Source organism: Ixodes scapularis, unplaced genomic scaffold (assembly GCF_016920785.2).
Source record: "Ixodes scapularis isolate PalLabHiFi unplaced genomic scaffold, ASM1692078v2 PGA_scaffold0__279_contigs__length_252992795, whole genome shotgun sequence".
Lineage (NCBI taxonomy): Eukaryota > Metazoa > Arthropoda > Arachnida > Ixodida > Ixodidae > Ixodes > Ixodes scapularis.
In genome coordinates, this window is record NW_024609835.1 from 169,912,229 (window position 1) to 169,984,317 (window position 72,089).

At 44.7% G+C, this 72,089-nt stretch overlaps 1 protein-coding gene across 1 annotated transcript; it reads left to right on the forward strand.

Annotated features, from left to right (window-relative positions):
• The first annotated feature begins 7,124 nt into the window (after positions 1 to 7,124).
• LOC120849502 lies at positions 7,125 to 54,020 on the forward strand. Its single transcript, XM_040221745.1, has 3 exons — positions 7,125 to 7,547; positions 7,646 to 9,544; positions 53,985 to 54,020. The coding sequence occupies exons 1-3, from the start codon at positions 7,125 to 7,127 to the stop codon at positions 54,018 to 54,020; spliced, it is 2,358 nt and encodes a 785-aa protein (XP_040077679.1).
• The last annotated feature ends 18,069 nt before the right edge of the window (positions 54,021 to 72,089 follow it).

The following is a 72,089-nucleotide window of genomic DNA, read 5'->3' on the forward strand; positions in this document are numbered from 1 at the left end:
AACTCTCTGTCTCCCGATTCTTTTCTTACCAACCCCGGACGAGCCTGTGACAATTTGGCAAGCCTGTCAGGATGGCGCGGCCCATTACATCCTTGTTCGTTTTCCGGGAGGTGAGAGAGGAGACGGAGATTTGAGACTGGTGCATTACCATGGAGCTCGATAGAATAATCGCGGCAGCTAAGGAATTGGGGTATACTGGGGACGAGTTAAAAAAAAATGGGTTGATGAGGAAAGAGCGCGTAGTAGAGCTGAGAGAGCTCAAGAGCGCGATAACGCTAGGGAGGACCGTGAGGCGGCTCAAAGAATGTTAGCGGCCGAAAGCGCTAAGTTAGATAAGGAACGAGAGGTCCTGCAGTTGAGGATTGCGGCTCGTGAAGGGCGAGGTGAAAGTGCCGCAAATTCGGAAAGCGGCCGCGGAGAAGAGTCAGGCCGAGGGAGTCACGGAAGTCCCTACAAACTGATTCCACAGTTCAATGAACGAAGGGACGATCTAGATGCCAATTTGCAGCGCTTTGAGCGTACCGCAACAGGGCTGGGTTGGCCAGTGGAGAAGTGGGCCACGACTTTAGGCTTATGTTTGACCGAAGAGGCGCTGACGGTGGTCGGCCGACTGACACCTGAAGATGCGCTGGACTACGCCAAGGTCAAGCTGGCGCTGTTCCAGCGATTTCGTTACACTAAAGAAGGATACCGCGAGAGGTTTCGCGACGCCAAACCCGAGGACGGCGAAACGATGAGACAATTTGCTGCTCGACTGGCAGGGTACTTTGATAGATGGCTCGAGATAGCGGGAGTTGAGAAAACGTTCGAATCACTGCGAGACATTATCCTACACTGTTAGCAAAAATAACACGCCCAGACGTGTAAACCGTTGTCCCATAGCGGACACGTCGAAACGTGTTCGTTTTACACGGAGCCATCTGTGTTTTTCGTCTACACATGAGGGGCTGTGTAAAGTTAACACGCTACACCGTGTTTGCCTTCCGAGAAGCACGGTTCAACGTGTTCCTTATGAAACATGGCGGCCAGCAGCCGAGAACAGGCGAGGGACGAGCCCAGCCAGCCGCGCCTTTCAGCCGAACTGAAAGCATACAGGACGCGTTCGTTCTCGTTCGATGTCTTTTATGCACAGTAAACAGTCTCCGAGCGGCGGACGTAGCTACGTGCAAAGGTACCTACGTGCATCGTCGGCGGTCGGTGGCGTCGGCAGCTACGACAGAACCGCTAGACAAAAACAAAAACAAAAAAAACGAATATTGAACTTACATGGATAAATAGCTCAAGCAAACTCTTGTAATCGGGCGGTAACTTGCGCCACCTAGTGCGATTTCTAGCAACCAATGAAAAAAAAGCAGTAGTCGGTAAATACGGGTTAATACGCTGGGAACTATCACGAGTAGACTGCTACTCTCATACATCACAGACGACACGAGCACCACGCAGAACACAGCAGCGACACATACACAAGCACAACACCGACACTACGCCCGGCATTTCCTACTAACAACGGACTCTCCCCGCGGCGTATATATGCTTGACATGTACGGGTGAGCTTTTTGGTCGCTGATCGTTACCGATTTATAGAAGAAGACACAAAACACGGCACAATGGACAGCCGTATGTAAGAACTGTTTGCATTTAAAAAGTATGGAGGCAAAATCTGTAAAATTAGTCCTTTGCGAAAAACAACGATGTACTAACAATAAATCTTAAACCAGCCATGAAAAAGTTCAAATTTTTGTTATTTTCATGCTCGACCAGTGTTATGAGCAGTCCGACTCGCTTGAATCAGATAGAAAAACAAATGATTGGGATTTTATCAGTACGTATTCAATAATCAATGGAAATTATACTTGCGCAAGGCACTTTTTATATATATTATTGTGAAGGACATCCGCCCAACACTTCACTTCCGCTAGTTGTAGTACGCGCAGTACGCGTACGGGAGCAGACGCCTTCACTTTTGGGGCGTTTTGATGCAGATTGTTGTCGTATGTCGTGTTGGTGTCGAGCGAAGCGGTGAGGCTTGGGAGTTTGTGACCGGTGTTATTCGTGATCATTAATGTGGCGCTGATGCGTTTTTTTTTGTTTTTTTTTTAATATTTCTATATAGCCACATTGAAAATTCACGAGCCCGTGGCACTGCATTATGCTAAAATCGCGAGCTCCTTCTCTGTTGACGTCGTTTTTCTGGTAGCACTCGTGGATACTGCAAGCGTTTAAACAGTGCACAGTCTCGCCTACATCCGCGGTGACGTAATCGACCTGTTGAAACTTATTGCTTGCGTCATTTTGGAGTACGCAAGGCAATTATCTCGCTGCTCTGGTTTCGGTCATAAAAGCAAGGCAAAACGCTCGTAGTTCCCGCCCTCAGTACACGTTGGACATCTTCCACACTTTGACACTGGATAACTGGATGAACGAGGATTTACATTTACTTCAGAGGTCACACTCGCCGCTTCCTCACCGTCGAGCAGCAGGATCAGCTGGCGACAAGCCGCGTATGAAAGGCTCGAGCATCAACAGCCCAAGTGCACTCGGTGCCGATGCGGGCGATGCGGGTTTCTGTCAACCGCTAGCCCAGCACAGACCGTGACCGTTCCAGCTCTTCGTCATGACGCGGTGTTGCAGAAAGCAGCGTATAATACCACTACACGGACCACCGAAGCGAACGCACTGTTATCGTAAATCTTGGCTTGTGATTGCGCCAAAATTTGTAAATAATCTTATTCTTTTTTCTGGAGACGCAAACGAAGGGCATAACAAAATCGTTTGCATATTCCGCATACCTCGCAAAAGCATCAGTCACCTTGCGAGAAGCGCAAAACACGGTGTCCGCACCGTCCTGACCTCCCAGTCTTTTACCGGCACTCTAAGAAAAAAAGGGTGTAGTCGGGTGCATCAGGCGCTCATGCACCCTTTTCCTGAAAGACGCACCCTCCGTTGCCCAGCCAGTGTGCTTGTACACCGACAATTGAGCATCCCCCTCTCCCTTAAAAACATCTAGGTTTACCAATGCACCGCCATGCTAGCCACGCGCCCCGATCAACTTGTGCTTGGATTCCCCCATGGGGGTCACTCTTTGGGATGGGCAGTTTCTTAGGAAGTATGGAGCTATCGTGTTCCCTCGGTATTGACAGTAGAGTGGACGCTATGCTTGTTTTAGGCCAATCGGGTCTCCGGGTAGGATCACGTGACTACAGTCTCCATGCTAGAGATAAGGCAGAGCACAGCACCAGCCTGAAGGCCAAGGCCACGGATAGCATCCACTGCACTATTAACCTTGGGTCGAACTTTTAAGAGGATATAAGCGACAAATCCTTTCATTGTTCGGTTGCCCCTGAAGATAAGCCTTTGCGAGGGTGGCCCCTTTTGGCCTTGAAGGAGCTGCAATTTTCATACTCATTTCTTTTTCTTTCTTTCCCTAAGCTGAAAGCATGGAAGAAGGCGCGCAGTTGCCGGACCAATGAACCGAAGGCTTTTTTTATCCCTCGACTCCTCTGTCTGAGCGCGGATACGGCAGGAGCGTGATCATGTGGTAAAGGTTTCACGGATGACGTAGTAGCTTTTTTCCACCTCGGAATGTCTGCTTCCCGGCCTAGTTGCTTGTGTGCTGTGCTGCGACCAGCCGGGCTGCCGTAGATTTCGCCCGCGACAACGTATTCGAGTGTACCGATATTTCAAGTGTTTGAAAAGTCCTACGCGTGTATCGGCAACAGGGGCTTTCTTCAAAAAAGCCCAAGGAAGTTATGTGATGTGTTTAGTGTTCGGTTCGGCAAATTACTGCTTCGGACACATCGTGTTGAATCTTCACGGACCCCTTTCTTTTCGTTTTTGTGTGGTTCTGCAGCGCCCGTGTCGACATATATATCGGATTACATATTTCAAGTCCGGTATTTTCATCGTAAGTGCACTGCAACCTACTCCTTTGCAACAACTGACCGTTCCGTTCCGCATTACCTCTAGAATTAGGCAGTGTCTATTTTCTATCAGCCGGGAGAATAATTTCCCCGAAATTCTATTGGCAGTCGCCTGCCATTAGCTGTATACAATCATGTGACAACTGCAGGTGGAATACTGACTTTCTTATTCTCCTGGCGTTTTGTGAAAAAACGTCTTTGTCGATACACGTTTTTTAGACTCGTTTCATCGACACTAACGTTTCATCGTCACTCGTTAAGCAAAATGCACGCTGTAAGGACATTTTGTCGCGCGTGTGTCTCTGAGGCGCGTGCTCACCGACCCAGCCCTCCCGTTCGCGCCGCTTCATGGCGACAGTCTGCGGCGGCTCATTAAAAAAAAATGTTAGCCCACCTGTCCCACCCATACACGACACTTCGCGGATACATTCTGGGGCGGCTCATTACAAGAAAAGAAAGGAGAGAAGCTAAAATAAAAAATCTAATCTGAGCTGTCGATGGAACGTCGTTTAATGAATTAACGGCGACTGCCGGTGGATATTTGTGGAAATAATGCTACGGGCTGCTGGCAGAATGGACACTACCTAAGACTCACCCCCGGTTCTTGTTTGCTTAGTAATCTTTTCAGTTGTGTAAAAGCTTCTTTGTACGTCGTCAGATATCACGGATTGCTTGCAAGTTTGTACTTGTGTACGGAATAGGCTGTCTAATAAACTTCTATGAGATTTGAAAACAATACCGTGTGTCCGTTAACCTGCCTTTTTGCAATCACCGGGGCGCATACGTTTTTCACTCTTTTCCTTGATGTCTTAAATAAGTTTATCAAGTTATGAAACGGGTGCATAAAGTGGTGTAACCATGCACCTTTGAATCGGGTGCATCTGTGTTCTCTTCGAATTCAGCGAGTGTAGAAAGAGGTGTAACAATACACTATTGAACGGGGTGCTCCTGTGTACCCTTTGAGTGAAGCGGGTGTATGAAGAGGTGCAATGGTACACCATCGAATGGGGTGCATCTGTGTTTCCTTTGAGTGAAGCGGGTGTAGGAAGCGGTGTAGCCGTACACCATCGGATGGGGTGCACCTGTGTTCCCTTCGAGTGAGATTTCTGTGGAAAAGGTGTACATGTGCACCACACCAACGGGTGTACACGTACTCCCATATTTGGGGTGCACTTGTATTCCCCCAAAGGGTGTAGTATATGTGACAAGCACTTACACCCCCTATGGGTGTACCCCATGACACCCTTTTTTTTTAGAGTGTGCTTTAGAGCAGTTTGTACCTGTTAGTAGGTATGTCTACTGAAACTGCAACTTGAAACTTGGGGCAGTGCCAGAGGGAAAAGAGACAAATTCGGGCCTCTTCCCAATGTAAAGAAAAACCACTATGTTCTCTACGTAAAAAATTGGTCTCAGTTCATGCATCTGTGGGCAGGTAGAAAATCTTGCCCTAGTTTATTCACACCGCATGATGAGCGCAACAAACTCACACGAGTCACACGAGATTTACAGGAAAACATCGGTGGTGACTTAAGTTTCCCTGAAATTCTGTATAACCGGTCGTTTGCGGGACCGAATCATCTACTCGAGCGGTGTGCGTCGCTGTGCGAACACGTCGCTGTGCAAATGCAGTCTAACGACACGAAGCATAGAAACGGCAGATTTAGGGAGACTATCCGAAGTCCCTTGTTCAATTAAAACGACGTAATTTTGTTGAAAACGTCCGCAGCATTTTACTCACGGTATGCGTCGGGAATCTTCCACATTTTGAAACGGAACGAAGGAAGATTTACTTTTAAGAACGCTCGCTGCGTCCTCCCCGACCAGCTGGACCGGATCAGCTGACGACGACGGGGCTAAACCCGTCAAACGCAACCCCACAACAACCAATATGAGCTCCGCGTTAGTGCGGGTTTCTACCTACAAGCACCGCACCACACACCACGAACGTTTCGGCCCTTTCTCGCATCGCCGTGTTGCCCCAAACAGAACGAGATCGCCGAAGAACGCAGCGCTGTCGTGAACCTTGGCTTGTGGTTGCGCACTCGTGGACCCTGTGACTCCCCTCGCTTTCAAAGCACACACGACGAATGGTACTTTCCGTCTTCCGGGAACATCACAGGGACACTTCTCCGGTCACGTCTTCACTATGTGCTCGCAAACTGCGAAGCTCTATGCGAAGCTTCTCGCGTCCCGTCAAACCAAAACTATAGCGGCTGCCAGAAATTTCTCCGGTCAAACAAAAAGAACGAAAGCCAACCGGCTCTTCCTTCCTCCGTACATCGACGTTGCGCTTGCGTTGCTTGCGTCATGGCCAGATCGGCCAGATCGCTTGCAGTTGAAGCAGTTGAAGGTTGAAACAAAAACGAAACCAACTGCAATGTCACGTGTTCACATCGAAGACACGCTTTTTATATCCATTTTAACTGTTTTGAACGAATAATTGGACCCATGACTTTATTTGTGGTGTGTAAGAAACTATTATCAAGAGCCCTAAACTAAATGCAAACATGGGCGACATGAGGGAAGCCGCATTGCCATCGACCAGAAAATGGCGGCGAGCCACGGTAAGCGCGGGTTTCGCCAACGTCCCGCGACATGGCGTAATTGCTTTTGGTGCTTATCTGTTTCCGAGACATGTTTCTTTCCGCGGCATTTGTCTCGACGGTCCTTTCTAAGTGTGTCCCCAAGCATTCCGGTGCTTCGATAGCCGGCAATGCCGCGGTCGTCGCCGGAGGCGATGCGTGTTATCGAGGTCGGCTACACGGTTATGCGTGTATGACCGAACCAAAACACGTTTTTTACAACCTCGCATGATATCTGAACGTATTATCCGTTACTCATCGTGTAAATTTATGGTAATTTGTGTAAATAGCGTGTTTTTCACCCCAAATATTCACCAAATACACGGCACTTGCTAACAGTGTAGTGGAACAATTTCTGTTGACATGCTCGAGCAAGCTGACGGTCTTCCTGAGAGAGCGCGACTGTCAGAGGTTGGATGACGTAGCAGCTAAAGCTGACCTCTTCTTGGAGGCCCAGGTGCAGCATAGCACGGGTAAGCAAAAGCGAGAGGAGGTGACAAACAGGCAAGACGCTGGAAACGAAGATAAACACGCAAGGGGTGGTCTCCGAAAGAGTATCCGCTGCTTCCTTTGTGGGAAGATTGGGCACAAGGCAGAAAACTGCAGAAGTAACGGCCAAGCTATGAGGTCACTGACAAGTTGGGATTGCGGCCGTAGTGGTCACAAGGCAGAGAACTGTAAGGGAAGGCAGAGCGAGAAACATCAGGCGTCGTGCTTGTACACGGTGCCAACAGATAATTGCGAAAACGCCGACGATTCCTACGTCACCCTGGATAATGGGGACAAGATCCCGGTAGTGAATGCGGTCATGGGGAGGGCCCCGAAATTTCTGTCGGAGAACATGCCGGTAGTGGAAGGACGACAGGGAGAACACAAGATAACGGTGTTAAGGGACACCGGCTGCAACACCGTGGTCGTTCGCAAAGAACTAGTCCCTCAAGAGAACCTAACTGGAAAGTCGAGTCCAGTGTTTTTATTAGATCGAACAGTTCGGTACCTGCCGGAGGCGGTTATTGTGATACGAACGCCCTACTACACGGGAAAGGTAACGGCGAAGTGCGTCAGTAACCCCCTATACGACTTGATACTCGGAAACACACCGCAAATGCGTGAGGCTAATGACCCTGACCCAGAATGGAAAAGAACAATGAAGACAATCTCGGCGACTGCCTAGACAAGCCGAAGGAGAGATACGAAACGTGTTCGAACGCCATCGGAGTCAACGTGGGCTGTCGCAGGGCAATGGAAGCAACCAAGAGCATCGACGAGCTCCCGGATGAGAAACCAGCCATAGCTGCGTCCGCGAGCGAGGGGAGAGATGCTGGAAGACCAATAGGAAAACTAGAACGCCCTCTGAAAGTCGCGCAGGTGTCAGTAACCGACATAACAGCCGAGGAACTCGGAAAGCAGCAGAAAGAGGACGCTACTCTTACGAAGTATTTCAACGATGTAGGGAAGACAAAGAAGAAACACAATTCCAGGACAAGGATTCAGTTTCTGCTGAAGAACGACCTGCTATACAGGAGCGTCGTATACTCATCCGGCAGAAGATCAGAACAACTGGTTCTCCCAAAAAGGTTCAGGGCCGCTGCTGTAACTATGGCACATGACAGCGTTATGTCCGGACACCAGGGGGCGAAGAACACCCTCAATCTGGTGGCGGAAGAATTCTTTTGGCCTTGCATGCAAAGCGAAATCAAAAGGTACGTTCGTTCGTGTGACGTGTGCCAACGCACCGTACCCAAAGGCAAGGTGGGCAAGGCCCCCTTAGGAAGCATGCCAATCATCGAGACACCTTTTCAAAGAGTCGCGATAGATATCATCGGTCCTATAGTGCCTATCGCAAGCTCGGGGAATAGGTATATTCTCACAATGGTTGACATGGCCACGAGGTATCCTGACGCAGTAGCGTTGAAGAGCATTGGGTCCCAGCAGGTAGCCGAGGCGTTGGTTCAGATGTTCACGCGGTATGGAGTACCGGCAGAGATCCTTAGCGATCGCGGCACCAACTTTACCTCTGAGCTAATGAGAGAGGTGAGCCGGCTTCTATCGATGAAGCAACTCTTAGCCACTCCCTATCATCCCATCAGCAACGGCCTGGTCGAGAGGTTTAATGGCACCATCAAGCAGATGCTAAGGAGGATGTGCAAAGAAAGACCAAAGGATTGGGATAGATATCTCCCAGCTTTGCTTTTCGCCTACAGAGAGGTGCCCCAGGCTAGCCTCAGGTTCTCGTCATTTGAACTGCTATATGGGAGAAGAGTGCGAGGACCAGTGGCCATCCTCAAGGAGTTGTGGTCGAACGAAGCCCTGAAGGAAGACATGAAGACGGCATATGGATACATCTTGGAACTAAGGGAAAAACTAGATGAAACATGCAAGCTGGCGCACGTGTGCCTGCATGAAGCAAGGGAGAAGTATAAGAAATACTATGACAGGAAGAGCTGCAACCGAAATATGAAGCAAGGAGACCTGACACTCATTCTTCTCCCCACCGATCTGAACAAGATGATCATGCAATGGAAAGGTCCCTTCCCCGTAGTCGCAAGAAAGAATGATGTGGATTACGAGTTAGACGTAGGAGGCAAGAAAAAGGTGTTTCACATCAACATGCTTAAAAGATATGAAGAAAGAGAAGGAAGTCAACAAGGTAGACAGCATTGCGGTATGGTAATGGATTCTCAAGAGAAAGATGAAGTCGCAAGCGAGCTAAGTTTTGAAGATACAGAGGGAATTCCTACGCCAAGCTGGACGAGGCAGCAAGGATGGGAAGACGTCAGCATAAACGAACACTTGGAATCCCAAAAGCGTGATGAGGTACGAGAGCTGATTGAGGACTTCAAAGATATATTTTCGAACCTTCCAGGCAGGACGAGTCTGCTGACCTGTGATCTTCAACTGACTACGTCCCGACCAATACATGTGAAGCAGTACCCACTGCCGCTGTCGGTTCAGGAAACAGTCGAGCAAGAAATCGACGAGATCTTAGAGCTGGACGTGATTGAGAGATGTAACTCATCATACAACGCGCCAGTGGTAATGGTAAAGAAAAAAGACGGATCAAACAGGTTTTGCATTGACTACAGGAGGCTCAATGACGTGACCAAGCCCGATGCGGAACCAATACCACGGATCGACGTCACGTTTGCTAAGGCGGGACAGAAACGCTTCTTCTCGAAGCTCGATGTAGCAAAAGGGTACTGGCAGATACCTATGAAAGAAGAGGCCAAGGAAAAGACTGCCTTCTCTTCGACGAGTGGGCTTTACCAATTCAAGCTCATGCCCTTTGGTTTAAGAACGGCTTCTGCGACATTCACGAAACTGATGCGAAAATTGTTAGACGGCATCCCAGATGCACACCACTACATCGACGACATCCTGATCGCCACAAGCTCGTGGAGAGAGCACGGTGATACGCTTCGCTGCATTTTTAGGCGCCTGCGCGAGGCTAATATTACCGTAAAGCCAAAGAAATGTGAAGTGGGCTTTAAGGAGATCAGCTTTCTGGGACACGAGATCGGAATGGGAAGGATATCACCGGACCCTAAGATCATTGAACGGATTCAAGACGTACCAAGACCGCGAACGAAGCGACAAGTAAGATCGTTCCTTGGACTCACGGGGTTCTACCGCGAGTTCGTAGAGGACTATGCGGGTCTTGCCGCGCCGTTAGTAGCCCTCACCAGAAAAGGAGCCCGCAATGAGGTTGAGTGGGGGCCGGAGCAAGAGGAGGCCTTCAATGAACTGAAAACCAAGCTGGGACATCCTCCCATCTTGTTGGCGCCAGACCCCGAGAAGGAGTTCGTGCTAAGGACAGACGCGTCTGACGCGAGTCTGGGTGCAGTGATGCTTCAAGAAAAGGATGGAATGCTACATCCCGTGGCGTACGCCAGTAGAAAGCTCAGCACCGCAGAAAGGAACTACGCAACGATAGAAAAGGAATGTCTGGCATTGGTATGGGCCTTTGCCAGATTTAGGTTGCTTCTGTACGGCAGAACTTTTCGAGTTCAGACCGACCACCAACCACTGGAATTCCTAAACAAAGCTAAGCATACAAATAGGCGAGTGATGAGGTGGAGTATGGCTTTGCAAGATCATAGCTTTCACGTGGAATACATAAAGGGCAGGGATAACGTGAGAGCAGACTTTCTTAGCCGCATTTAGACGTTTATTTTTCTTTTAAACTAAGATTTTTTGTTAGGGATAACTAGACGAGACCCCGAAGAGGATGGGTTCCCTCAATGTGTATATATCTTTTGTGTTGTATGTGTGCCAATGTCTTTTGTCAGACTTAAGACGGGGCCTTTGCATATGTGTGTGGCCACAGTGAGTTCTCACAAAAGAAATCCACGATTTGAATGTGGATGGAGAGGACCCTCCGGCCAAGTGTGGTGCGGTGCAACCGGACGTCGTTTCAAGGTCATCGAGAAGGTCGTGTCGTGAAAGTTTCGTGTAGGAGGATTGTGGGGGTGGCTTGTGCTCGGTGACGTCAAGATCGAGCCCTCGGAAGTACCAGGCATCAAGAAGGAAAAGTTTATGTTATAAACTTCTTGAAGTTGGGGGGTGTCATGGTTTTGTGGAAGGAAGAACGTGAAGGACGAAGTGACGGGTGCGAAAAAGGTGCGTGGAGAGCACGAGCCGCGACGTTCGGCAGCTGCTTCAAGGATCTGACCGGCTGTGTCCCGGTATCGACGACCTGAACCAGAACCCGCCGCTACGCACGATGTGAAGGGAACAGCGGAGGCATGAGCATCTACGCCATCTCAACACCGTCCCTGGACTGAGCGTCTACAGAAGCCAGGAAGCAAGCCTCGTCACGACATACGCCGGTGAATCTCTAAGACGATAGCCCCGTAGTTCGAACTGCGCATTTCTTTCTTGTGACTTTACTTGTAGTCTTCTTACAGTTTTTTTCCTTCCATGCTGATATTTCTTTTGTGTGTGCAAATATATGCCCAGTTTTTTTTTTCTAACTCTCTGTCTCCCGACCCTTTTCTTACCAACCCCGGACGAGCCTGTGACAGCTCCCCAAAGATTACACACCAGGATGGCGCCCCGCTACAGAGCACCAGTATATGTCGTACCATAGCCTCCTTTATACTGACAAAACCTGGCAGATTGCCACGAGAAGCGGTCGCCGAAATGGAAGAGGTGGAGTGGCATACAACGGAAGAGTCTCGCCGCAGCGGACGTGAAACACGGAAAAAGTATGTTTTGGGTCCTCGCCACTGCAAAAGCTGTGTGCTGACGTCCAGGTTCCTCGAGGAATGGCTCTTTAACGATCTGTGCTACCACATCCTCATGCTCCAAATCTGGGACCAGACACTCTATGACTCCGTCGTCGACCTGGCAGGCTTTGTGAGTATAGGGGTGCTATGGTCATACTCTAATCCACTTTACTCTTTTTTTTTTTCAGTGGGAGAGCATCTTTTTGTTTGCATTCTTAAAAAAGAGGGTTAGACTATTATGATTAAATTGGTGCGGACAACCACTAACAAGCTCTGTTTGCTGTCGTCAGGGACTAGGCATTTCTTATCAATGCCTATCTTCGCAAAAGAAAACAAGATAGGGGAAGGGACAAGAGCGGTGGAAAGCCCTGCCGTTTGCGTGGTCGATGTAACTACTCATGTTAAAGATAAATCACATGTAACTATGGTTGTTTAAGATAAATCTGTTTGAAAGGGTGTCTTCGCCATGCCAATCTGTAAACATATTTTTTTTAAAGCTGGAGACCAAGTGAGATAAGTATCATCCGCGGTCTTTGCAACTGGTTATTTCAATATTTTATTAGGAGTACTTGGCCATGACTTGAAACAAACCAAAGACCAGATTCGGGCTCATGTTGGCCTTAAGCTCAATTTTGCCAGAGAAGTAAATGCTGAAACTAGACAACATAATTCAAAGCAAACTTTCTGCAGCGACAAAGAGTTGGAAATAGTTACTGAAAGAATAGAGGAAGCAGTTTCAGGGCAACGGTATACAGATTGGACCTATGAGAGCCTAACCAGGCTTTTTGCTCTGGAACTAGACAAAGTTCAGAGTAAACGAAAGGGGAAGCAAGGACATAGATCAAAAAGCTGGTGGGACAAAGAAGTGAAGCAAACGATACAAAAACGTCAAGAAGCCTCTTGAGAACACAGGTATTCCAAGCGCAGTGGGGATTCAGAAACGGAAGTAAAGAGAAAATGGGACACTTTTATAACTTGTCGCCGAGAGGCATCCAGTTTGATCAATGCGAAAATTCAGAGAAAGGGTGAGGAATGGATGAATAATGTAAGCAAGAAAGATAGAAACGAAGCTAAGAAGTTTTGGGAGCACTTGAACTCACTTGGTGAAACGACGCAAGCTAGACAGAGGTTCATACTCACGCATCAGTGAGATCAATTAGAGGGAGATGGTGCGATGCGATATATAGGAGCACTGATAGAGGAGAAATTTCGGGAACGGGTACATGTGGAAGATAGGAGAACCGAAGGAAGTAGCAGACCAGCTTGTGATATCTCAGATTTTGGACAAAGAAAGGGGGAAAAGGCAGAACGAAGAGTCCCTAGTGGCACGTCGACAGGCACAAATGCGATCCCAATCAAGCTGGTGAAGAATTTGGGTCCTAAATCTAAGGCAAAACTAAGGGAGGTAGGGAGTACTATGATAAAAAAAGGAAATATTCCAGATGAATGGAGGCTTAGTAGGATGAGTATTATATATAAGGGAAAGGGGGATAATTCTGATATTAGGAATTATCGCTCCATAACCGTGACACCAGTTATATACAGGTTGGTAATGCAGATTATAAAGAACAGACTGGACGAATGGGTAGATTGCGAGGGCATACTGCGCGAGTTACAGAACGAGTTTCGGACACAAAGAAGGTTGGAGGACAATATATTTTCTCTAACACAGTGTATAGAAATAGTGCAAAAACAAAACAGACTGCTCTGGCTGGCCTTTCTGGATATCAAGGGTGCCTATGACAATGTGAACCAAAGGAACCTGTGGGACATAGAGGATAGCTTAAACCTAGATTAAGGACTAACAGCCCTATTAAGGAACATTTACAAAAATAATAAGGTGATTATAACATGGGAAGGAAAGGCGACGGGGAAGATAGAGGTAAGACGAGGCCTTAGGCAGGGGTGCCCGTTATCGCCTTTGCTGTTTGTCTTGTATCCGAGAGGATTGGAGGATAGACTAGAGAAGAGTGGGCTTGGATTCAACCTTTCGTACAGTAAACTAGGCCAAAAAATTCAGCCATCCTTACCGGGATTGATGTATGCGGATGATATTGTACTAATGGCTAACAACAGGACAGAGTTGCAGGAATTAATTAGCATCTGTGGTGAGGAAAGAGAGGAATAGGGTTTAGAATTCAATAGTGAAAAATCAGCAGTCATGATTTTTAACAGCGATGAAGTTGAGAGGCTGAAAATACAGAATATTACAGTTGAGAGAGCTAGTAAATACAAGTATCTAGGAGTATGGACATGTGATGGTGCAGAATCTCTCAGTGAGCATGGAAAGTATATAATAGGTAAGGGCAACAGAAATGCAGCTGTAATGAAAAATAGAGCACTTTGGAATTACAACAGGTATGAGGTGGTGAGAGAGATTTGGAAAGGGGTCATGGTGCTTGGCTTGACTTTTGGAAATGCAGTGCTATGCATGAAATCCGAAGCGCATGCGAGACTAGAAATAAAACAGCGCGGAGTAGGGAGGCTGACTTTGGGGGCACATTGCAAAACGCCAAACGAGGAAGTACAAGGAGACATGGGATGGGCGTCTTTTTAGAGCAGGGAAGCGGTGAACAAGATAGAATTTGAGGTTCTGTTGAGGAAAATGGATGGGGACCAATGGGCACGAAAGGTTTTCAGCTATTTATGCATGAGGAGCATAGACACAAAGTGGAGACAGCGCACTGGGAAATTAAGAGGAAAGTTTTTAGGCTATAGTGGAGATACGGAAGAGCAGGTCTCAGTTAAGAAGAAAGTTAAGGCCACAGAAAGACATCGGTGGCTGGACGGAATGCAGACAAAAACGGCTCTGGAAAGCTATAGATCTTGTCTAATAGTTATACCACTTTTGTGTATTAGTATTATTTCTTATGGTGTTATTTGTTTAGTTATTGTGATAGAACCCCTGTGATAAGCCGGAGCAGGCTGTTGAGCCCATATGTATCACATTAGTTTCTAATAAAGTAACTGTTTTAAATACTTGTGGCTTGTTTTGCAGTACCTGCATGGTAGCACTCCTGAAGTTGCATTTGCACAAATGGCAGTGATATGAGCTGAGAGAAAACAGCTATCTTTATTGTTAAATTTGAAGATTCCTGCAATTTATTGCCACCCACCTGTCCACTCAAAGCAGGCGCGAAGCAACAGAACATGCTTGTTCACACCAGCTCTTGCCAATAGTCTAGATATGTGATAAAACAGATATACAAACTACTGTAAATGATAAGTATAATCAAACTAATAGAAAGTTAAGCTGTTAAATAAAAAAAAACTTTTACTTTTTTTGTTGTGTGCAAATTCCAATGTAACAAAACAAGGCTGTCCTGAAAGCTTCTGTTGTGTTTCATGATAAATTTTAGAGAAGCATTCAGTTCAGCATCGTTAAGACCATCATCGTTCATTTTTCCATGTTTCATTACAGGAAATTGTAAGATATCAGTTCTGCATTTCGACGTTGACACTTGCAGACAATTGATGTTACTGCTTCTTTTAGGTGGAATCAAAGTTTCCATTTCAACTTTTATACTTTCACACAGTTGAAGTTACTACCCTTGTTTTAGGGAAATTCAAGTTGAACCTCGCAGGCGGCAAGAAGTCTCCTAACGATCACAGTGCCTCCCTTTGTTCAACAAACTGACACATGACTAGGGCTGCTATACTCCAGACAAAGTGAGAGTCAGCACTGATATCTTTTGGAGAGTCGCTCATACACTCCCATGACTCTTTTGCGATAGGAGTCGGGGGACTCTTCATAAAAGGATGGTCCTCACAACTCTTGTTACAGAGTCACTGGGATTACCAGGAAGGAGTCGTGTGACTCTTTTTCTCCGTTGGATAAGAGTCGTTGAAGAGTCGCAGTTGACTACGTCGCCTGGAGTCGCCCATACACTACCATGACTCCAGTGTGATGAGAGTCGCAGGACTCTTCTTTAAATAAGAGTCAAGTGACTACAAACTGGAGTCGTGGAGGAGTCAAATCTGTAGCGCGCAAAGACCCTCCCCCCCAGGGAGTCGTGGCGACTTTTTTTAAATAAAGAGTCGAGGGACTCTACAAACTGGAGTCGATTCTGCGGCGCGCCAATACCCCCCAAAGAGAGTCATAGCGACTCTTTTTTTTAAGAGTGTACCTCTCTTCACAGCAGCTATCCAAGCTTTGTTTCTCGCGGGACAGATGTCTCTCCGACCAAAACTTAAAACACCAGGTGCTCTCCTTCCCGTAAAAGAAAGTCTCGCAGAGTGTGGTGGTACAGTTCACTGGCGTTATGAGGCACACGGCGGCCCACAACGCAGATTTTCTTTCAGCCGCAACCTAGTGGAATGTAGGCCTAAGAACGGCCGCTCGCCTATTTTTTTTCAGCCTCGATGAGGGCGCTATCACCTTCTCGCGCATCCGCAGCAGCTTTTCTGAAGAAGATCAATAGACCGATCTCACCATCTAGTTTGAGTACGCCACCGCTGCCGACATCCATCGTGGGAGCTGTAGTCTTTCTGCACGCGCGACAACCCTGCTGGAGGTCTGAGCGAGCAGAGCACGAGGCGGCATGACTCGTGAACTGGCGTCTGCTTCCTACGAACTACAGTTATGGCGGCGTCACGCATACGTGGAACGCTTGGTGGGATTCGGTTTATTGTGATTTTGGTTGAGAAGACCGTTTTTCCCGTACGATTTCTTTTCAGCTTACTTTAGAAAAGTCCATGTTGCAGACACCAGAACGTGTAAAGAAACTTGCAGCATAATCCTTGGTGGTCGGATAATTAAGCGAAATGTCCATTCGCAACTCCGGCAAAGTCTACGTCACCTAGCGGCTAGAACAGAAAGCTGTGGTGGCAGGTTCGTTTACTCGCCTTTTCGAGCAAATCAGAAATTCACGGCGCCTGGCCACCCAAAAGATGAAGCCGTAAAAGTAAGTTTAAAAAAAATAGCAGCCCTTTTTGAATCCACAGTACAGCCACAGGGATAGCTGCGACACGTAACGGCGAAGTAGTTCGGAATCGGCGTCCCTTTCAAGCAGCGTGGAGTTTTGATTGTGAAACCTCTTGATGACGTAATCCTTAGTGGATTCCCTAACCGCACCAAGCAGCAAACATGCCGAAGCTGCCAGGAGTCGCGTCAAAGTGGCAGACGCGTTCAGCGCGAGACACATGCGCGTCGAAACTGCCTGATCCAACGTGCGAACTGCCGGAAAGATTTCTGCTCCGACTCGCGGCACAGGAGAGTTCGAGAGACATGCTTCGCACGCGCCTTTCGTTTTGTTACGCCCACTTGCGGGTATCCCTGTACCGGATAGATGGATTTATGCTTATCGCTGTATATGGGTGATTTCGTCTCAAATCATGCAAGAAAAAATGATCGGTCTTTAAAATTTCTGGAAAAGATATGGTGGCGGAAAATATGGTACTAAAACAAGCCTACAAAATTACGATTTTTTTTCTTTTTTTTTTTTTTAGGGGGGTAGTTTTTTGCTTTGAAAGGACAGAAGGTATAGGTCTTGCGATTTTCGCAGTTCTCACTATACTTTGTCTCATCCTACGATGGACTATAGGCCAAAGCCACGGGCCGCCAGGTCCAATCGGATTCCACGCTATACTATGACACGCCTAACATTGATTAGGGGTGGACTAATGATGCTCGAATCCAAAAGCGCCGCATCATTTCTAGAGCTTCGACGCTGCAAAGAGCCTATATGTCGTGGCTTTCTTTGCGATGTAAAATTATTGAGTCACTCAGTGCTCTTTGATCCGAACCACTGTCCACCCGTCCCCTCATCAGTGATCCGAGACGCGGGCACCGATACGTGCATCGAAGCGAAATACCGCACAATTTCAAAGTGGCTCGTGATTGGATCTGGCGTTCCGTAGCTTTTGCCTTTAGTCCATCGTAGGGTGAGACGAAGTATAGTGACACATTTTTAAGTCTCGCAACATTTAGATTATTGTTTCCATAACAATGAAAGCTTCGTTTACTGCTTTAATACTTTGTATAGACAGGTTAAAGCACATTAGAAGCTTTTTAATATTCTATAAAATAAAAATGTTTGAATCTTGCAACGTTGACAATAATGGCAAAGTATGAGTTGAGCTAGGTCTCGATGTACGATTATTTAAGGCATAAGAAACATATCAAATGAAGCTTGTATACAATCATATATAAAAATTTTAATTTCGTTTAGTTCATATAGAAGAAACAACACTGTAAACACGAAAAGGAAATCTAAAATTACGAAATTCAGCGATATTTTAAGCACATGCGTATTTTTTTTTGTTTTCACTTTTTTATATAAAAAGCTTTCTATGTGGTATTATAAATGCTATACAAAGTCTCCGAAATATACGGTTTCGTCATATTAAGCAGTGCGTTTGAAAAGAAGGCATATTCGTTCTTCCATTCTGCGACGCACGTCTCTGTCATTTCTTGTCCCACTTAAATATTAGTTATTTTTCTAACATGAACATAGTTTTTATTGTTTATCAGGTCTACACACAGTTCGCCAAAACTTGTACATATATAGTATTTGTAGCATAATATTGTAGGGGTTCTTCCGCACGTTCAGTTTGCTTACTTAGTAAACTACTGAAATTGAAGCTGTTTTAAAAATGTTTAAGCGTTCTCATATAATATTAAAAAACACATATAAGACATTTTAAAAGTTTTTGTGAGTTAACGGAGCACTTGTGGAGGAAAATATTTCAAAGCGACGGCCTGCCGAACACGGCAATAGGCGTGCATGAATTTTTTCTTCAAACAACTTTCTTTTTCCTCGATAGCTACACTGTAAAAAATTTCCGTAATTTTACAATCACTTTGTCGTAATTCTCACGGACTCAACGGACACAAACCCGTTTTTTGTTACGTTAAATAAAATAGTACACTTGTGTGTCAAAGAATACCATAGTAGAGGATAAAAGTGTTAGAAGTGCTTTTATCGTTTAATACTGATAGAAGCGATTCCTTATAGCAGGGATGGGCAAAATACATGCAAATATGTATCGAAATACACGTACAAACTACTTCGTCAAAAATGTATTTAATTACAAATCTAATTAAATTTCCAAAAAAAAGCATTTAAGTACAAGGTACAAATACAACCAAATGTCTTTGGTCTCCTCGAAATACTTTTCCAAATACATTCCGCAAAATTTGCGTCAGCGACTTCAGGGCACCTGCAACGGGTTTATAAGTATCTCATTTTAAGTTTGCATCGCACACTCGGTAGTTAGTGTGCGAGGCTCTAGTAACGTAATAGAAATATAATCACAAAAAAAATTTAATCAGCTTGGACGTAATAGGTGAAAAAAGTACAGATCTCGAGCTTCAAGGAGCTTTTTTTGTCGATTACATTTTGGTATAGACCAACAAAGAACCGAGACGACCAAGACGCGCAGCACTAGCTTGGGACTTTTTTATTGTTGCAACTCGCACCAGTCACAAAAATCTGGACGACCCGCGCATTTAGAATGTTCCAAGCCAAAATATGGATAGAAATCAGGCTGGAAAGCATCACAAGTTGTCACAGGCACTTATTTAGCCTGTCTGCCTGTGAACGTCGATTTCGTCACTCTTTTTGCCTTGGAATAGCGCCGTAATCACAAAGTCACTAATCGCTTGTGCTTGATTGAGAGGCACTGCATTCGGTGCAGAACGTAGTTTTCTTCCTGCTGTGGACAGTGACAATAAATTTGAGGGATGAATTTTCGCCCACAAAATTGTATTTAATTACAATTTTATTTGAAATACCCATGTTTTAGTATTTAAATACACACGTCAAATAGATTAACCAATTTGTAATAGATTAACCAATTTTCCTTCTACTAGAAAAATATCTTATATTTGTATTGTATAATTTTTTTCCTTGACTCTGACAATAACTTCCTGACTGACATTTTTGTGTGGTTTTCGCAACTGACGAAATCATGTGGTGTTTTTCCGCTTTATTTTATTATTTTCCGAAAATCTCTTATTTTCCACTGCTACTTAGGTTCAGTCCTACAAGCCCCTGCTGGCTTCGACGAACCTGCCTATGGCCGCCCTGAATACATCCTGCGTAAATAAATTTATAATAATAATAATAATTATTATTATTATTATTAATATTATTATTATTATTATAACAATCCTATTTTCGGCTCACAAGTAGTTTGTGCCAACACAATTTTTTTTAGTTCGCGCTTTTTAGTTCGCGTTATTTTGCGATTTTCCATGTATCTGCATAAAACTAAACACAGAACTATCATGCTCGACGTTGCACATCCGACGTTCCTAACTTTCCTCATCTTTCTAAACGTCCGCGTGTGCCCTAACACCAGAAACCGGAATTTTAAAGTTTAAAAACGGCACGTTGTGAATATTGAACGTACACTTTCATGCAAAGCTGACGTCAAGTGACTCAAATCGAAAAATATGCATATTTACAAAATTGATATCTCTTCTGGTGAAGGCTGAGCAACCGTTGCATTCATTTTCGCGCACGAAACAGCGACTCCCTGAGAAAGTAAGAACGCAGTGATTGCCTTTATTTTAACAATGTAAACACACTTGCTGGCGTGCGCTGATGAAGTCTCAAGATCAAAACTCTCTTAGCGTGATTCGTGACTGCGCCGGCTACTACCCAACCTCGTTGTCGCGCCACTTTCTGGAAGCAGACACTAAAATTGCAAGTAAACACACAAAAGCGACACCGATATACTTATCTTGCAGAATATCACCTTATTTAGTAATAACTGTGTCAAAAGGCACTACATGCTGTATTTAAGTTAAGAAAAAGCAAACATAAACCTTTTTTTCGTGAGAAAAACTAAATATCAACGTGAAGTCTGGAAAAAGCTAACGTAATCCCTGCTCACAAAAGTGGTGATCGCCAAGTAATAAGTAATTACCGTCCGATTTCTCTCATCAGTGTCCATCTAAGCTCATGGAGCATACAGATACTTTACTCAAATATAATAAACTTTCTTGACTCTCATAACCTTCTTTTTGAACATCAGCACAGATTCGGTAAATCTTACTCTTGCGAAACCCAGCTAACCGCCTTCCTTACTGATATTTATTCAAGCTTCGATTCGAGTATTCAGACGGATGCCATGTTCATTGAGTTCTCCAAAGCATTCGACAAAGTACCACACCAACGTCTTTTAGCAAAGCTTAACGATATTAATACTCGTCCCTCTGTTCTTGAGTGTATTTCTGAATTCCTAATCAGCCGTAAGCAATAATCCTCCGTTAACAACGTAAAATCTCCCACCTCTACCGTAACGTCAGGTGTCTCCCTTCTGTGCGCCTGCTCGCCGACGATTGTGTCATTTACCGACCCATTTTCTCATACAATGGTCATCATGCTCTCCAGGAAGACCTTGATTCTGTAATCAATTGGTGTGAAAATGGCAGATGACGTTAAACTTCAATAAATGTAGATCCCTATAATTTCCCCGCAGTTCGCGTGCCACACCATTTCCGTATTACCTAAATAACACTCAAGTAATAGCATGCTCATCTTATACATACCTGGGTGTTCATCTCACCTCTGACCTCTCATGGACTGCTCGCATAACTTCTGTTATTTCTGATACTAACCGTTCTCTCGGATATTTGTGCCGCAACCTCAAACTTGCTACACTCTCCGCAAAACGATTAGCTTATACTACTCTCATAAGATCGAAGTTAGGATGCGCCTCATCTATATGGTCCCCATGGCAGTCCTACCTTGCAAATAATCTAAAATCCGTTCAAAACAGAGCCCTTCGTTTTATTTATAACAACTACTCACCATATACCGGCACATCAGGGTTACGCCAATCAGCTAACCTTCATTCACTATCCTTTCGCCGCCAAATATCACGCCTTTCTCTCCTCCATCGAATTTTTTATCAGAATAGCCACCTCAAAGAATCACTGTTATCACATCACCATCGAGTTTTCCCGCGTCTAGATCACCTATGTAAATTACGTCCAATTTGATCATCAACTGTTTCTCACCAGACTTCCCCACTACCATTGGCCATCGAGGATTGGAATTCACTACCTCATAACATCGTTTCTATAAGTGATTCTACAAAATTTGTTCAATCCATTACCCTCTCTTTATCTAACCTACATATCTAGCTTACATTGTTATAATTGTGTTTACTATTCTATTTTTTTTTGGTTCTATTGACAAACCCTTGTATAATGCCCCACGGGCCCTCAAGGAAAATAAATGATGGTGATGATGATGATGAACAGTGTATTTTTGCTGAATCTTTTGAAAAGTTCGGGAAATGTTCGGCTCCGCCGAATCCCAAACTTCGGCAAAAGTTCGGCCCATCACTAGTAAAAATATGCGACCCGGGGGGGGGGGGGGGGGGGGGTTGGTTTGCCCCCCCCCCCTCCCCCCACTCAAGAACAAGTTGATACGCCACTGGCTGCTACATCGCACCGCGGCACCATTTCCCAAGAGCAGAAGCGATGTTTGCGACTACGATCACAGAGCTATCATGAAAAACAATCGTGTGTGCTGCTTTTACATACTTAGCGAGACAAAGCATAGTGACAGCTTAGCACGAAGCGTCCTAGTTTTAGTAACTACATGACACAATTATGGTCCTTCTCCAGGAGGCTTCAGCGTCGAAGCGATGAAGTCCTGGGGTCGCAGAGAGGCGTTTGAAAATGCCTTTACGCACTGCTTGCTTCTGCACCACTCTTCAGCACAGTACAACCGTAAGAAAGGTCTTGCTGGATGGAAAACGTGGTCGAGAGGCAGGAAAGATTGCAGCGTGCTAGGCATGTTTTGGCAGAAGCTTCTTGAAGCCGACATGTGAGAGTACCAGAATCTGCGGCGTATCAGGCGGACAAAGTTTTTGCAGATTCTTTCACGCGTGGAACCAAGAATGGCGCTACAAAATGAAACAGCATTGGACAAAACACAGTGGTGCGCTTTCTTTGTTTGACTCATTCAAAAAAAAAATATATTGCTGTGCTCTTGCTACACTACCGTAAATGTTTTTGCAGTTACTCACCCACCAAAAATTTGTGTGTGAAAATGCACTGTGCCCTTACAGTCCGGGCATCCACGAGCGAGGCGCAAATCGCAGGAATAGCCGACATTTTAGTAACGGGACAAACGATCAATCCAGGGATAAAAAATTGCGATTCAATTTATCGTGTGAATCTGCCATTATTTAATGATTATCCTAATAGGTTCAATTGATCCTAATTAAATGAATTATGGCAGGGTATTTATGCTCGCCAAAGTTTTCATTTGTACATGACATGTTTATATATTTATATTTATTTATATTTATATTTAATGATACTGCAATCCCTGAAATGGATTTTAGCAGGAGCGTACACTTGATTAACAAGACAGGCAGACATATAGAATAGCAAACAAGTCGCAGAAACAAAATAACAAATATTTTAGAGAGGGGAAAAAACTAATTTAGGAGGGTTTTAAATAAAGACAATGATGGTTACATAACAACACTTTCAGAAGGCTGTTCCAATCAGTCACCGTTTGCGGAAAAAAAAGAGTGGTTGAAGCAATGATTATGCTATCGAAATTGAGTTATTGTTAGCGCATGCCTCCGTCGAGTAGCGCAGCCTGGTGAGAAGTTTATTAAGCAAGGCAGATCTATCCTATAATATCCATTTATTAATTGAAACAAAAATTTTAGTCGACAATGCCGACTTCTGAGAGATAATGACTTTAAGTTACCTCCGGTTAAAAGGTCGCTTATTAAGGTACGTCCAAAGTATTATAAATGTAGCGAGCTGCCTTTTTCTGCACACGATCGAGCTTGTTAATGCTTAGTTTGGTGAAAGGATCCCAAATAATAGCCGCGTAATCTAATGTTGGCAAGACTATAGTTTTATGTGTTAGAAGACGCAAGGAAGGGGTAGAAAGTCTTAGCGTCCTTTTAAGAAAGAATAACTTTCGAAGAGCATTTCATGTAACGTAATCAATCTGTTTGTCCAAGTAAGATTATGAGTAATCCATTGTGCCAGGTATTTATATTGTGTTACTTCTGATAGAAGAAGAATATTAGTATTGTAAACAAATTTTAAAGGATTTCTTTTGTGGGTAATTCTCATAAAAACCGTTTCTTCAACGTTAATAGTCATTTTCCACCATTCTGCAATTTTTTTTAAATCTCTATTTAGTAAACGTTGATCGGAATCACTAGCTATTTTTGTCTAAATTATGCAATCAGCGTATAACCTGGTTTTTACCTGAACATCTTGTGTTGTATCATTAATAAACAACAGGAAAAGGAAAGGTCCGAGCACAGAGCCCTGGGGAACGCCAGAGTCAACAGAAAGTCTGTCAGAGCAATATTCACCATAAACTACGCATTGTCGACGATTTGAAATATATGCTGAAATCCATTTGGCTAACTGTGTGTTCTTACATATTTTCCCCAGTTTGTAGAGTAACTTTTCGTGAGAGACCTCATCAAACGCTTTCGAAAAATTCATAAAAATAGCATCAATATGTTTTGCATTGTTTATTGTCCAGGAGAAATCGTGAACAGTCTCAATTAATTGAGTACATGTTGAAAAATCTTTTCGGAATCCATGCTGATTTTAGTCTAAATGTTGTATTCGTCTAGGAATATTGATAAAGGATTTTATAATATATGTTCAAGAAGTTTACAGGCAGTTGAAGTCAATGAAATTGGACGGTAATTTCGAATCCACTGCTTGTTTCCGTTCCCATGAAGTGGTTTGACTCTGGCCGTTCTCCAGTCGTCTAGAACCTGACCTTCGGACAGCGATCGTGAAAACAGAACAAACAAATATTTTGAGACCCTTTCAGCATACCTGAATAAAAATGCATTGGGGATACCATCAAACCCAGGGGATTTTTTTACATCGAATTTCAACAGCACGTTCAATATACCACATTCATTAATTATAATATCAGGCATAGGCGGATAGTCAGCGTCAAAATTCGGTAACACATCATTGTCTTGAGTAAACACCGATTTAAAATGTTTATTAAAACCGTTTGAAATTTTTTTTTTCATCATGGGTTAAGTTGCCACCAATTTCGAAAACAACACAATTGCTAGAATATGTAGATATTAATCGCCAAAATTTCTCCGGTGAAGTAGATATGAAGTTTGGCAAAGATTCGCCGAAATACCGACTTGTATTAACTGTAACTTGGGTTTTAAGTTTTAAAGAAAGAACAATAAATTTTTCAGTCAGTTCCCACGAGTCGGCGCTTGTTTTCATTTTCTTTTTCGATCGTTTCAATTGTCTTTTTAACTGTAAGGTTTTTCTAGAAATCCAGGGGTTATTTTTATTCTGCTTTTTTAGATCATATAAAGCACCAGTACAAACTCGTTTAAATTAAATGAAAGCATGTCTATAATAGCGACAACATTTCCCCGAGACAAAATTGGATAACACTTGGACACGGTTTTTTTTATTTACAGAAACATATTCTAAGGTTAACAATACCGCTTTTTGATCAGAAATACCAGGGATTACTTCACATCTAAATTTAGAAGAAATTGTACCACTTACAAAAACAAGCTCAAGTACAGGTGCAGTGTTCCCTTGGATTCTCGTCAAATCCTCGACGACTTGCAGTAAGTCAAATTTAAAGGTCATGACTAGCGTTGCTTTTCCTAGGTTATCATTTTGGTGTTTCAGTGAAAAATTGGACCACTCAACGTTTGGCAAATTAAAATCTCCTACCAAAATAACTCGATCGCCAGGCTTGATAATTTAGAAATGTATCGAGATACATTTCTAGATTATCAAGAACAGCCGTAGAAGATCCAGGGGGTCTATAAAATGCCCCAATAATGTATTTACATTTACCATCGTGCGCTTTGCAAAAAAAATACACTCGGTATCAAGTATTTTAGGCATGCTCACTATATTAAGGAAGTTATTAAAAAGAATACACACACCACCACCCTTATTATTACGGTCTTTCCAGAGTGCACTGCAGCCTGCAGGGACAAATCCACTGTCATATATTGTATCATTTAACCAAGTCTCAGTCAGAACGGCGATATCAGGATCATGACTGAGCAAAATTCCTTCCACCTCTGTGGCCTTGTTAAGGACGCTTTTACAATTGACATTCAACAAGCGCAGTAATCGAGAAGCACTTCTACACCGTCATTTATCTATTTTGCTTATCTTGAAGCGTGAACCCTTCCCTTCACCCCATCCAAACAGCGGACCGTCCACGTTCGGCTTATCATAAACTAGTTTAACTTTTGCTCCATTTTCTTTCCCTTTTGCCGCATTTTTCCATAGTTGCTTTCGAATTTCGCGAACTCTGATTGAGAAGTCCTCAGATATCGATACCTTAGTTCCTTTTAGTGTATAAGATTACCTTAATATTGCTAATTTTTCCCGGTAATCGATGAACTTGAGGCTAGTTGGACGGGGCTTGTTTTCAACTTTTGAGCCAAGCCTATGGCATCTCTCAATACCGGTGACCGTTATTCCTAGTTTTTGTCGGAAAGCCTCGTCTCTTACTTCCCCTTCAAGCTCCTCAACTGTCCCAGTATTAGGCTCGTCTATACCATAAATTATCAAATTATTTCTGCGGCTTCTGTTTTCTAAATCATCTACCTTAGCCTTGAGTGAAGATAATTGTATGCCAAATCTTGATACTGCTGTTTCCATGTCTTTTATTTGCTTGGTCACCGCGTTTAAACCGGTTACCTGTCGCTCCAGCCCATTGATTCGTTCAGTTAACGCAGTCACTTTTTTATTAATCTTATATTGAGTGTCAAGAACATTTAGAACAGTATCATTCATCTTGCTCTGGCTGGCCAGAAGTTCCAACAAAAGCTCTCTGTCGGTGGGCCCTGGATTTGCCTCCACATCACCACAGACAAAAAAAAATTCGCGGCCAAGAAATAACACAAGTAGCAAAATCCATCAAGCGTTTCACAGTAAGTTGGCAAGGCAGCAGCACTAAAAAACGGTTATCACTTCGATAACCGTCACAAGGTAAATATTCACTAATGGGTTGCTGAGCATGCTGCCGGTTGTGCTGCCGCCGAGCCCACTGAGGGAGTCCGGTGTTGTTGGCGCTCTTGTAGTTTTCAGACGAACCACGTGATAGGACGTCACTGATGCCGGCACAAGCAAAGACTTGCTGATGAGGGGCCAGAAGGCTCGACGATGATGCAGCGATCGCCCAGAGCAGAAGATTCAGAGCCAAGCCCGTCATTCCTATCGGGACTTGTCGCCTGAAAGCAGCCATACGATGCCGTTTGGTGTCCCAGTAAAACTAATACGACCTGTACCAGGAAACAAAATGAGTTTCTGAGCATGCTGCCGGTTGTGCTGACGCCAAGCCCACTGAGAGAGCCCGCTAACCTCCAATCCCAAAAGTTTGTCTATTCGTCCGTGCATTTGCACCTAAATTTAGTGGGGACATTGCAGTTGCGTGACCTCTACAGAAATTTAGTTTCCCCTCCACATTTTGCGTTAAAATTGATGTCACGGGACCTAGAGCCAATTTCAAGCTCTTTGATAAATTTGGCGGAAAAGTAGACGTTACGTGACCTATGCACCAATTCAGTTTCCCCACTACATTTGGCAGAAAAATTGATGTCACGTGATCCGACGTCATGTGACTTACAGACAAATTAATGTTCTCCGCTAAATCGAGCGCCGAAATTTATGTGGCGTGACCTATGCACCTATTGAGCTTCAATTCTGGGACATACAACAAACTCAGATTCTCCGCTAAATTTAGCGGAAAAGTTGATTTCACATGACCTATGCACCAATTCAGTTTCCCCACTACATTTGGCAGAAAATTTGATGTCACGTGATCCGACGTCATGTGACTTACAGACAAATTAATGTTCTCCGCTAAATTTTGCGCCGAAATTTATGTTGCGTGACCTATGCACCTATTGAGCTTCAATTCTGGGACATACAACAAACTCAGGTTCTCCGCTAAATTTAGCGGAAAAGTTGATTTCACATGGCCTATGCACCAATTCAGTTTCTCCACGACATTTGGCAGAAAAATTGATGTCGCGTGATCCGACATCATGTGACTTACAGACAAATTAATGTTCTCCGCTAAATTTTGCGCCGAAATTTATGTTGCGTGACCGCTGCACCTATTGAGCTTCAATTCTGGGACATTCAACAAACTCAGATTCTCCGCTAAATTTAGCGGAAAAGTTGATTTCACATGACCTATGCACCAATTCAGTTTCCCCACTACATTTGGCAGAAAAATTGATGTCACGTGATCCGACGTCATGTGACTTACAGACAAATTAATGTTCTCCGCTAAATTTTGCGCCGAAATTTATGTTGCGTGACCTATGCACCTATTGAGCTTCAATTCTGAGACATACAACAAACTCAGGTTCTCCGCTAAATTTAGCGGAAAAGTTGATTTCACATGACCTATGCACCACTTCAGTTTCCCCACTACATTTGGCAGAAAAATTGATGTCACGTGATCCGACGTCATGTGACTTACAGACAAATTAATGTTCTCCGCTAAATTTTGCTCCGAAATTTATGTTGCGTGACCTATGCACCTATTGAGCTTCAATTCTGGGACATACAACAAACTCAGGTTCTCCGCTAAATTTAGCGGAAAAGCTGATTTCACATGACGTATGCACTACTTCAGTTTCCCCACTACATTTGGCAGAAAAATTGATGTCACGTGATCCGACGTCATGCGACTTACAGAGAAATTAATGTTCTCCGCTAAATTTTGCTCCGAAATTTATGTTGCGTGACCTATGCAGCTATTGAGCTTCAATTCTGGGACATACAACAAACTCAGGTTCTCCGCTAAATTTAGCGGAAAAGTTGATTTCACATGACCTATGCACAAATTCAGTTTCCCCACTACATTTGGCAGAAAAATTCATGTCACGTGATCCGACGTCACGTGACTTACAGACAAATTAATGTTCTCCGCTAAATTGAGCGCCGAAATTTATGTTGCGTGACCTATGCACTTATTGAGCTTCAATTCTGGGACATACAACAAACTCAGGTTCTCCGCTAAATTTAGCGGAAAAGTTGATTTCACATGACCTATGCACAAATTCAGTTTCCCCACTACATTTGGCAGAAAAATTGATGTCACGTGATCCGACGTCACGTGACTTACAGACAAATTAATGTTCTCCGCTAAATTTTGCTCCGAAATTTATGTTGCGTGACCTATGCACCTATTGAGCTTCAATTCTGGGACATACAACAAACTCAGGTTCTCCGCTAAATTTAGCGGAAAAGCTGATTTCACATGACCTATGCACTACTTCAGTTTCCCCACTACATTTGGAAGAAAAATTGATGTCACGTGATCCCACGTCATGCGACTTACAGACAAATTAATGTTCTCCGCTAAATTTTGCTCCAAAATTTATGTTGCGTGACCTATGCACCTATTGAGCTTCAATTCTGGGACATACAACAAACTCAGATTCTCCGCTAAATTTAGCGGAAAAGTTGGTTTCACATGACCTATGCACCAATTCCGCTTCCCCACTACATTTGGCAGAAAAATTTATGTCACGTGATCCGACGTCATGTGACTCACAGGCAAATTAATGTTCTCCGCTAAATTGAGCACCGAAATTTATGTTGCGTGACCTATGCACCTATTGAGCTTCAATTCTGGGACATACAACAAACTCAGGTTCTCCGCTAAATTTAGCGGAAAAGTTGATTTCACATGACCTATCCACCAATTCAGTTTCCCCACTACATTCGGCAGAAAAATTTATGTCACGTGATCCGACGTCATGTGACTTACAGACAAATTAATGTTCTCCGCTAAATTTTGCGCCGAAATTTATGTGGCATGACCTATGCACCTATTGAGCTTCAGTCCTGGGGACAATAGGTCATTGCTAACCAAGGCCAGTTACTGCTAGTACTTATAGGGGGCTATTGATTTTTTACTTTAACGAGACGGCTTCCTTTTATTTTTCTGACCAATTGGTAATGCTTTGAAATTAACCCCAGCAACCTTAAATGTTTGCAGAGTAAACATAATTTCTATTTTCCAGTGAACTGAGCTCATTTCTTTAAAATCCCAAATGAAAAGCACAAACTGCCACAGACACTGTAACCTATTTTTGCCGAACGTCTTATAGTTTTGTTGGTTTGTTGTTCATAATGAACGATTCACCTCTGCTGGTGCAAGGGCATCAATAGATTTCTGGAGCAATTCGACACAGATGAAGAACCTTATCTGGTATATGGCTTGTTAACCTCAAACTGTACGTTCTATACCTTCTTGCAGGTAGTGGGCATGTTGAGTTCGCGTACCTTTACCACTACTCCTACTGCTGCAACTAAAGGGAGTATAGCACACAGGAGAGCAACACAGCGAAGCAGTTTATGAGCCGCATGAGCCCCTCCTATTGCACTGTTATTACTAATTCTGCATATCGTGAATATGGGTGCCAGCAGGCACGTAGCCCACAGGGCTCCACCCCCCCCCCCCCCTGAAATTTCCCATTTTGCTGGGCCTTTTTTCCCCCCTCCGCCTCATAGCGCATTTTGTCATGGGCGGGCACCCCCGAAAAAAAAATCCTGGCTACGTGTCTGGATGGCAGAAGCCGAAATTATTTAGAAGATAAATTAATTAAGACCTGTGTGTAACGGCAGAGTGTTGAGTAAAGAAGATGGTGATGTTATAAGTTTTTTCGAATATTTTACTACTTGAAAGCTTTTTAAAGACTCGCCTTGACCACATATGTAGAAAGTTACTTTGACCAATATATTTATTGACCAACCATCCTGCTCAAATTTAAATAAAAAACAAAATTCCTGAACTTGCTCGTCAACGTAGGAAACTGTCAAATTTGTCAGACCGGCACACCATATTGAGCCCACTTTTAATTCGTTTTCAGGAGTTGCACGAATAAACCTTTTCCAGAATGTTACGTAATTGTTTTCTGGCTTTTAAATCCAATTGTCTTTACCTGGGGCATCCAGTATAGCTCATCTGAAAAAGGGCCGCAGTTCAACTGCAGCTTTCATTTCGACAATGTTTTGGTCAGCGCAACCATCTTGTTCCGAGACGAAAGGGGATGGAGGGCGAAGGAGTCGCTCTCGCTCCGAGAAAAGCTTGGTGCACAAAGAGCGTGATCGAGTGTCTGTCATAGAAGACAAAAAAAAAATCAGTGCTATTGTATTTCGAAGTAATCTGCAGCAGAGCACGTAGAAACACAATCCTGTTTTTAAATAGTGCAATTGGGTATTAAAGATAAAATTTCATGTTTTTTGGAATCAAAAATTATCATGAAACATTGGTCAAATATATGACAACGTTTATTCAACCCTCAAAAACGTTGTTTATAAGGAACTGTTAGACAGCACATGATGGCTCAAAACAAAATTAAGATTGTTCAACCAGTAGAAGAGTTGTCCATTATGAATTATTAAGCGGGGACACATGAGTAACGAAAATGGGCGTTGCGCTGGAGTTCCTATGGCAACTTGCGTGAATGCTGTCCCATATAGCCATTCTGCCACATTACAGCGTCCGCGCAAGTTGCTATAAAAACTGCCGCACGGCGCCTGTTTTGGTTGTTCATGTGTCCTCTCCTTCAGAGATGCATATAGATAGAGTTTAACCATTCGTTGGGAAGTATAGGAGGCACCATTGGCCAAAGCTGGGCTGGGTGTGTTCCAGAGCGTTTTCACAAATTCGGATGCCAACCAGAAGCCGCGCATAATACCCTGCCGGTGGTCGCGAGAATTAATGTTAATAAGTGCGTCGGAGTAACTCTCGGTGACTGGGGTGCATGTGATGCTCTGATCATGATCATGCAAAACTACGGTGGAAGATATAGAAGATATAAAAAGAATGCGCGACCAGCAAAATGATTCACGTAATCCGTACACCGAGCGCCGGGAATCTGCCATTGAAGCGGTCAGACTCCATTTGGGCAAAACTGAAATCAAGCGTCGCATTTGTTTCTTGCATCTTCCTGCATAACTGTAACCAAAACTTTGCGTGCACCATATTTTCAAACATGAAGAGTTACTACATTTAACTCTTACGCAGTTATTGAAAACCGTTTCTCGCTACCATGGCTAGGGGAATATTTTCGGCTTCTGGTTGGCCAAGAGAGCTTGTCAAGCCCTCTATCTGTGTCTGGTGCACGCCCTGGCTCTGCCCGCTCTTTTCATTGACCAAGCTCTATAGATACGGCTCTGCTCTGCTTTAGTCCCGTTGAGCGCGCTTCTTACCCAGCACCGGTGCACTGCGGGAAAGCAACAGCCGCAAAAGCAAGCTTTACAGTTCTGCTTCTCAACAGCGCACTGGTGCTCGGAAAGAAGCACACTCAACGGGGCAGTGAGAACCAAAAGTATGAATTACACCAGGTCGGCAACCCACGGCCCGCGAGGCAGTTTTACGCGGCCTCCGGCACAACATGAAAAGACACCCCCGCCCTTCTCCTCCTCCTCTCTGCCGCTTCCGCACACATACTTAAAGGGGTCCTCCGGAGCGTTCTGCGATGGTCTATTTATGGCGGTAACTCAATCTGCAGGCCCTAAGGATCCTAAAAATTATAAAATTACGGTCATGCGCGGCGGATTTCCCTACTAAAATTGCTGTCAAAGTCCCCGGCACGCCCCCTTTTCTCAGATGACCCCGGAAAACAGGAGGGGCATCTCTTTACGCGTCAGCCAATAGCAAGCGAAGGATCCCGGCGTCACTGCGCGTCACCAACGCCGCCGACCGTCGACCCGCGGAGGAATCTCTCGAACACGCGCGGACCGTCGTCAAGGAACTTGGACTTCGTGCTCGGCAGTCGTCATTCGTCGCACCGCACCGTCGCGCTGTTACTAAAATACGCAGTCGCATCCCACAGATGACAAGAAAAAGTTGACTCATTCACGTGGAAGGATCGCAAAGCTGGCTTCGAAGTCGGGATCCACGGGAAGAAGGAACATGTGTCCCGCAAACGCACGCCTGCAGACGCCCCGGGAAGCAGACGAGCCGACGCGCCGACGCATCACCCCCTAGCAACAAGCTTGCGGGGAGAAAACATAGTTCGCTGGTTTTGGAGCGATAATTGCGGACTATGTTTCCCGCACCACAATCAGTTTACGTTTTTCTCAAACTCTAATTTACAACAAGCTTAAAAAGTGTTGCAATAATAACGTTCGCATTCACCGCGAGACGCAGCATTTCCATTGGTCAAGGTTGAGCGATTGTAAGAGAATGGGGGATTGTCTTCCAAGAGAAAATAGTCCCGATATATTTCTTCTGCCATCTGCTTAATAAACGGTTTTGTAATCTAAAACTTTGTATACATATTAACTTGCACCTACTACGCAATATAACAGCATAAACAGATGATCGCAGAAAGCTCCGGAGGGCCCCTTTAAGGACCACATGGCAGTTTTGACCAGTGTTGTAGATGTTACCGAAAAAAAAAATCTGTTACTCGTTACTTGCAAATAAAAGAAACGCGATACCGACCTGCCCCCCCCCCCCCCCCCCTCTCCACCCCTCCCTTAGCTACTTGTCGTCCGGCCCCGTCCTTGTCGGCTTCGTGGCGAATCGGACCGCCGCTTGAAAAGGTTGCCGGCCCCTGAATTACACGAAAACGTCGTTCGAATTAAGCGTCTTATGAATACATTGAAAACGTAGCGGGAAAACGCATGTTTTTCAGATTTGTTTGACTTAAGTAGGAGTATTAAATATCCGAATTTGAATTATCACGGCCCAAAGGATGATATGGCTCAATGGCATGTGCTTAATATCACTGATTGGTTATGCAATTTTAATTTGATAATTTTATTTTTTAAGATCTAGCTGTGTTGGGTATTCAGATCAGTGCAAATTTTTCATTTGGTTCAATTTATGAAAGGTTTGTTTTATATGTTATGGTAAAGTAGAAAGGTGGTGAGCTGGGCTAGTTGGTAAGCACGTTGCTCGCTTACATTAACACTTCATGTCATATACAATTTGTCGTGATTGTGTATTGATTTCGAATCCTCTTCCGCTCTGTATTTCAAGCTGCCCTTACATGCGCCATGAAGGTACCGGAGAGGTTTTCCATTCAAGGACAACTGTAAGCCAAAGCATTGAGGGGCATAGACGGCCAGCGCAAAAAAAAAACTATATTGTAAATTTTCTGCAAAGTTAAAGGAAGGCATGCCTTCTTCCAATAAAGGTATTGTGGTGAAACTTCTTAATTGGTTTGTTTGTTGAGCTGTCATCTATAGGAACAGCTGATCTCACACAAAAAATCCTGGCAATGAGTAGTACAGGTTATGTGCTCTTCTTTTTTTTTCCTTTTTGCAAAACATGTTTTTGTATCTTCTCTCTGAGGATAAAAAATTATACAAGTTCATATACTAAATCATGGAGCTATGAACTCTCCATACCAATCTGTACCCCAAAAGCTTCATGTGATCTCGGCTTGCTTGAACATGTTAACTGTTCGCACTAAATAACGAAGCACTAGACCTTTCCGTCTTTTCGAAGGCCATAGCTACGACCCATCCGCACCAATCCTGCACCTCTGATACGTCAGGTGGTAGCCCTGGCAGATTTAGGGCTCTGCCGGGTGAATCGCCTGATGTATCGGAGGTGCTGGTGGTACGGATGGCTCGTACCTTTGGCCTTATATGAGGCGGAAAGGTATAGTGCTTCGTTATTTAGTGCGGATGGCGGTCCGCAATGTGGGCTACAGACATTCCGTCATTCTACAAAATTATATGCCTTGTTTTTACGGGCGGTCCACTTTCTGTATTACGGGAAACCATGCCGGCAATATTGAACCGGCAACTTTTGCCCGAAAAATGGGGTGAAAATATTTTACAGTGAAGGGTCCCGTGTTTTCAGATAAATCCGACAAACTCCTAAAAACTCCCGCCAGTAAAGTGTTGGTCACTTCGAATTTATCTGATAAACTACGAATGTTTATGTAACAATGTCACTCCCCCCCCCTCCCCCCCGCCCCCGCAAAAAAACACGTTTTTTTTTGTTTGTTTTTTTTTAATTTGTGAGCACAGAGACACTGGTCCTGAGAAACTTCCACCAAAATTATCTTTCAAATCTCGGACCGTTTCAAAAGGGGTCTTACGGCTTGTCTCGTCAAGGTTGATTCCAGAGATGGCAGTAATGACATTACTGTTAATGAAATTACAGTTATTACATTAATTTTTGGAGATATGAGTAATGTAACAAATTACATACCTAGGCTAGTAATTTAGTAATGCAATAAATTACTTTCAGGCAGTAATTTCAAGAAAATACCTCCTTACTTTCGAAATTACTTTTGTCCTAAACTAGACAATTTATTTCCAAGTTTTAAGAAAGAATAGAAGAATTATTTTGCATGGTGAAATGTTTTGAAAAAGCATCAGAGGAAATAATCGACGGCCACCTGAGCGCCAAGCCTTGTACAAAGAGCTGGACAGACGCACAGAGGAGGGCTGTAAAGGCAAAAGAGAAAAGCTTGCATGTAGACGTCGCTGGAAAGCAAGGGCTTAAAAACTCAAGGCATGACAGATTCGCGGCTTCGCGTCATCACGAAGATACTGTACTTCGTTCATCCCTAATCTGAAAGTGCTGTGGGAGCCTGCAGGCTAACCAGAACCAACCAAACACTTTCCTTTAATCACAGGTCCCGTCCCTTTCTCTGCGCGTAGGTACGAACGAGAGCGTGGTTACTTGTCGAACGATAGGCATGTGACTGCTCCAACAAACACATAGCTTCCCCCGTTCATCCCTAAGCTGATAGTGTGTCCGAATCGAGATGAACTGCTCATAGGCTACAAGGCGACGGGCACATCGCCAGTGAGTTTCATTTCATTTTATTTCATTTCATTTATTATACCCTCAGGGCCTGAAGGCATTACAGAGGGAGACAGCAACAAGAAGGTTAATGCAAATAACAAAATAGATATTAGACACACTCAGTTATAAAGTAATTAGTAATTGTACTTTTAAGGAGCTCAGAGTCCGCGATAATGGCGATCGACTGGGGAAGGTGGTTCCACTTCTGGGACGTACGGGGAACGAAAGATGAATAAAACGTGGTCGTGATAGAGTTAGGAATGCCCAGCTTATTTTTATGATCAAGACGGGAGGAATCATAGACAGGCAGAGCAATTATTTTGTCGCGCTGGAAAGAATTATGGTGATGCATTCGATGGAATAGGGAAAGACGAGATATTTTACGACGTAGTGATAAAGGTGGTAACGAGGGAATTGTTTTCATAGAGGTGACACTCGCGGTGCGGTGATATTTTGTGAGGATGAAACGAGCGGATCTGTTCCAAACGGATTCCAATGTTGATACGAGAGTGACTAGTCCGGGACCCCAGACAGAAGCTGCATATTCTAACTTGGGACGAATTAAAACTTTGTAAAGAGTTAGTTTCAGTGAGACAGAGGCTAATGAAAATTTTCGCTTCATGTAACCTAACATGCGGTTAGCGTTAGCTGAAATATACTGAATATGTGTTTTTCATGAAAGGTTAGAAGCTATATGTATACGCCTATATATGTGTACGAAAATACCAGTTATAGATGAGCATTATTAAGGAAATAGTTACGACAGTCATGAGACTGGCGAGACACACGCATGACCTTGCATTTGTTAGTGTTAAACTTCATGGACCACGAGTCAGACCAACGGTAAATAGCATTAATGTCTGATGGGAGTATACAGGTGTCATTATGATCGAGAATCTCACGGTAAAGTACACAGTCGTCAGCGAACAGAGACACGGGTGAAGAGAGATAAGTGGGTAGGTCGTTAATATAAATTAAGAATAGCAACGGCCCTAAGACTGTCCCTTGCGGAACCCCTGACGCAACTTTGACAAAAGAGGAGTTACTGTTATTCACAGTGACAAACTGAGACCGTTGAGTTAAAAAAGAGCGTATTCATTCGAGAGCGTTATTGTCTAGCTTGGAAAGTTTTAGAAGCAGAAGATTGTGAGAAACTTTGTAAAATGCTTTAGCAAAATCCAGGAAAATGCAGTCCGCCTGGGATCCTCGGTCCAGAATGTGATGCAGGTCATTTGTGAAAGATAGTAGTTGGGTCTCACATTAGAGTGTTTTTCAAAAACCGTGTTGGGCATTGTTGAAGAAGTTGTCAGATTCTAAGAAGTTGACGAGGTGAGAAAAAATTATATGTTTAAGAATTTTGCAAAGAATGCTGGTTATTAAGATCAGACGATAATTAAGAGGGGAACGTTTATCTCCAGCCTTGTGAATGAGTACTACCTTCCCTACCTTCCAGTATGATGGGAGAACAGCGGCTTGTATAAATAGTTAAAATATTTTGTTGAAATAATTGAGAAGTATTGTTTAGTGTTTTCTTTTAAACTTGGAATTAATACCATCCACTCCTGCTGCAGATGAGTTGATCTATGATACGAACGACACCAACGCAATCAAGAAAAGGAGGATCCATGCGCAAGTAATCGGCACTCTCTAGCAGAGATAAATCGTGCATGTTATCAGTAGAGAATAAATCTGCAAAACTACTATTTAATAATTTTAAACACTCATCGCTTGCTATACAATCACCATTTGCGGATTTTAGTGTGATAGATGGTTGTGTCTTTTTGTTTATGATATCCCAGAATTGTTTAGGATTGTTGATCAACATTGCGGGTAGGCTATGAGTCATGAATTCTAGTTTGGCGTCATTAATTGCTTTCTTTTTTTTTTTTACACTTCAGCAGCAGTACGATAACGCAACCAACGGTGCTCGCACGTAGATAATTTTGCAGCGCAAAATATACGCGGTTTTTTTTTTTTTTTTATAAGCGTTTTAGGGCTTTTGTGAACCAAGGTGACTGAGAGTTTTCGATAACTGTCCTTAAGAGAATGTACTGATTGGTTACTTTGTTAACTTCGGTTTTGAAAAAGTTCCAGTTTTCTTCTACTGAACGACTCGAGGTCAGTGATAAATATTCATCGAAAAAAGTTGCAGGGTCAAGATTAATTTTATCAAAGTCAGCTTTGGCGTAATCTCGAATTTGCTTTACATTAGTTGATGGTTCGGGTACTGCTGCTTTTACATTAAAATGCAATACGGAATGATCAGTAAGCCCTGAAAGATACGAGATGGGTGAAACGAGTTCAGGATGAGTTGCGAGAACGAGATCCAATACGTTCGCCGTCAATATGGTCACTCTGGTTGGTTGAGTAACTAATTGCGTGAAACAAAAATCTAGACAGAGGCTAACAAAATCATTGCACTCAGATGAGGCAGATGAGTGCGTGCCTGTTGGTGGGTTATTACCTGTCCACACAATATCACGATAATTAAAATCTCCCAACATAAAAATCGGCGAGCTGGGAAAGCGAATGACGACCAGATTTATGGAGTCCTGCAAAGCTTTAATGAAAGATAATGAGCATGAGGGCGGCCTATAGCAAACTCCCGTGATCCACGTCATGTGGTTAGTCTGACCCATCCTCAGTGAGCGCTCGTTAACGTCTGTCAGCATTGAGTGCATGTCGGTTAACCGCTTAAGTTGGGCCTCGTTCATCGGTCCGGGATTAGATTCCACGTCTCCGTGAAATCTAATCGACATAATTTAAAACCTGAGAGGACAGGACAAACAGATCCCCAGCCTTGTACTTTCGTCACGCACGCTGAAACCGTAAGCTTCGATCACTGTGAACAATAAGCTACCGGAATAAATAGTTATTTATAAATGCCTTGTCAAAGCCCCAGGACGTTTCGTGCATCCTCGAGCAAACTAGGTGCTGCTCGCGGTATGCCTCGCTGCCTTTCTCTGGGAAGTTTATTCGGAAATAAGCCTACAAGCAGATATCAGCCCCCGTTTGTTGGGGAAGTGCACAATTTTGGAAGCTCGCGCCATTCCACAACTGGCGACGCTTTTCCTTAGCAATTATTCGGGCCCTTTGTGTGACAATGCGCAAACACTTGGGCTTTTCGGGTGTTTGGGTACAATACACCTTGAAAGGAATGACCGAGAATAGGTCAACTATTCTCGGCGACAACTTTTTTTGGCAATGCAGTGGAGGGTACAGACATGCGTTCCTTCGGTGCCTTGATGTGCGCTTCGCATAGGGTGATGCCAACTGCCCGTTTCACTTTCCCAGTCCCTCTCCCAGCGCCATTTTGGTTCTTCATTGTTTCGCCGTGCGCTGGAAAGTGGCCTTTGTGTCCATCGGTCCTCGCATCTGAGGGGGAAAACGCTAATCCTCCCTCCGTGGGTTCCACAACGCTGCTCCGAACTTGTGAGATAAGGCGCTTGTTTCCGGGAGGGTTATAAGCCCCGCGGATCATCGCCGAGAACCAAGACGGCTGCTTTTCTGTCGGCGAGTGGTAATACAAAGAATGGCATCACCCTAGCGAAGCGCACATGAAGGCACCCTATGCGTTCCCTCTCCCATTTGGAGCATTGAATAAAGCAGTGCACGGGCTCTCCTCCTCTCCATTGCATTGCCAAGAAAAGTTATCGACGAGTATAGTGCTTTCGGGAGAATAGAATTAGATTGCGTCCGAGGCGGAAGGAAGCGACCTTCCTGCTATGTATAGGGAAAGGTCGGTAAAAGATAGAGATTTCAGTGTGCCACATGCAAAACTGACTCTACAGTGGCATACACTCGAATATCGTAGAGCAAAGCTCCGCTTGAAGTTTTTTCGCAGTGCATGTCATTCCCAAACCGGAATCCCACGTGACATCTATCTTTTTTCATCACATTATCCATCCGCCCCAGTGGATCACATTCATAAGGTTCGTAAGTACAGATGTAGGACTCCAGTTTTAGTGTTTTCTTCCCGAAAACAATTTGCCAATGGAAACGGTTGCCTTCTGCGTAGTATCAGTTTTGTCAAACGATGCCTTTTATTCTGCCCTGGAATTAGTCAAGTTGCTAAAATAAAAGTTATGCAATGTGTGCCACGGATTCGAGATCTGCTTCGATGTACACGTTTCTTCGATGTACACGCTTCGATGTACACAAATAAACGTTTCACGTGACGACTCCTTGTAAGAACGAGCTGCCATTGCCCGACTTAACAAACTGATACCGTCTGCAACTTCTAAATCAAAAAGACGGAAACTTATCACCCTTTTAGTAACAGCCTTTACCGCTGAATGAACAACGAAACTGGTGAGTCGACTCCTTCTGAGTCACAACTAAAGAAGCATCATGGTCAACAGATATGTTGTGTGCGCCAGCAAAACCACTGTTCAGTATGGTTCACTTTGAGGCACATAAGATTGTTGCCGTCTAAACAGGAAGATCTGAGTTTTGGTACATATAGACCAACTGAGCCCCTTAACGTCACATGACTGCGGTGGCGCTACTGCCGGCACTGCGCATGCGCAGCGCCTCGCTTCTTCCGGATCTGGTTCCTGCACATGCGCTGTGTGGGCAAACGAGGGCTTGTTTTGTAAACACTGTGTTGGTGTATACGGTAAATAAAATAACCGTGAACTACTGCCTCAACGTATTCAGAAGTAATGTCAAAGTAATTTCAGTACCCGTCGAAAGTAATTGTAATATAATGTTATTACCTTTATTCCGCGATAATTTCTAATGTAATTTAATTACATTTTTGCAGGTTTCAAAAACTAATTAGTAATGTAATTTAGTTACTTTTGAAAGTAATTTTGCCATCTCTGGTTGGTTCAGGGCAACAGGTCATTCCACATTCGGGCCACGACAAAAGCCATTCCTCTGGTTTCCAGTTTGGTCCATGCGATTTGTGATCTAGAGAAAGGAGAGGGTATGTTTTTTTTTTTTTTTTAACATTGAAAGCGATGGACCATAGAGGTTGTATAAAGCAGGGAAGAGGGGCAGTTGAAACTTCTCTATTACATCCTTAACCGGTCCACTTCGCGGGGCCCCGAGCTAGTGTGATGGAGTAGGATGGGATGGACCACAAGCTTCCAAGCGACTATTTCCGGGAGTTTATTGATTTTAAGGTATCGACCTTTATCAAAGCAAAACTTGTGCGCGACATTTGCCGTGGAACAAATTAGTATTGCCAATGTCAATGGCACTAACGCAAAATTCAACTGAAGAAATTTTAATTGATACAAGCGCGTTTTATTTTTATCTGGCGTACGTTAACATCTGGTTATTATTTATGTAATATTTCTAATATGAAACCCTGCGAAATCAAAGTCCAAATTTCAGAGAAGTGGGAATCAATCGAATATAAACTCCGATAAACTTCGAATCTTCCAAAAAAAGGAACTTAGAAAAACAAGCTCCGAATTAGACGAAAGATAAACTCCGAAAACACGAAGCCCAAGCGATAGCTAAGTTAGGCTTGTCACCGTCTTATTATTGGTACTTCTATGCTTTCGAATCTAAACGTATGTTCCAAATGTTCCAAATGAGGTGAAACTATAGCGCCGTTCACACATATGCAACCTAGTTAGACCGAGAGAGACCAGACCGGTTTTTAAGCCTCTTGCGACGTCTTAGGACCGGATGCGCTGCAGCGGAGCTGGACCTAAGACGTCGCAAGAGGCGTAAAAACCGGTCTGGTCTCTATCGGTCTTACTCGGTTGCATATGTGTGAACGGCATTTATCAGTTCTGATCACATCGTGCCGCTTCGGAGCTTGATTTCGCTTTTCTGCAATGTGCGCGTCTTCCCTAATTTCGCCATGTTTATATAACGTTTGTCTTGTTGAGATATAAGTACCTTTAAGATGCTCCTAAGCTGCTTTTTTTTTTCGACAGAAAGCGGAAACAAAAGGGCACTTCAGGTGCCGGGCAGGACATAGACATGCCGCCACCATTTTTAATTTTGTAGCATCACCTTCTTAGATATCTGTCGTAATTATTTATTTAAGACATGGTCACTATGAACATTATAAACGACTTCCGTGTGAAGATCCATGCACGTGATAGAAAGGAAGAAGCTATAGACAACCTGTGGTTACAAAGATGCGCTACCAGAGCTAAAGCTGATGTGCCGCCGCCTTCGAGAGCGGCATCCTTTTTCTTTCGTTTTGCTTCGCTGGCAGGTTCCATGCTGCCCGCAAATCTGTCATCTCATTTCAGTTTGATAGACACGGTTAACAAAAACCGAGAGTGGGAGCAACAAGTTATTGCCTGGCATCAGTATAAAACGTGGGCGACCAAGAATTTGATCGTGAAGACATTAAGAGACTGCCTGTGTTCTAACCCAACTAAGGAGTGCGTTTCGCTGACCTGTAAGGTGCGTAAAAAAATGGATTAACCCTGGAATTGTTGCAAATGTAGGAAAACGATTAATTCAAAGTAGCCTTGTGGGAATCTAGCGAACTGCTAAAGAAACAAATGGGAAGTAACGCATTTTCGGTGAGCTCAGAAAGTACGTAACAAAGTACTTCACGCTTGAATTCATCTGACATTCTCAGCGGGTTACTATAAGGTCAGAAAAGACACATCTCAAGAATAGTACCATCGTATAAAATTTTGATTTTGCGGAAAACTGTAGAGTCCTTCTCCCACGAGCGGTACAGTGCTTTCATTGGAAGAACCAAATTGTGTATTTCTTCACCTGTATTCACCTGTACAGAGCGCCAAATCCAGAACTTCAGAGTTATCAGCGGCGACATCGAGCACCATACAGCACACGCCTTGTTCGCTCCGCGCAAAGTCGAAGAGTGGCTGGAAGAAAACATTTCGATATATACAAAACTTGTACACTCCCGAAGGAAAAATCCATCAATGTAACCCTGTTTGGCAGTCAATGTTTTCTAGTGGACCGCTGACTGTGCCTGACTGTACGTCAAGCATGTCTGATTGGCCAACAAGTTACTCTGACCGACAGTCAAACTCCAGTCAGACTCTGCTTGTCGGCTTTCTGATGGTTTCCTGATGGCAGTCGGCCGCCGCGAAATTCCATCAGGATGTCTTGGTGGCGATTCTGACTGTACATCGATTGTCTCTGACTGTACGTCAAAAAGCTTTGACGTGCAGACAGACGTACGGTCAAAGGACGTAAAGTTCGTTCGGACACCACTATTTCGTGAAATCTATGAATACGAAAAGTAATCTATGCGCGAGAAAACGATTTCGGGACGTGAGCCCATAAAACCGCTGACGTTAGATATTTGACACGCAACCGACCGACAACCTTGATCAGAAGCCCGCCGAAGCGCCGAAAACGACACTTCGCCACTTCGCTTCGCCCATAGAGGCTTCGCCGCTTCGCCGAGCTTTCATGAACGTTCGCTCTCGACTCGTTTTGTTTGCCCGCTTGCTCCAACCTGTCGATCCTGCCAGGATTCTACAATGTCTTATGTTTTAGTAGAATTTCTACCCGACAAGACCCAGCCTGTTGTGAGTTCCGACAATGTAAGGGACTTTAGCGGTGTAGTTGAAGACGACAAGGTGTACCAGGTCTACTGGGCCGGTGACGCGCGAACAAAAGGATCGTTATACGACGCGAAAGTACTCTACATGGCAGGTGAGTAGAACTGAAGTACGGCGAGTGATGTACGAGTGCTCTGCATAACATGCTGACGGCTTAACTGCATTTGCAGCCGAAGCATCTCGTATAAAACGATTCGTGAAATCGAGTTTCAAAAACGGTTCCATAGCATAGCGGTTACGGTGTGCGATTTGTACGATAGTGGTCGCGGGTTCAAATCCGCGGTTGTTCTGCCTTTTTTTTTTTCTCGAACATTTTGTTTTATCGAGGCATTTGGGGATATTTATGAGTGCGTATAGCTTTACTCTTATATAAATGCTGCCCTTGTTGATGAAAATCCCTTGGCAGTGGCAGTCAGACGTCATCTGATGGACCATCAGATGACGTCTGATGGTCCATCACGTTCCACCAAGACTGCTGACTGGCAGTCAGTGTCCCAAATTACGTACCTTGATGGAATTTTCAATAGGGCTTCTTTGACGGGAAGGAAAATCATTTCAAAAATAGTTTTCTACTTGTGAATATATCAGCTTGAACTTTAGAAATAACTAGAACACAAAGAAAGAAAGGATAGGATATGACACACAGCTGTGTGTTATGTCCTGTCCTTTCTTTCTTTGTGTTCTAGTTATTTCTAAAGTTCAAACTGATATCTTTACAAGTATGTACCTACAAGCTCAACTCTTAACCGTTATTTAGTTTTCAACTAAACGAGATAGCAAAAAAACAAAAAAAAAACAAAATCACAATTTTTGTTTTTTTTTTTGTTTTTTTTGCCTACGGGACATTTTTAAAGTTCGGGTAATGGCATGGGGAGAGCCCTCAAACACCAAGCCTCCGTGAACAGCCTCAGGTCGTAAGAACTGGACACCGTTGGAATAGTTGATGGTTTTTCTCAAAAAGTGGCCTCGAAACTGCCTGGAATTGTACTCCTCAAAAGAGGAGCGACATGTAATGCCCAATACCGTGACAAAGTAAAAAATGAGTGGATGTTTTTTATTCTTGTGAAAAACATTCATTCCTGCTACTTGTGTATGAAGGCTCGAAATAGAGACGGCTCTTTTGTGGTTGTCATAAAAAATAAAAAAGCGAATTCTCAAGAGCGATGTTAACCGCACTTAAAATCATGTTTTCTTTTATCACAATAAACGTTACTTTGAGCTTATAAAATGCTATATATTTTTATGCATTTTCCACATTTATCTGTAATATTTGTAATTGCCTCACATGAAAAGAAACTCAAAAAGTTTTAAACAAGCCTCGCCAGTATACGTGAAAATGCGGCCGCATGAAAGAAGCCACATTTCGCAGTCGGCACGCTAGGATTATTAAAAGAATTAACCTCGCCCCTTCATTGCCTCACGTAGACGTTTTTGAAACCTAATTTTTATGCTAGCTAAAAACATTTTTAACAAGTTTTCTTAAAGAAATGTTATGAATCTTAATGTTTTATAAGGGAACTGACATGGTCCATGAAAATTTTCAAGATTATAACACACCAGTCATGCGTTATTTTTATTAAATGGTGATTGAGGTATATTATAAATACTATGGTCACCGTTACAAGTATATATATATATATATATATATATATATATGGGTGGTTTCATCTCAAATCGTGCAGGCAAAAAGGGGCGAATTTTTAATTTCGATGAAAAAAATATATGTTATGGCGCCGTTTCTAAAACCGCAGTCGACACAAACCGCAAGTTCGTCGGATTTTTTGTTCTCGACTTATGAATTTGTAAAGAGGCCGCGGCAAAAAGCAGTGTTTTTCACACCCGTCGTGGGTCGGATGTTTCGCTTGATCTCCCGCCATGGATTTTCAGTCCACATTATATTATCTTTTTTGAAGCACTCTGTGGACACATTTAAAAGGCTCCAATACCTTGAAATAATTTTAGGCCTTTTGCTTTTTTTCTGTAAAAATGTCAAAAACGACTCCTCGGTCAATTGTTGACGAATTTGACAATTAATTACTGGCGATCTACTTGGGTTACACCGATATTTTTTATGTCCACGGAGAGCCCAAAACACGCTCTTTATATTTATTATAAAATGCCTTGGCTGTATAAAATATCCTTTTCGGTACGTTTACGTTAATATTATGCAAAAACCAAAAAGTACCATTTTTGAAACTGATTTTCTCAAAAAACCCATTTTTTTATTTTTTTTATTTTTTGTTCAAATGTAGATATGATTGTTGTCTACACGAAAATCAAGCCTAGAAAGTGTATATTTTGTTTGTATGTTCTACATTTAAGCATCAATATCGTACAAAAACGTGTTTTTACGGCTCGAAATGGACTTGCGAATTGCGCGTCTTCACAAGCTTGGAAATAGTTTTTTCTTTTTTTCAACGTTCCCACATAAAAATGAAATACAGTATTTCCACCCTGATATATTTATTGATTATTTAAATTTTATTATAGGCGGCAAGCTACATCGGAGGAGTTCCAAAAAGAGAAAGCAACACTTCTTAACAGACCAGCAGGCGTCGTAAATTTTTAACGTGTAGCAGTCGGCAGATGTCTTATTGATTCGGGGCCCTCATTGGCCTGCATGAACGTCCTGCCCTTTCGGAGCCAGCAGATGACCACGACCTTTCGCGCTCGTTGTGTTAGATGGGACGGCCCGTGAGAGTAAAGCGAGCAGCGCACCCTGTGTCACGAGGAGTGAAATGGTACGATTGTGTCGTTGACGCGGCGAACAGTGACAGCCACCCAGGAGGAGTGTGTTAGAGTATTGCACAAGGGAAAGCAAAGCAATCGTTGCCTGAAAGGATGAGGACACCACGGCCTTACAATGTCGACGGTCAACAACTGTTCTGCCAGCCAAAACGCCGCGTGCGCGCTAAAACCGGCGGCGCGGGACAGAAATTCCGCAGACGCACATACGAAGATGGGCCGGTTTCGTTAGGGATGTGGGGAAATTTGAAACCAGCCATCCGTGCGTGCGTGAAACGATACCGCCTGTTTGCCCTAGCTTCGAGCGCCCTATCCTTACCTTGAAACGGCCGTGCTCTCTCTCTCTCTCTCTCTCCGGGGAGATCCGATAGCACCGAAGGGTTATCTATTAAACTTGAGGAAGAAAACGAGAAGGGAGCGTTTAAGTTTAATTATCCCCACCAACCCGCTCGTTCTGTCCTTATAAAGGGTTATCTCTTTTGGAAACAGCAAAGCCCGGAGACTGACATTAAAACGAGCGTGTTGGTAAATACACTTGTGTTTGTATTCTGCTCGGAGACTAGTTGGGTCGAAGTCAGCCTCCTTGTCAACTATAACCGTTTGTGAAGAGTGGGCTTCTCCCGAGATGAAACGTTAACGCCGGCTGACGTGTTCTTTTGAAAAAGGGAAGGGGAAAGAGAAAGTTTGAGTAACTGCAGAAACTACCTCGAAAGCTCCTCTCCCGATGTGAAGCTTGAAGCATAGTCTCGGTTACCTTCTCGCGCATCGCCTGCTCGAATCTATTCTTCACTTTCTTTCGTACAGCCACTGTTCCGCACAGCCGTCGTGGATGTGCGTAATAGAGCGAGGAACAGATTCGAGCATCATCTGGACGCCGTCATCCTGCCAGACTTCAATGTCGTGGGGCCGACTCGTGTGTGTTTCTTCGCCCCGCTGAACTTTGTTTCCCAGGTGCGGTTTTTTCTGAACGTTTTTTTTTTTTTTTTCAATGTTTTCTTACTAACCGTTTGTTAGCACTGTTCAGTTGTTGGGTTTATTTCGTCATGGCGTAGCGGCCTGGCGGTGATGTAGAGAGCGTGTTCGCACGCATTTGGTTGCGTCCCGTTTAGGGAATGCCCGGGGGAGTTGGTTTTTGTTTTTGCCATGTGCGGCTGAGTTATTATTAAATTATTGATTTTTTTTTTGTTTTACCTTTACGTGCCGTCGACTTCTTTGTCTGACTCTCCACCAGGCGTGGACCTTTCGCCTTGCCACCGCTCAAACCTAAATACTTTATTTTTTATTTATTTTTAACGCAATTTTCGTTATGATCGAAGTTGGGCAATTTAATTCCTATTTATTTATTTTTATTTCCTACCCCTCTCCATGACACACTCCACGTGTGTTTCGGACCCTTTCTGTGTCACCACTTTTGTGTATTACGGAAGTGAAAGGACATTCCCTGGTGACCTGTGCGTTGTGCGGTGAACAAGCCCCAGTGTTTGGTTTCGTAAAGAATTGTATATAATATATCGACGATGTGGTGATTTTCTTTGTCTTAGTAATATGACAGCTAATAGCTAGTTGTGCTAGTTTACTTTGAAAGGTTTATAAATCGAAACAATACAACGTCTGTGCCTTTTCGTTATTGAAAGTCTACTAGGCCTGCTGATTTGGTTAGATATGTATCTCATGGTTCCCGCTGTTATCAAAACATACATAAATATTCAATACAACAAAACCCGTTTAATATTGATTACAAAATGCAGAAGAAAATTCAAGAAAACTTTTTCACAATTCATACAGACGCATGGGTCACTATGTCTGACTTAGGTCTTGCAAAACAAAGACGTCTTTTTCCGATATTGAGGCCTAAATATAAAACATGCAAACAAAATATACACTTTCTAGGCTTAATTTTCGTGTAGACAACTATCATATCTACACTTGAACAAAAAATAAAAAAATAAAAAATAGGTTTTTTGAGAAAATCAATTTCAAAAATGGTACTTTTTGGTTTTTGCATAATATTAACGTAAACGTACCGCAAAGGATATTTTACACAGCCAAGGCATTTTATAATAAATATAAAGAGCGTGTTCTGGGCTCTCCGTGGACATAAAAGATATTGGTGTAACCCAAGTAGATCGCCAGTAATTAATTGTCAAAGTTTGTCAACAATTGACCGAGGAGGCGTTTTTGACATTTTTACAGAAAAAAAGGAAAAGGCCTAAAATTATTTCATGGTATTCGAGCCTTTTAAATATGTCCACAGAGTGCTTGAAAAAAGTTAATATAATGTGGACTGAAAATCCATGGCGGGAGATCAAGCGAAACATCCGACCCACGACGGGTGTGAAAAACACTGCTTTTCGCCGCGGCTTCTTTAATAATTCTTAAGTCGAGAACAAAAAATCCGACGAACTTGCGGTTTGTGTCGACTGCGGTTTTAGAAACGGCGCCATAACATATATTTTTTTCATCGAAATTAAAAATTCGACCCTTTTTGCCTGCACGATTTGAGATGAAACCACCCATATATATATATATATATATATATATATATATATATATATATGTGTGTGTGGTCTTTCAGAGAACGCGAGAAGTACTCATCGCAACGAAAAAAGGCTTGTGGCGTTTTGGTCCTGGTCCAGGGGCCCATCTAGGAAAATTATTTAAGTCTGGGATAATTAAGTTGTTAATTATTTTTTCGTAATTAACTTTTTTTAATATTGTCTTTAAGGGCATGGTTTAAGTGAGAAAATTGCTCAGCATCATCGAAAAACACTAAATCAACAAATTGCAGAACGATAGAAGGCACGCGAAGCATTTTACGGCTTTCTGAAAAACCGCGAGAATTCGAGAAAAAATCGTAAGGGTGCAGGCGATCTGGTGAATATTAACCATGTTGAATTAACCTGAGACTTGGGTAGAGAAGAAGCATCAAAACGTAGAAGGCATTTTGAGACGTCTATTGTCTGTCCCTTCTACGTTTTGATGCTTCTTCTCTACCCCAGTCTCAGGTTAATTCAACATCGCAAGAATTCGACCGGTTTTTAAGTTTCGGTTTGCTATCGGAGCGCAACTTGGCCCCGGCGGCACCGCGCCTCGTGGAGAGATAGTGGAACCAACCTCTGCTGCGCCGTCATCGCGCGACGCAGCAGAGTGTGGTTGCACTATTTCTCCACGGGGCGCGGTGCCGCCGGGACGGAGATGCGCTCTGATAGCCAACCGAATCTTAAAGGGGTAGTGAAACGAAATTTTAGCGCCGATCTTGTTGCATAAATATGGGCTAGGGACAGGCACCACCTCGGAAATATAAATATTGCGCTGTAAAACACAGGAGAACTAATTTTAAACATAATTAAACGACTTCAAATTCTCATCTGGTGGATGGGGGGAAGTTCTCGTGACATCACTTGTGCCATAATAGCAGCGCCGTTCTGCGACAATACGGCGTGCCGGCAGAATTCGCCTAGGCCTGAACGCGTTTGCAAAGCCTTGGCGGAGAAAGCCAAAGCGTAGTTGGCCACAGTGAGCTCGTTCTCGTTGCGGCTCTTTGCACGACACGACCCGAGCATGCTTCTGGCACGGCCGGTATTAGTTGCTGCGAGTCGCGAGCTGCGAGCCGACGTTAAAAAGGATATGTTTGAACTACGAGGAGCCACGCAAATACCTGCTCACACTCGGAGCGGACACGCGCGTTTGATCGAAGTGCTGGATTCGCTCTGTTAGACCGCGTTTCGGTAAGCGCTTCTGGACTGATCTTTTACGATTGCAACACGATACTGACATGACACTCGGCAAAGGAAGGTTAGACCGACATCGCGTAGCTCCCACGAACTGCTATAGCTCGACAGTGACGTCGCGTCGAGTCAGAGTAAAAATGGCATACTAATAACAGAGTGTACATACCGAGTTGCGAAGGTTATCCGTATGGCGTTTATTTGAGCTCTATATCACACAAAACAAAAAGATAGAATCAATGAAAATCCCTTTTCGACGACAGCGTTCGTCACCGCTGTCTCGGAAAACAAGAAGATCGAGATGACAAGGGGAAAATATTGACCTCTGAAATTTAGTTCAGGGATCAAACTACTCATCCGGTAAGGGTCCACAAGGGTCGCGCGGGCATATTCCATTCAGCAGGCCAGCCGGTCATGGACAGACGGTCTTGGCCAAGGACCGCCGGAGCAACGGTGCGCCGAGTCGATGTTGCTGCTAGGCCTACTATATTCTGCCGAGCTCGCTCGGTCGGCAGAATCGTGGCCGTTGTAGCTCTTCTCGTGTGTTTGTGGATCCTGCGTTCTTGGTCATTGTGGTCAATTTTAAGCACTCCTTCCTTTTTTCTTGCTGGTTGAAGTCGGGACGCACGAGAAGAGCACGTAGAAAAATAAATGTCCGTTGGTGGCCGATACCAAGTAACTGAGCGACGCTGTCGGCCTTGTTGATTTGATCGTAAAAAGTGCGTAAGACAGCTTCGGAGCTGTCGTAGGATTCTGTCGTAACCTGCGCAAAGGTTACGACAGTTTCGTTTCGAGAGCACGGGTTTTCTCTCAAATTTGTCGTACGCACTTGTTTCGTCGTGAGTTCGCTTTGAGAATCCGGCCTCAGAGCTGGTTTTGTCAGTGCTGCCGTGGTTGCCGACTTGCCGTGGTGCAGCGTGCGTGCAGCCCTTGCACATCTCAAACGGCCACGTTGTCACAGGTCGTAAACCGTCGACGCGCCACCAAGTGGCAACGCTCGTAACCACAACATTCACGCCGTAGCCTTTCCCGTCTGGCACAAGTGACGTCACGAATGCGCCCAATATCCCAAGACGCATCGCGCTCTCCGATGGCCGATTTTTGAGCGCGCGCCCAATCGGGCCCATTAGGGTGAAAAATATAGCCATCCGTTCAAAATACAAACGCGCGATTATGATTTATGAATATCATTGATCATATTGAACCTATTTCTGACCATAATAGGTGTGTTTCAAGTTTCGCTTCAGTATCCCTTTAAAGGGAAGCTACGGAGCTTCTTAAAAAAAATGAGTTAAAAGTGATTTCTAGTGTATTTTTATCCCGTGAACCCGAATACCCAAACTATTTGCGGCGCAAGTATTGTTAAACGCCAGAAAACGCGGAAGACAGTTGCTGTCCGTGACGTCATCGACGGCTCTTTTGGCTGCCCAACGCTAGGGAGGCGGGGCTTCAGTCCTATTTTGAAATTGCTCTGATTGCTCTCCGGCGCGTCGCATTGAAACATAAGTTTGATATCTGTTATTCTAAAGGCCAAATGAACGCATTTTAAGTGTTTTTTCTCAAATGCAGAAGTGCCCCATCTTCCCTTTAAGACCGGTCGAATCGCGGTTTTTCAGAAAGTCGTAAAATGCTTCGCGTGCCTCCTAGCGTTCTGCAATAGGTTGATTTAGTGTTTTTCGATGATGCTGAGCAATTTTATCTTTTAAACTATTTCCTTAAACACAATTTTAAAAAGTTAATTACGCAGAAATATTTAACAACTTAATTATCCCGGACTTTAATAATACTCCTAAATGGGTCCCTGGCCCAGGACCACAACGCCGGAAGCCTTCTTTCGTTGCGATGAGTCATTCTCGCGTTCTCTGAAAAACCACATATATATATATATATATATATATATATATATATATATATATATATATATATATATATATACAGGGTGTTTTTTTTTTTCTTGTTCTTACACATTTGTTTAAAAAAACCGTGAAAGCTACAGTAATGCGGTTTGTGCAGGTGGGTTATACGGCCAGGCGGACATTATGTGGGTGGCTAACCTTTGCGATAGGTCGGCTAATCAATTAAAATTCGTTAATTAACTTTTTAATTACTTAAAATAAACATATGGTTTCAATTAGAAAATTGCTGAGAATCATCGAAAACCCCTAAATCAACTATTTTTAGCAGGATATAACGCCAGGACAGCATTTTACGGCGTTCTGTGAAAACGCTCTATTTGAATGCATCACCGCGCCCGCATCACCGCGCCCGCGGTCCTGCTCCCCAGTGGCTGAGACGCGCAACACACGTGCGCCGTACTTCCGTCCATTCTACGAGGGAGGCAAGGAGGTGGCTTCGCGTCGCGACTACCGGGGAGCAGGATCGCGGGCGCGTAGATGCGCTCCGGTAAGAAACCGAAATCTAGAAACGCGTCCAAATGGAGCGTTTTTACAGAACGCTGTAAAATGCTTCCCCGGCGTTATATCTTTCCAAAAATAGTTGATTTAGTGGTTTTCGATGATGCTCTACAAGTTTCTAATTGAAATCATATGTCTATTTCCACTAATTAAAAAGTTAATTAACAAATTTTAATTAATTAGCCGACTTATCGCAAAGATTAGCCACCCACATAATGTTCGCCTGGCCGTAAAACCCACCTGCACAAACCGCATTAGTGTAGCTTTCGCGTTTTTTTTTAAACAAATGTGTAAGAATAAAAAAACACGTACTTCAATCTTGCAGTTTCTTTACAATTACACATTTTCCACCAATATATAGTTTTTTTTTTATGCGAATGCATTAACTGGTCTCATGGAGCGAGCTGACGTCATCAGTTTGAAGCGCAAAAACGGCTCCTGGTTTCCCCGACCCCAATAGGAGCGATTCGCCTTCGGTTCCATTCGCTGACGCGCGTCGACGGGGCTCCCATTGGCCGCTGCGCCATGGCCTCCGATATCCCGAAGCGCGCGCGTGCTAGTACGCAGCAGACGACAAAGGAAGCGGACGAGCGACTTGCATGCTTTTGCATTCACAACTCATAAGAAACGGTTAAATGTAACCCGAGCTTTGTTTCTTTTTTTTTTGGAGAGAGAGAGAGAGAGAGAGAAAGAAAACTTGTGTTTCTTTTTTTTTGCACGATTTGAGATGAAGTTATCCATCAATAATGGGCGGCAGTTTGCGCCAGCCAGCCTAGAAACCAAAAATATTATATTTACTGAATAAAAGGTTGTAAAAAGCGCCAACAAATGGGGACAACGAAGAAGACACGGGCGACAGGACAGGCACTGCATTCTCAACTGGTTTTTATTAACACCATTGTCACCTATTTATACACATTGCCCAAAACACATCGCACTCAATAGCCACAATCAGAGCCAACAACTAGAAACACCATCTCACTCTGAAGCAAATATACAGACGGAGCGCTGACGCAATGGTTTTCTTTCTTTTGTTATGTAATATGCCTCTATAATTTCTCTTTCCGTTTTACCTTTTGCCCTTCTTAAAACCTTGGTGACAATGAGGTCACGTTTGCACCCACATCACCTACAATAGTCAGCAATTTGGCCCCCCGCGTTGTTGCGCACTCACAGATTATGGTCTAGGTGCTCTATCATTGAAGCAGCGCCCAGTCTGTCCAATGTGGACTGTGCCACAACTCAACGGAATATCGTACACCACATTGATGGCACACGCGGTATATTGCATCACATGTTTCTCGAAACACGGTGGTTTTTTTTTTTTTTTTTTTTTTTTGTCTTGTCAGCAGCGGACAAATCCTAGCAGGTTTACACGGTGCCGAAAGAAACCACGTTGATGTCGTATCTGCCAGCTACCTTTTTTAGGTTATAAGACACGGTATGCATATACGGAATGACTTGCACTCGTTTCCTTGTTTTACTTTCCTCGCTGCCTTTTTTACTTCTGCTTAGCTTTTGAAGGAGGCTCTAACAACAACCAGAGATTACGTTAGGTTAGGTTAGGTCCCTCAACTTTTTAATTGTCGTTCAAAACTGATTTTGATCTGATCATTGCAACTTTTTTCTAGAGCCGCACTTAGACATGTCAAGGATAGCCCCCTCTTTATTAGTTTAGAGTGAGCACTTTCAAACAAAATCACTTAGTGCATGGACAATACTGCCAACAGACATGCTCGTCAAAGAAAAGGATCAAAATGTCTAAAAACTGAATGCAGTTATTCAAAGGCGATTCCCAGGTAAAATTAAGTGCACCTGACAATTCCCTAAACACCTCGACAATCGATTGAACCGTTTTCTCCAAACCCGAGTCTATATTTAAAACTAAAAAAAAACATCAACGTATCTATACGTCCTTACAACATGAAAATCTGCAAGCCCATCTGCGATTTGCCGGTTGGTCCAGAGCTTGAGAAGTCTATCTTGAAGAACGGAATAATTTAAGTCCTCAGCTTTCACAATTATTGCAGTGACAGCGTTCCGAATCTCTTCTCTACGAACATTGACCATTTCAAGGAGCTACGCCTGCCACAAAATGCGGTGGAAGATTAAATCTACCCCCGTTTTTTGTAGTTTTCCCGAGTTAAAAGAAAAGAAGGAACAAAATAGTTTGATTATATTTCTTTAAAGTGTACACGTTGGTAGATTTAACACGAGCTTACTTTTTTTGCTCAAAGTCACTTCACGGTGGACAGCAGCGGACATCAGGAGCCATCCCAGCGAAGCCAGCAGTGCGTACACATCACGTGACTACCCACCCTGCGCATTGCTGCGTCTCTCCCGAAGTTCACGCGACACTCACATGGCATTGGAACGGCTCGTAGCGTTCGCTGCTGTCCATCGGAAGCTGACACGGAGTTTATTCGGGTCTCGACGGTCTCGGTCGGTCTCAGAAGGCCGGATCGCAGTGGGCGCGCGAAATCAGTTGTAGCCCGTTTTGTGCGCGCGGAAGAACTCCATGGCGTCCGTTGTTTTCACGACGACGAGTAGCCCCGCTTATGTCTGCCTCCCCGGACCGCGTATCACCTCCTTTCCCGATCGGTTCGACAGTCACGTGACAACAAGACGTCCGCGCCATCCATGCTGCCATTGGCTGCGGCCCTGCGACAGTCGGACAGCCGTGAGGCAAATATATGACAAGTTGGTCGCACGCCGGAGCCGGACGGATGCTCCGCGGTGCGACCAAACTAGTGTTGTACACGTTCCTCAAAAAGAGGAACGAAAGCTCGTTCCATGTTCCTTCGGATTTATGGAACGCGTTCCCGTTACAGTCTAAAAATGGAACGTATTGTTACATACACGTTACTTTTGTATTGTGCTAATTACCATATTTAGTTAGTTCAACCGAAGATTTTTAATATATATATATATATATATATATATATATATATATATATTTAGCGGGCAAGGAAAAGGAAGAAAAGTAGAGGAAGAAGAAAGGAGTCGGGAGGAGAACTGAGGACTGAATTCTGGGTTGCCCGTATAGCCCTTGAGCTCAGCAGCCTGCGACATTTTGTGGCATCGGTGGTTTAACGAAATGGCAACCCAATCGGAGGCAAGTATGGGACACAGTTAACGTTCCTCTGCCAGACCACGGATCGCCACTCAAACTACCGACATTCTATGGGCAATCGTCTTGGCAATTCCTCCATCATCCAATTTGAAACGGTTGCAGACGTTTACGGGTTTCACGCAACGTCCAGAGCTCGAGCAATGGTGGCCTGTTGAGGGGGAACGTTGCAGAGTGTTTAGAGAGCATGTCTCAAACAATTCGTACGTCATATCAGCTACTCATAAAGCCCTAAAGTACCGCTTTGGTGATGAATATCTCCAGCAATTTCACCTGACTGCTTTTAAGCACCACCGCCAAAGCACGGAAACACTTCAGGAGCTAGCTGACGTAATCCCGCGGATGGCGAGAAGAGCGCTCGTCGGATTGTTGTTGTTGTTTATTGCCCAGAGGAAAGGCCCGCAGGCCTAAGTGGGAAAGGAATTAAAGGAAAGCGGGGAGGCCGGCGGTATGGACGAAGTCTAGAAGGCTTCGAGCGCAGGCGTTGTTGGTCGTCCAGGTCTTGTAGGCCTCCGGATCGTCCCACCGTATCCCCGCCTGGAGGACGTAGTGCTCCCGATCCGCCCGTATCCCCGAGCAGGTCCAGATGAGATGGCGAACATCCACCTGGTCCGCCGGAGCGGTGCAGTGGGGGCAGCCGGGAGGGATGCGGCTGTGGTCCCATCGCCAGGATGAGAGGACTGCCGGTGTGATAGCGCATCCAGTGCGGATGCGCCGGAGCAACACCTCCTGAAGCCGGGACAGACCAGGGGGAACCCGGGCGGTGCACGGTGGTATGAGAGCTCGCGTGCCTGCCCGGATCCTGGTCTTAGTGGCCAGAAGTGTCGTCACGATGTCCATGCTGAGGGTGTGGCTCTGCAGGTCCTCTGATTGGGCTGCCCGTTTGGCCGCCTCATGAGCCGCTATGTTGCCCTCTGCAGGGCCGTGGCCCTGCACCCAGTCGATGACGACCATGCCCGCGAAATGGTGTCGTAAACGATGGATCTTTTGAACAATGTTCATGGCTTGTTTGGTCTGTTTCAGGTGCCTAATGGCCTGAGCGGAGTCAGTAAAGATGGTTACTTGATCAATGGAGTGATCTTTGGAGGCTGCGAGAAGGGCTTCATAGATGGCTTGTAGCTCAAGCAGCAAAGGAGATGCGTCCGATGTAGCAAACTTCTTCTGGTCGTCAAGGTGGGGATGAGTGCGACTGACGAATGCAGTAGCTCCTCCGTTTTGCGTACATGCAGCGTCCGTGTACAGGATACAGTGATCCGGAGAAGAAGGGTTTGGATTATGGGCCTTGGGATTTTGACGTGCCTTACGGCGGGAGGTCTTATTGGTGGTAAGGCAGGAGAAACTCCAGGGGGGAAGCTGCTGTATCTTCTCAATGTATGACGTTTCCTTATGACATTCTGAAGCGTACAGTTGATGTTTGGCAGCCCGGGCTTGTGTGCGTTGATCACATAATTGTCGTAGTGTATTCAGGTGAGCATGCTCCTGTAACAGCTTAATAGGCGTATGCATCGGGAGGCCGGTAATGCTGCGCATCGCTGCCCGGTTGACAGTTTCCAGCGAGTTCCATTGCGTCTCTGTCAGGTTCTGAAATTGTGCTTGGTAGATTATCCTAGGCTGTAAAATGGCCTTCACGAGGCACGTGGCAATCGCAGAACAAGCACCTCCACTCCTCTGGGAGATGCGGTTGATAAGGTGGAGCATAGAGTGGGCTGATTTCTTTATGGATACGAGCCACTCTTTGGCACTGCCGGTCTTGTGGATTTGGAGGCCGAGAATTTTCATAGTTTCAACTTTGGGGAGTGTTTGTTGACCCACCTTCAGATCGAGGTCGTCTGTCCCTAGCTTCTTGCGGGCAGCATTATTGCAGACGCGCATGTAGCAAGATTTAGATGGGGATAATTCCAGGCCAATGGCTTGGGTGTACTGGTGGAGAGTGTTCAGCCCTCGTTGAAGTATATCTTGATGTTGAGTGTGGTCCAGATGGGTAGCCCAGAGCGTCACATCGTCAGCGTAGATTAGAAACTTGAGGTGCTTGTGTTGTGCCAATTTCCATGCGAGTTGGATGAATGCAATATTAAAGAGAATGGGCGCGAGGGCAGAGCCTTGGGGCACCCCACAGTTAGCGGTAAAGGGAGCAGAATTTTCCCCTGCCACTCGCACCGAGAAGGTGCGGTTGGTCAAGAAGTTGTGGATGGCCTTAATAATCCCATGTGGGAACTGTAAGTTGACCATAGCATCTAAGATGGCGGCATGATGAATATTATCGTACGCCTTCGAGATGTCGGTTGCCACAATGCTGCGGATCCATTGGATGCGTCCCGGCACCTTTGTGATGTCTTGGGCCAGTCGATGTAGGCCGTCCTCTGCACCCACCAGCTGTCGGAAGCCAATTTGAGATTCATGGTAGAGTCCTTTCGTTTCAAGCCACGAATTGATGCGTGAGGCTAGGATGCGCTCGTATATTTTACATATGGTAGGCGTGAGCGATATGGGGCGTAAAGCTGTGAGGTCTTTAGCTGCTTTCCCGGATTTAGGGATCGGAACAATGATAGCATGCTTCCACTCCTGTGGGATTTCCCCATCCGTCCATACTTCATTTAGGACCCCTAAGAGGTTGTCCACCGCCGGCCCCTCAAGGTTCTTGAACACTTCATAAGTGATACCATCATGTCCCGGTGCGGATTTCTTCTTAGTTGCCTCGATTGCAGCGATGAGCTCGGCCTTGGTAATTGGTGATGTTATGCCGCAGTCATCCACAGCGTAGGAAGCCGGGCATGTGGTTGCGGGGCTATCATGTTGTGGGAAAAAGGCCATGGCCGCATGCCTGGCGAAATCCTCGTTGGATAATCCCATGGCCAGTTGTATGTTGCACGGCCGAGGAGTGGCAACCTTGTTGGTTTCCATGGCATGATATGTGCGCCAGAGTTTCTTAGAGGAAGTGTAAGAGCCAAAGGATTCACACCAGTCTCTCCATCGTTGTCCGCTCAGTTGCGTCTCATACTTTTTTGCTTCAGCAGCTAAGCGATTCACCTCCCACTGAAGCTGCTCGTTGTGAGGAAATGAGCGGGCTTGGAGTTCCGCCTGCTTACGTTGGTCCCAGAGACGAATGAGGTGAAGATCCGGATTTGGCTGATCTTGATTCACTGTTTGTTCGGTGGTATGCTTATGCACAACCTGTTTAAGTTCCAACATAATGGAGTCCGCCGTGGCACCTTCTAAGGTGGTAGAGGTTCGAAGCTCCGTCCAGTTAATCACTTTAGTCATACGGCGCTGTTTCTTGACTAGATGATGGGATTGGTGAATGTGAATAGGCGTGTGATCACTGCCCCAACAGTCCGGTTCCGCTGTCCATCTGGGAAGGCCATGTCCCTGCCACCATGTAAGATCCGGTGTATTAGGGGCCGTGAGCGGACGAGTGGAGACGTGGGCCTCGTTCAGCAGGACGTAAGATGAGTCCCTGAAGCGGCTGTACACCTGTCGGCCTCGACCAGAGTCGTTGGCGTAACCCCAGCTTGTGTGCGGGGCATTGAAGTCGCCACCCACCAGAACTGGCACATGTAGGTATCGCCGACAGAGATGCTGGATCCAGCCGAAGTTAAGCCGTGCACTCCCGGGTTTTCCGTACACTGACACCAAGATCACCTTAGTTTGTTTGCGTCGGACAAGGACGGCTACCACCTCCTGTCGTTGTGTGCACCACTGTGACGTATCAATCTGCTCTTGCGGAATATCAGTACGGACGTAAATCGCCGCCTTGCCAGGAGCAGTGTCGTCTATTCCAAAGCGCCTGTCAATAATGGAGGGACAGTGATACCCCGTGAATTGATAGAGGTTGGGCAGGCCGTGTGTTTCTTGGAGGAGGAATGCCCAGGGCTTGATGATGCCATACTGCATACGAAAAAGAAGCTCGTTGCGCCTGGCAGCGAGGCCTCTGCAGTTCCACTGCAGCACGGTACCTATGGCGATTTTACTCCACAACGTCGTGGGGAGCCTTTCAGGTGTTGGTATATGGCCATGAGAAGCTGGTGGGTTGTCATTTGGACATCCTGAGTGTCGTCGTCAGCACTGAAGTCGTGTTCCTGGCTCTCCCGAGGTCGAGCTGGGGCTATCCGTAGTTGTTGTCGCCTGGCCTGTAGTTGTTGTAGGAGCTCCTGACTTCTGGCGATGTCCCGTGTAAGGCGCTCAATTTGTTGATCAATCTCCGTAGCCGAGGTTTCCTGAGCGGGGGCTCTCTGCATCCGGCGTTGTGACTGCCGTTTTGATTTCACGATCGCATTTGCGTAGGACAGCGTTGGGAAGTCCCCCCCTTCGTCGGCATCTCCCGGATCAACATCCAGTAAGGGCAAAAACCTATTCTTCGTCGGCAACTGCCTATCCAGCAGCCGGTTTTGTTGGCGGGAGCGCAGTGTCGCTTGTCGCTTGCGGGGGCAGTTGGGAGACGTGATATGATGGTCATCTGTTTTACATAGACCACATTGATACCGGGGTTGACCGTCCTGTGTGACTAGGTCTGTGTTGGGTTTGGCCTGTGGGCAGTAAGTCTGCATATGCCCTAGTTGGCAGCACTTGTAGCATACGATCGCCTTCGGCCGATAGGGCCGGGAGCGGAAAATACCCCCACAGTAGTAAACAATGTCCGGAATGTCCTGGGGGCCCTGTAGCATGAGCAGGTACGTGTCTCGCTTGCCCAGACGGCGCGCAGCTATGACTTTGTGGGACGAGCAGTGAAGATCCGATAAGATGTTCTCACTTGGGTCTTCTGGGTGTAGGCGATAGACCACACATCTTGTAATATCAGGGCCCGATGCCAGATATGCTTGTACCGGGAGCTGCTTTTTCTCGGACAGTGGCAGCGCCGAGAGTTGGCACATCCGTACAGCGTCCTCCAGCGTTGCGACATGCAGCGTGATGGAGTTCGACGGTCGGTGCACTTCGTAGCCCCGATATCCCGTTGTTTGTAAGCCTTGATTAGTAACCGTTTGCAGCACCTTACCCGGCACCTGTGTCATGTCGAACGGCTCTTGTGGTCGGACGTTGACTCGGTAGGATAAGGCCGGCGACGGTGTGCGGTAGACCTGCAGCGGCGGCGAGTGTCGCTGTGCTGGGGACCCGGCGCCCGTCGGCGCGGCATAACCATTTGGCGTTAACGTAGAGCCAGCTGCAGCTGACTCATCCGCATCGGCTTGCGATACCTCCATGGCGGGATAGACGGTGTCGTTGGCGCTAAAGTTCCCGGCGGCGCCGGGTCCTGCCGCCGCAACATTCACATCGGCCACGCTAGGCCTACTCTCCAGACCGGATTCAGAACCCTCCTCGGAGGTAGAAAAGGCCGATCCGCCGGAGCACGACTTGAGCTTACGTGAGTCCGGAGGGTCTTTACCGTTCTTCCTGACGTCTTCGGTGTCGTAAGGGTGACTACGCCGGAGTTTTCGATCCAAAAACACAGAGCTCGACGTAGATGCGGCTTCCTTCATAGGCGATTGCAGCGCCTCTCCCCCGCTCGTCGGATGTACGGAAGTCAAAGTGGAGCAGATAGCAACCGCTGCTTTCATCGGCGCAATCGCAGACGCCGACATCCAGCTTTTTGTGCGACTCGCCAACCCAACCAAAACTCGTGCAGCACTGGCTTCCGCACTCAAAGTTTATGCAGCCAACAAAGCAAGGGACATGGTGTCAACATCTGGAATTCAGCTTCCGGGTCTCACTCAACGATCTTACTTCGAAACTTACTCGGTGGGAATCAAAACTGCAAGTGGTACACTTTTCAATCGTTCATAGGAGTAGGAAATAGCTCCACGACACAGACTTCCTCTCACGGCATCCCATCGAAGACGACACAGTTGCTCCTGTACTCGTACTCTTATATTTGCAGTCGGCGCAAGCGGAGGAACACGACGCAGTCGACTTAATCCAGTTGCTCTCTGACGAGGTGAACGGGAGACCGCGACTTTCAGAACGTTGCTTCCGGCGTCAACGAGCGTACTACCAGCTTGGAGACGGTCTGCTGTGTCATCGGCCACATCCCGCAGGACCGTGGCTCCCTGTCGTTCCCCCCAAAATGCGTCAGAACGTTCTTGAGATCTGCCTTGGTGCTCCAGCTGCGGGCTATTTCTGGCAACACCGGACGCTCGACAAAGTCACCAAGAGATTTTGGTGGCCGCACCTCAGGACGGATGTCCGACAGTACGTCGCGTTTTGCGCAACCTGCCAACTGCAGGAAACACCACCGAACCCGGCGAAGGCTGAGCTACAGCAAATACCTCCTCCAGGCATCCCGTTTGAGGTTGTTGGAATTTATCACCTTGGGTTTTTCCGAAATATGATGACGGAAACAAGTGTGAAGTTGTCGCAACGGACTACCTGACGTAGTGGGTCGGAGGGAAGGCAGTCCCTGATACTTTAACTGTGCATCTCGTGGCCTTCATCAACAAACACATTGTATTGAGTCATGTTACACACCGCCTGATAATATCTGGCAGAGGAACGTTAACTGTGTCCCATACTTTTGATTGTGCTTTGCGAGATTACGGAATTGTACATGCGGTCACTTCACTCTACCATCATTAAATGAATGGCCTCGTTGAGCGTTCCAACCGCAGCATTACATATATATTAGCTGCGTTCGTGAATACATCTCACAAGAACTTTGACATGTTCATTGCTACAGAGCTGTCCGCTTTGACCACTTCCCAACAAGAAAGGACCGCCAAATTTTCCTCCGAGCTAGTTTACGGTCTCCCAACGCTTCCGCAGGAATCATCAATGGGCGCTGCGTGGGCCCGTCAGGCGCGAGAGTATAAAGATTACTTCGCTGAACACACTCAGTGATGCAAGAAAACTTGCTCGGCTGGCAATTCGAAATAAGCAATCACAGAAATCACAGGCACTTCATTGTGGTCGTTTTCACAGAGTGATGTGTTGCTTCTTCGAAGGCACCTAAGACATCCAGAGCACTCGGAAAAGCTTTTGCCCAGATACTGCGGACCTTTCAAGGTCACCAGGTAACTTAAACCAGTGATGTACCGCCTCGAAAACCTTAATACCTTGCCCTAGCGAGATATACGCCGCACTTCGACAGCCCATTCAAGCCATCTGAAACTTTGTCACTGGTGGTAACCAGGGTGTCGAACCGAAATTTTTATCGGTTCGGTTCCGGTTCGGGTTCACGGCTTTCGGTTCGGTTCCGGTTCAGTTCCGGGGAGCAAAAAATACCGGGTCAAACCGGTTCGAACCGGTTCGAACCGGTTTGAACCACTAAATTGAGAATATATTTTCCGCGTTGTACTGGCAATATACACTATTTACGCCGTGAAGCGATTAACTATATAGTTTCTTCGATCGTCCGTGCAATTTACTTTTGTTTTTAGGTACCAAAAATATTAATTTCAGTTATTAAATTTGCACGTAAGAGTAGAAAAAAATCTACATTAACATACATAACGTCGTGTTCATACATCCCTTTGTTTACGAGTAAAATATATTTTACCTTAATCGAAATGCTTAAGAGGGCGCGGTACCTCTATTTATTCGTCCGTTTCAGCCACCAGATGGCGCACGGCTCGAAACGTGGTTGAACGCGCAACTTCTAGATGGCGCCAGTATCGAGGTGTGAAAAGGCCCGCGTTATCCGCTGCGTGAAATAGATCCCGAAATCTGCCGTGTTCTCCCGGCGGAGGAAGTTTCTGCATCCCTCGCGCGCGCTTGGTATGTACGCGCGGTGACCGAGTCCGGCCTCTGCGCTGTGTGATGCAGTGGGTGGCGCTCGTTTCTGTTCGGAGGTAGGAATAAAAATGCCGGTCCCCTTTTTTACGACGCTCGTTTCTATAGCTTGTTTTTCTTTTTTTTTTTTATCTCAAGTGACCTACAGTACCGCCTGTTCGAAATCGTCCTTTGCGGTGAGCGATTGAGAGTCAGGTTAGCATTTTATTTGGGTCAGCACTACACGTTCAATGGAGACCTCGGGCGGCGATGTAAATATGCATTGCTTCCCAAAGTGTGTCCAAGGTGCGCAATGACAATTGGAAAGGGTATTGAAGGCGCGCGACCGTCGGTTGGTAAAATACGTGCGTTAGATTGACTTATTCAGTCTAATCATTTTTGCCAACGTCTTTTATCTGTTTCGACAAATGACATGGTCGAGTCTATTGATAACCTTAGCTAGATTGGACGTACGGAGTGTCCGGGCTTTAAATAAATTTGCTTCGTTTATGTGAATGAATAACTGTTTTCTCTTTTCCGTGCTCGGTGCTATGCAAAAATCGCTGAGATGTTATGGTAGCTCAGTGTGGCGGCGTTTTGCACGCTGACTCGCTATTGCATTCGCTGTGCACAATATGTGTTCAGATGGAATGTGCCAAATTGTATTTCCGATCGATATGATAGATTTACTTTGCTACAGTGTTAATTATATTTTCCTGATTTAAACTGGTTCGTCCCTGATCTGAGCCTAAGTTTAAATTCGAAGGGCAGACAGACTTAGCGTCGTAACAGCCGTAATGCGCAGAAAGAAATTAGTACCATGAAAGAAAAACAAAAGGATACGAGGTGGCTCAGTGTTATAGAAGTAATGAGTGTGCAAAGGATGGGATACGGTCCATTCGTCACATGCACACTCGTCACAGGACGATTGGTCGCAGGACGATTCGTCACACAGGAACATTCGTCATAGGATGACTCGTCACGCGGCCAACCGGTCTCACAATAGTTCGTCCCCCCAAAAATGTATTGTTCAATTTTGTTCGGGCGGACAAAGGCGAAGAATTTGTAAGGAACGTTTTAGCTTCTGATTCGGTCCCGAACATTGAATGTTGTTTGGGCCTCAGAAAGTCGGTCACCTCTTATCTTAGCATGTCTTTCGCTTCTCGAGGTCAAAGAATTTGTAACAGACGTTCTAGCTATCTGGGTCCGTCCTGAACGGTGAATGCGGAGGCCATAGAAGAGCGACTATTTTTTAACTACATTCAAAAGGATGGAGGTGATCGCAACAGAGAGAGCCATGATGCTGCACGAGGGGTACTCGTACACATTCGGCAGAAGGAATTCCGATACTTGTTGGTTTTGTCGAATAGGTGTATGCAAGGCAAAACTAAAAACTAATTTGGCTGCCAGTCGGATTATTGCTCGTTCAAGCCTGCAACTGAGATCAACCTGCTGAAGACCCGTAATATAATGAAAGGAAAAGCGGATGAGTATTGTAATATCAGTTTAGATAACCATTGGTTTACGTGACAGTGTAAAATTGTGAAACTCCTCATCAGGGTATGTAGGCAGATGTTGAAATTTACAATTTACTATCGTCCCCTGCTCGATCAATGAGACCAGTTGCCCGCATGACGAGTCATCCTGTGACAAATGTTCCTATGTGACGAATCATCCTGTGACCAATCGTCCTGTGACGAATGCGCATGTGACGAATCGTCCTCATCCCGCAAAGGATGCCATCGTACGTTTTTTTTTTCTTTTTTTGTTTTTTTAACTCTCCGCATTGCTGGGAAACGCTCAAGGTACCAGCAAAGACAGCGAGCTGGCGTGAAATTTCCATCGAGCGGAAAACGAGTGTGACTTTTATTTCATCATGCGCTTTCATTTTGATATGGCTCAAAATGGGCGCGAAATAGTAACAGGTAAGGCAACAAAATTTAGATGTTAGGTCTGGAGCACCGCCATACTCAGCCGTGTTGGGGGCATCTCTCGCGAGTCAATACGGCAAAGGTATTGCGCGTCGAACTGTACGTGAGTTATCCATTTCAGCGAAACCTTGATTTCGCAAAACTATTGTGGCTCGAGTCGTGACTTCCAGTACTTGAAAGCCACGAGCGAGAAATAAATGACAGTTGATTTTGAAGGACAATCGAGACGTGGAAACCCATAAAAGAGAGTTCCAATAAGACGAGAGCTTCCCCTTCTCTTCAAGTGCGTGGGTTACGCTCTCAATCCTGCACCTGTGGTAACACCGCAGGCTCCTAAAATGGCTTTAAAAACGTTCCTGATCGCAACAACTTTTTTTTTTTTTTTGTCGAGGCGTTATTTCATTTTTTTTACTTTTTGTCTACCTTGATACCCCATCAGCGCAAAAACTACCATAAACTAAAAAAAAAAAATAGTGGGCATACAACGACAACGCACCCACTGGGACCCGAGTCAAGGCAAGAACAACTAACTACTAAAAGGGGAAAAAAATCATGTTCGCATACACAGACAGAACGCCTCCATCGAAAGAAATGAATCATGCGCTTGTTCTGCCAGTCTCGTTGTGCGTCTGTCAAAAGCCACAAAGGAGGAAGACAATCAGCGCCTACACCACTCCCTTCCACTCCCCCCCCCCCCCCCCCCCCCCCCCCCCACCACCCCTAAAAAGAAGAAAAGAAAGGTTTCTTGGGCGCGCGCGCGGTCGCCCAAGCGATGACCTTGGAAGGGTATGCGATTGTAGCACGTTTGTCCCCCGGTTGTGCCCCTGTCTCAAATGCCACGGTCCGTTTCTCCCAAGTGCCCGTCTTATCTTCCCGAGTATCAACTCCGCAGTGATTCTGAATCATTCCGATGCTTTCCAACGTTGCAAAACTGTTAGACGAATATTTGCACAGAAGTATACTCTGTTCGCAGAACTATCTACGGCGCTAAAATTCAAAAGCGCCGAGTTGGATTGGGGAACTCGTGTAGGTTTAGCTCATCGTTGGAACATTCTTATTCGCTCGATGAACTCCACAAAACGTGTAAATATTAGAATGAACTTTCCAGAGAACGAGAGTTGTTGTCGGGGTTCCAGGCGACCGGACAGGTCGCAATTATTGGCTGATTAAAAATTTTATTTCATAATCACAATCGTATCATCAAGGGCACGCCATTTCCTCATCACTTCTTCTACGAAAAGAGTTGCTGTATTCGTAGCACACACAGACGGAAACGGTTGAGACTGCCCAAATAATATCTTCTTTTGGCAGGTACTGCGCAGCGATTACACACAATGCCTCTAACATAAACATGCTGCTCCACATGTCTATTCACAAGATGCAATACATCGTTCTCCCAACTTTGTTGAAATGGGCATGAAAGCGCGTAACCGTCACTTTTTTGAAGTTCTACTTAGAGGTGAAGTGTTTACCGTAAAAAGTCGTTAATTATTTTTTTTTTTCCGTTTACTACAAAGCTCGATTCCCTTAAATTTTTGTTTTTATATCGTCTCTACAGCGCTTTTACGTCGGTACTTTCGTGTTAGAGGACATCACATAATGTGCGAAAAAAACAACAAAAAAAACGGTAGGATCGATGCTGCATAGCCTTTTTTTTTTTTTTTTTTTGTGGACATCAAGAAAAAAAAAAAAGATAGTAGTTGTCTTCACTTCGCACTGCATGTTTTGGCACGGAAGTTCCTATTTGGTTATGATGTCTTTACTTTCTTAAAAATTATATACAGTAATTTAAATTACCGAATTACAAAAACGTCGAAATTGTATAATTGCTTTTCGTTGGGACGCCATGGCGACAGCGACACTCGTGTTCCCTCGTGGTTTTCGCCAGCATTTCTACGATGAATTGCCAGGATCCCGAGATGCAACAGCGTGACACTCCGTCTTCTGTGACGTCATTTGTTGCACTTCGGGACAACTTTTGATGTATGGCCAGCATAAGACGCTAACCACACCAGTCCGAGACGCGCTGCAGGTGCCATAGTACTGCTCGTAAAAGTAGCTGTCACGTGCTTTGCTCCGCGACTGAGGGTTGCCAAATTACGGTGACACGGAGTATAGACAAAACAGACTGGACGACATTTACCGGGCATCTTTAGAGCTGCGAAGCTCAAAATCACGCGTACTCATAAGATTTTTTTTTTCTCGCGTGTTTGTGATTTTTATGATGTCCTGCAAGCAAGAAAAAAATATATATGGTGAAGTCACTCCGAGGGGGTAGCGATAACTGCGAGCCACGAACATGAAGGACTCGCTAACATCCGTCAGGAGTGTGAACGGTAAATCGTCACGCAAACATATTCTCACAAGCTGCAAATATTTATTTGGCTTAGCAAGTAGAATACTAGTATACTAACGACATGTGATTATTGTACACAAGATACCATTTCTCGGTTCTTCAAAACCATTTCCCAAGTCTGAACGGTCGCGCTACGGGCCGCGGCTAGCCGTGCCCTCGATAGACTACGGAGCTGCGTTGTGTCGTCTGCTACTGTACCGCCAACAGGAGAGCGATAGCTCTTTGTGTTCCACAGATGCGTGTTGCGGTATAACTCTGTACGTCTGTCCTAGAGGAAGACAAAGAGATAGGCTCTGTGACCCCCTCCTAAGCTAACAAAAACAAACAGAAGTATACTCGTTTGGACTGAAAGGTTTACAAAATAGTGACCAGACATTGGAAAAGCATATGTCACAGAACTTGGTTTATGAAATGGCATCATTGTTTCGAGCAAGAAATCACCTGCTCACCACTGGGACGATGAAATCGTCACTATTTATTGCGTCAGGTATATTTGCGCTCATGAAGAAAAATCTGAACACATCCTTCTCCCAAAGTCCTATGTCGAATAATAAACACTTTTTTAAACATCTATGCACAAATAACTCATTTTTTTTCTACACTTGTATATGCACGTTAATTGACGTCAAACCGCATTTTTGACTAGATCTTGATGTCTACACCAACTACATTCATATTTTTTAGGGCTTTATTGAACGATAACTTCAACTATAGTTAATGGAACACGATGGCTCGATCTCGACAAAAACCTCAACGTGCGAAGCTTGCACAGACGGTTGCTAGCGAGTATTCTCAATGTGAGACTTCAGAAGCTTTCGCTTGCCATAGGGAGCTTGCTTTCGACTACAGCACTGCACGGGCCCGGAAAGCGCTGCTGTGTGGAGAGGTTGACTTACAAGATGACGTGTTACGTGGTCACGTAAGATGGCGTCATTTCGTGCAGCGTGATCACGTAAGATGACGTCATTTCGTGTAACGAGATCATGTAAGATGACGTGTTTGTGTCACGTCATCACGTAAGATGACGTCAGTTCGTATGAACTGACGTCATCTTACGACAACGCCAACAACATTAGTGCCGTCCGGAACCATTGACCTTAGAAACGCGCTTCTTCGCTTGAAGAGCTGATATGCGTTGATTGTTATTTGTTTCTTTTGCCTACTACAGACCATTCAAGAACTCGCCTTCTGGGTGCCACCAACTTCGTCTACTGGGCTGTGAAGCGCGTTCGAGCGTGCGCAATACCTCTCTAGGCCGAAAGATTGTACACTGAGTATGCGTTCACAGCTCAATGACTTTGGCATTTTTCGTCAGGATAGATGCTCCCACGAGAAGAGCGTAATGGATATGTGAATAGAATTGGAAATTTGAAATGTTCTTGTCCAATCGCATTTTTCTTTGGTTATCAACGCTTTTTAGCGTCATCACAAGACGTTCAACCCATAATACACTGGTGATTAAAAAATAAGCACCGAAAAACATGCACCGATTTTCGCTCAAAGATAAACACCGGAAAAAAACATACCGTAATCATTACCCATGTCACCTTTTTGGGTGATATGTGAATTTCCAGAAGAACAGCGAGTTATCACCCTCCCCTAGGAATACCCTGACTACAGAGCAGGCGACCCGTTTTTCCCCGCGTTAGATTGTGGTGACCACGAACCGTACGGAGGTCACAGGACGTCCGTGAAAAATAAAAAGGAGGCAAACAACGATCTACTCTGTGCACGCTTCATCCCCAATTTCCACGACCCCAAGGCCGAAGGACGTTTGTGTGAAGGATAACGATAAAATAAAACTTTGCGTCAAAAAAAAAAAAAAGCCCGTTTTTAAAAGAAAAAAAAAAAAAAGTAGAAACGAGCACAACGCGTTGACGGACCGCGAGGTTGTGGAACACCTCGCGGTCCGCTTGCCACAGGACGGTTGTCTTCGACCCATAGCTCCAAGGTGAATTTGCCACTTGCGAAAACACGGAGACCTACCCAGCGAGAACCAGGAAAGCAAGACACGCACACTGACGCCTCGGCGTGCAGAATGAAACAGGATACGGGCGCGGAACACGGCCGCGGAAGAATACCTCGCACAGTGCCGATCCGGCCGATCTCCGAACGGACGATTTCGCATTTCGTGGACAGCGAGCGCCACCGCACGGGAGAGAGAGGTACCTTAAAAACGACGAAAACAAGCACCGACACCTTGGTTCTTTATATTTGCTGTAGTTACGGAACAAATCGACTTACATGAATAATTTGAATATTATTCGATTCCGTAATAAATTTAGAAGACATTAAACGCAATTCTTCTTATGTTTGAATTTAGATAATTTTGTAAATTCGCTCCGAACGCAAGAGTGCCGAATTAGCCGATTTTGACCATTTTCATGATTTTTTTAAAGAATATAATTAAATTTATGACGAAACATCTGTTGCGTTTAGTGACTCGATAATGACTCAATGTCTTTAAAGCCGAAATTTTCAAGAAGATCCGCGCAGCCGTTATTATGTGAGAATTTTTTTAATTTGGTGAAAAACCTCATGTATTCTCTATGGGGCTCTGAGGTGCGCCCCCTCTTAAGTACAAGAGTAAAAAGTTGAGCTTGTTGGTACATACCTGTAAATAGATCAGTTTCGAATTTAGAACTATACGGTATTTTCTTGTCATTTCTTCGTGTTTAAGTAAAATTCTAAAGTTCAAGCTGATCTATTTACACGGTATAAAATGTGGTCGCGAAGTAAGGTAGGTCGTCTGAAATACCCGTGATTGGTACAACTTTGTGTCGCAGTATTAAAAGTGAAACCGTGTCCTTGAACTAAGGAATTAATTACATCACATAAAATTATGAAATAAGCACCTCGTTGCCATATATAATATAAAATCAGGTTTACGAAATACACGTCACAATGATGACGATTCTACTGAGCTAAAAGCAAAAAAATTTTCAAAATGTAACAAAAGTTTTAGGATAATTTCTTTCAGTCTACTTTTTATAGAAAAACCGAGCGGCAATCCAAATACCTGCTGTTCTAACCAAACATTGTTTAGACTCAGCACCGCTTGCATGCGACTAATCATGCAGCAAGAAGTAATCGCAATTGTTCACTAGAATATATACGCACCTTCGAACTCAGATCAAAGCTGGCCTAAAATAGCGCTTGCCCCTAGTGAACATTTCCTTATACAGAATAAGCTGGCATAGCCTGCCTGTTGAGGCTTAAGCCTCAACAGGCAGGCCTGCATCTTGTCAAGAAAAATTGTTCTTGACAAGATGCCGGACAATTTAATTTGCAAATGAGCATCACCCTTGGTAACTGATGATTTTTACACGATAGCGTTAAGGAGCTCATGTCGCAGGAAATCCGATGCCGGTGGCGTGACTAGAAAATTTATATTGATCGATAGGTTCATGACGTCAGAGCTACATACCCTCGCGCTAGATTTTCGAACAACCCACAATGCTTACGTGAAACGTGACATCACGCGTGGAATGAGTGATTAAAACATGACATGCAATGTGAATTAAAGGTCAACGTATGTTTAAAATGATTTTACTTTTGAAAATAATTCCTTTGCCTTAAAGAAAAAAAGAATAAGAATTTTAGGGGGGATTCGAACCACGACCCTTTCGTCGCGAGTCAGACGCCACGCGAGGCACGCTTGTGGGGCAAATGAGAATGCGATGCAGACGAGACCCGTTGACGCTCTCGCGTTCCACTTTTAAAGACGAAGCTTAAGCGTCCTTTAAGATTCTTTTTTGATAAGTAAAACGAAGTAGTATATCCCGTTCTACTCGACATGGCAGCTACTTAATTGGACGCTTTCGGACGGTTTGCGTGCGTAATCGTCATAGTTCCGACGCGCGCCCCTGTTTACTTTGTTTTTGTCCAGCCCACAGACCCATAATAGTAATGTTCACCACATAAAAGAGGCAATAACAGGCTAATATATGTTTGAGAAGTTAGATGTGTGAGGAACACATAGTTATTTAAATTAGCTTCAAAATCAGAAATGTATGTAAGGCCGCCCCCTATCACTTACAGCGTGCCTGTCGAGGATAAAAACGCCGGAAAAGATTGGCGGAACACCTTTCAAATAATTTGGGGGGCATTGCTTTAGAGTGGTTGGCCCTCTGCTTATGTTGTCCGATATTCAGTTAGTAATTAAATATATTTTATATTGATCAATAAATTTTACTTTATAAAGTTCTCATAACCGCTTGAGACCATAGGCGTGCGCAGGATTTTTCATTAGGGGGGGCGAGGTTTCCCGAGAGCGCCCCCGCCGCACCCCACCTCCCCTCCACTTTTTATCAACGCACGCCCACTGATGTCCTTATGCTCATATTGTAGTGCTGAGACGAGATATGTCTATGAAACGCTTATTTCAACAATATTGAATTGTAACATATACAAAATATTATTAAGCAGTAGGTTTCACTTTCTTGTGAAACGTCCGCAAAGAAAGGCAGTCCCTGCGCAGCTGAAGCGTCAGTGACACAACGCGCATACAAAATTTTTTTATTCTTTCTAAACCAGAGAAAGAGACGACACATATGCCATTTTTAACAGCACAGAATAATTAAAAATATTGCCTCAACGTGACTCTGCTTGTATGGAAAATATAGTATACATACAGGGCAAACGCCTGGGTGCACCTACACATGGCGAAAGCTGTCATATGGCGTCTGCAACGTTCATGCAGAGGACGAAAAACGCCACCCAAAATACAACGTAATAGCAAAGCTTAAAAGCACGAGAATATACCGCAGATTAAAAATACGCGAAACAGCAAGTTACAATATTTAGTAATTATTGAAGATAAACGCTATGACATGCCATTCTTTTTCTACTGAGCATCCAAATGTACAGTTGATAATCTTACTTTTTTGGCGCTTGATAGAAACATGTAAGAAAAACAAGATAACACGCACGCATTATGTCATGCTCAACAAACATTATCAAACTAATGGATATGTTATGTGGTGGCAAAAATATTTTATGACTAGATTACTGAAAATGTGTAGCACGTGGGAGATATAGTACTTTTCACCAATCCTGAAAAGTCTAAA

Excerpts from the sequence above, each read along its gene's own strand:
- LOC120849502 (XM_040221745.1), top strand. The coding sequence starts at position 7,125 with ATGAGGTCACTGACAAGTTGGGATTGCGGCCGTAGTGGTCACAAGGCA. Across the intron at positions 7,548-7,645 it reads CGCCCTACTACACGGGAAAG|AACAATGAAGACAATCTCGG; the intron begins GTAACGGCGAAG and ends AGAATGGAAAAG. Across the intron at positions 9,545-53,984 it reads ACAACGCGCCAGTGGTAATG|GAGCTACGCCTGCCACAAAA; the intron begins GTAAAGAAAAAA and ends GACCATTTCAAG.